This window comes from Pungitius pungitius, chromosome 6 (assembly GCF_949316345.1).
Source record: "Pungitius pungitius chromosome 6, fPunPun2.1, whole genome shotgun sequence".
Classification (NCBI taxonomy): domain Eukaryota; kingdom Metazoa; phylum Chordata; class Actinopteri; order Perciformes; family Gasterosteidae; genus Pungitius; species Pungitius pungitius.
The window spans coordinates 7,986,854-8,054,321 of record NC_084905.1 but is presented as its reverse complement, the minus strand read 5'-3'; the positions used below and the strand labels follow the sequence as shown (position 1 = coordinate 8,054,321).

Genomic DNA, 67,468 nt, shown 5'->3' with positions numbered 1-67,468 from the left:
GTATGTTGTCAAATGTAGAAATGTTTGTCTTATTCAGAGCTATATTTAAAGACCAGAAAGAGGAAATACATAAACCTGGTAAAACAAGTCGACAAATGTGATGCACACACTGTGTGTCTCCAGGTAGGTGGCTGGCTGTAATGGAGAGGAGCTTTCCTAGCACACTTTGGCAGAATGGCCACAGTGTTCCTTGACATTGTGTTTTTTTCTTTGTGTAAAACCACTGTCAGTTTGTTTCTGCCTGTGACGGTACTGGTGCCATACCTTTCTCAGGTCGGATCTGCCATGAATTGGCTGTGGCCCCATCATGCAGGTGTCGGAAATTCCCGATGGTAAAACAAATTTCAAAGTATCGCTGGTTTACACCAGACATTTTTCATTTGCAAAAAGTTTTTTCCTTTCATAATTGTTAATATTCAACCCTTTCTATATTATTTTTTAGTTTCTTTCTTAAAGCATGTTCATAATGAAATGCAGATAATGTTTTTTTGTTGATGCTTATTGAACATATAATAAAAAACAATTACATATTCTCTGCCGATTTTATTTGTCAGTCTTGATTAATGGGGTTATCATCCTCTGCAAAAGGTACAAAGAAATTGCCATAACGGGGATGAATTTAAATAACTACAGGGCATGTAAGTCAATTTAAAAGTTAGTAATCAGCATAGTCTTTTAATTGATTGGAAAAATCTTTCCTCCCCATTGAAACCTTTAACGTCTCGTTAGCCTTGTGTGTGTGTGTGTGTGTCCTTCCCCTGATTCTACTCTGCCTACTCACCGGCCTATCCACCTTAATGCCTCCAATTGCCTGTTCCCTGCTCTGGTTGTCCCATGGTCATTATTCGTCCCCTTGTGTGTGTCTCTCGTGACAATGGTCTGTCTGTATCTCGTTAATGACAGTGACTTCCCCTTTTTGTTGATTTTGCTCGCTCCCGGTTGGAATTATTTTTAGTTTATTTTTATTCATCAGTAAAGAACAACCTTGTTTCAAGTTAAATCTGGTCTCTAGTGTCACTCTCTGCGTTTGAGTCCTCAAGCACCCGTGAACCGTGACAAACCTTGGCTACCAGAGCTTTTGTGTCACCTGCGGAGATGGTAGTTCACCAATGATTGGTTACACCAGAATTAAAAAAAGACACTGATAACATTAATGTTAAAACATCTTTCCTTGGATCAGGGCAGCTTTCTGTTCCCAGTCAACATCAAAGTATTACTCAAAGAGGTGTACCAGCATAGCTTCAATTTCCTAAAAGCTACACAAATCAATTTTTCAAATCAATATTTGATATGAACAAGGAAAGAAATAGCTGTTTCCGAGATGGAAATGGTGGAAATCGGGAGAAATTCGGGAGAAAGGTCGGTCCGGGAGATTTTCGGGAGGGGCTTTGAAATTCGGGAGTCTCCCGGAAAGATCGGGAGGGTTGGCATGTCTGTTAATTAGGTCAAATCAGGGGGTTCTTTGCTTAGTTTTAGAAAAAGGTGGGTTAGAATAAGTTTGTTTACTTTACTTTATGTGCACTAATACCAAACGCTACATACATAACGTATGTAAAATAACTAATGTAAGATTTGTTACCATTGACTCATCGGACACCAACAGTGGTTTCCCTCGGTAAAAGTATTTTAAATTTAGTTTTCTTGTTTTCAGGCAACCACACAATAACAAAGGTAGGCTCAAAATAGGTCAACGTAGACCTGTTTCACTAGTCAAGAACATTGGTTAGCCAAATTAAAGTCTCTGTTTAAAGCAATAATCTACTGCCACCTCCTCAAGTGAACTTTCTCGCTCTTAACTACGTCAGTTGCTATGACTGTTGTGGTGGAAGATTTTGTACAGACAATCGTAAAGTAAGAAACAAAGGCTCTGAGTCATTATTCTAAATTCTCAATTGAAATACAGCGGGTGAAATAAGTATTGAACACGTCACCATTTTTCTCAGTAAATATATTTCCAAATATCAATAATAAGCAATAATGTCTCAAAGAGCTATTGACATGAAACCAGATGTTAACCAGATGTTGGTAACAACCCAAGTAATACATACAATGTATGTCATACATACAAACCAAAATGAAGAAGTTCAGAAATAAAGTTATGTGTAATAATGTGAAATGACATGGGGAAAAAGTATTGAACACATGAAGAAAGGGAGGTGCAAAAAGGTATGGAACGCCAAGACAACAGCTGAAAACTATCAGTAATTAAAAAGAAATCCAGACCCTTGTCAGTGCAAATTAATATCAGCTGGTTCAGTTCCAACTGATGGCCTACAAAAAGGTCTCATTGCCAAGGTGTCACACAAGACACATCCTATGATGGGTAAAAGCAAAAAGCTGTCGCAAGACCTTCGCAACCTATTTGTTGCAGAACACAAGGATGGCATTGGTTATAGGTGCATTTCTAAGCTTCTCAATGGTCCAGTGACTTATGTTGTGCCCATAATACGGAAGTGGAAAGAAAAGAATCATCCAAGAGAGTTGTCCAAGAGCCAAGGACCACTAGTGGAGAGCTTCAAAAAGACCTGCAATTAGCCATGGCCTGTATGCAAGACTCTGTTTAAAGTTTGCTGAACAACATTTGGAAAAGTCCGTGAGTCTCAGCACTTGCAATTAATAAACTGGTTATACAAATGAAGCATTTAGAAGAGTTACATATATTTTTGCCATTACACCGTCTAATAATGACTCGGATGCATCAACAACTGGAACTTTCTTCAATTGAACAACGCTAAAATAGAATGAATTGTTTAGTAACAACGATAAACGATTGAAAGTCAGCGATGAGCTTCAATTACCTTACGTTACATTTTAAATGTCCTTCCTTTATATTTTGAATGGCTGTATGTGAATCACTTTCAATTGCCTTGTTATACATACAAAATATATAAAATAAAATTGCCTTGCCTTGCATTACATTACAGAGTACAGCGTTTCCCGTCAGTTTACATTTACACCTTTGGGGGGGCGAATGAACCATTGCAAGCTGGCTCCTTTTTTGTGTTGCACATGTCCGTGTACGTGTCAGAGAGGCCTTGCACAGCAACGAGTGGATGATTGTAAATGTAAAAAAAAACGTTCTTTCTTGAGGACGGCGGGCGTGGCGCATAAATGTTTTACATTTAACATTTGCCCCTATTTATCCATGTATCACATTTCACTGTGTCTCTGCTCCTCCATCATCATCACCATCAGATGACCTGACTCCATGGTAATGCCTACCATCATGTCTGATGCCAGTGGCCATCATTAGAGACCCCAACAGTAAATCCTGGTGCGGGTTAGGGTCCCTTCACGGGTCAGTGCGTGATGTGTGTTATCACAGAGGGAAGTTGGAGAGTTGAACAGAGAGAGCATGAAATGTCTTCCCACCTCTGTTGTTCTTTGCACACAGCTGTTAAACTATCACCACGTTTAGGACGATGAAAAATCCATCCAATATGTTTTGTATGTCTACCCGTAACAAACATTTGGAATGAATTTCATTAACAGTTTTTGTTTGCTGTGGGGATCTAAATGGAGTCTAATTACCTTCAACTATGAGCACGATAATATTGAAACAAATCAACGTTACTGCTGCTGAAGGCTGTTATGTCTCAGAGGCGTTAATTCACCCACCCTGCATAAAATATCACTGTACAAGATAAGGACCAGCCTAACTAGACAGAGCAGAATCATGTGGCTACACATCAGGTACTGCGTATCAGTTTCTGCTCCAGGAGTGCCCAATAGGTAGATCGTGACAGAATACCGCATGCCATCGATTTAAAAAAAATCATGTTACGCATGTGCGGTCGACCGCAGGAGCTGACCGAAACTAATGCTATTTGGTGATCCTTGCTTACCAACAGACTCATTTAATTTCATTGAAAAGCAACCCGGAATGACTCCAATCAGTTCAAGTCATCCAGTAAGGTAATGACTGTCTAAGAATGTGTGCAATAGTTGTGCCGGTTCGCTCCTCCTGACAAATAAAGGGCTCTGTGTTTTCTTCAAATAGACTCGTTTTGTGCTGACGGCATGCAGCGCTGTTGTTACTGCTTGTTAGCCTGACTATTAAGGCTGGTGCATGGTGCATGATACATGCTTCTACGTTTGCGTCTTGTGTCAACGGACTCGTTTCAATTCATGGTTCTAGAAGGCTTGCGCGTGTTGCCAAGAATTTCTCCTCCAGACCACTAGGTGGAGTAACATTTTTTGTCGAAGACGACCTAAAGAGAGATGTATTTCTGTGTGGTAGTCGTTTGTTTGTTCATTTATTTGACAACAGACTTTTTTGCCCCGGGCATCGCCACTGCAGCTTTTCAATGCATTTTTTTTGCGGACATTGTCCCTTATTTTCCACCAACATTTTGTACACCCCTTGACCGGTAAGCTGACGTTTGCAGAAATCTCCCTCCATGCAGTGTTAATTTTGGCAGCTATTTTTGATTTAGTCTTTGTTAGATGCATGTTAGTTTTAGTCAAATCTAGTCATCTTAATCCTTTTTAGTTTTAGTCTCTTTAGTCACATTTAATAGCCATAATAAACTCATTTTCTTCCCTTCTCAAGCCCAGGGACCCCGTGTGTTGTGTCTACAACTGCATTATAGTCTAGCTTGCAGTACAATACTCCGTTAGACATCTCTCCTAGGATAGGTCTATAGTAACCTCTGCTCGTCCACCACTTGCCCTCTCGACCCCATTCCATTCCGCATTCTACAGTCTATTGCTCCTGACCTTCTTCCTTTCCTCACCTGTCTCATTAACAATGCTGTTATCTGGCTGTTTTCCCAACTCTCTAAAGGAAGCAAGAGTTTACCCACTCCTGAAGAAAAGAACCACAGACCGGTTTCTCTTCTTCCCTTTCTGTCCAAAACTATTGAAAATTCTATCTTTAACCAACTCTCCTCCTATCTCCACCGAAACAACCTCCTTGACCCCCACCAGTCAGGCTTCAAGGCGGGCCATTCCGCAGAGACTGGTCTCGTTGCTGTCTCAAGGCAACTCCACGCTGCTAGAGCCGCCTCTCTCTCTTCTGTCCTCATCCTTCTGGACCTTTCTGCAGCATTTCACACAGCAAACCACCAGATCCTTATCTCCTCCCTTCAGGAACTTGGTGTCTCAGGCTCTGCTCTCTCCCTTCTCTTGATGGCCGCACCTACCGGGTAACTTGGAGAGGATCTTTGTCGGAACCTTCTCCTCTTACTACTGTAGATCCTCAGGGCTCCGTCCTGGGTCCCCTCCTCTTCTCTATCTACACCAACTCTCTCAGCTCTGTCATTCGCTCACATGGTTTCTCCTACCACATACAGTATATGCCGATGACACCCAACTAATTCTCTCCTTCCCTCACTCGGACGCGAGTGGCGACACGGATCTCTGCCTGTCTGAATGACATCTCTCAGTGGATGTCCGCTCACCACCTGAAGATCAGCCCTGACAAGACTCAACTACTTCTCTTCCCCAGAAAAGACTCTCCGACCCAGGACCTGACTGTTAACTTTGGCAACTCCGTGTTAACGCTGACTGCTAGGAACCTCGGTGTGACACTTGACAGCCAACTCTCCCTGACAGCCAACATCACAGCGACAACACGATCCGGATTTTTTCCTTGGATAAAACTGTCAGCTAAATGACATGTAATGTAATGGGTGGACAAACATTTGGACTCGTGGGCCACAATGGGTTCTAAAATTTGACAGAGAGGCCAGGAACAAATGGATGAAGTGTTTGTGTGAGCTAATACAAATGACATGTGAAAAATCATTACATGAAAGAATTTGGCTTTTAACAAGTAGCAAAGCATTTATTTGCAAAGATATTGGATAGGATAGGATATAAATTTGCAAATGTGTAAAGCTCCGCTGACTTCATGGAAACCAGGGACCTAAACGCAAAGCTTTGGTGTCTTTGTCTGTTTACTCGCAATGCTTTTGACATGGAAACGTCATGGTCCTTTATTGTTTCCACTGTGAAATTGCTTGTCCCAACAAAAGAGACCCTTAACGTCCTACAATCGGTGCAATACATTATTTTTTTGGCTGGATGATGAACCAGCCATTCTCATCTGGACCTCCACTTTTTATTGAACAGTCTTTTGTTTCTCTTTACCTCTTTATTTTTTGGTTTCATGACCAGTTTTTTTCTCTTGTGTCTGTCCTCTGGTTAAGGTACCAAAATAACTTTGTTGGCATTAGCAAAGGACCATGGTCTGGTGAAGCCTGTTACATATGAAAAAGAAGCTTGTACCAACCTAATGTAACATCTTTTCAAAATAAACTTCTGTATTTTCAAGAAATGCTCAGTTTGTGTGACATGTGAACAGACTTTTCAAATTAAGGTTTTTCTTAATATTTAGTTAAACAAAAAATCATTTTGTTACTTAAAATGAGAAAGCACCACATTTTTAGGACACCAACATCTTACAATTCACTGGACACAAATAGTGGTCTCCGGGGTGAAAAGACTTCTTCTTCCTCCCTCTTAGACCTAGTCACGTACTTTACATCACCTGTCCTGGCCTGAAACTATGACTACCACGAGTAATGAATGAGAACAGCTTAATTGCGCCCAGAAGAGAGGATTGGTCTATGTACTTAAAGGAGGTTCAAGTATTGTGAGCAAGCTAATAGGTTGTCGCTCAAAAGACTTTTGGTTGCTTGAGACGGACTTTCGCAGGTGAACGTTTGATTTCCGCGCTCGCATGAACTGATTTGCTCTCTCGGATTTTAAAATTGATTTTCCTTCAAATCAAATAGATGCCTACCTGTTCATCCTGATGATTTTGTCTGTTAGCACTCTACTAGGATCCAATGAAGCATGAAACATTGTTAAATTTTAGTCTGTAACACAGTGATCATGATGTGCTCCAGTCTCATTAAAAGGAATAGAAAGCTGTTGATCACTCGCACTGCAAATATAAAGGCTGTATTAAATCAACAGATAATCTAATTAAACAGCAGTTACAAGGGCTGTGTTATTAAAAATAAAACACATTTTCCTTAGGGATTTAAATTCCAAATTATTAATTTAATGTGATTTGAACAGATGTTGGGATCTTTGGAGAAAACCTCTGGATGGGTTAACCCTTTGTGGGCAGCGTTGATATTAGTATTCTTTAAATGAAGATGAACATCATTTGAAATTAATCTTCACAAGAATGAACTTCGACTTCCAACTTAAAAATACTACTGAGATTGATTGATATGTTAGAAGTAGGTTCTTCAAAGGGGCTGCAAAAATATTTCTGCAAAAAAATAAAGGTTCTAAATGATTATTATGATGGAATGAATGCAACCATTAAGTATTAAAATCTGCGATGAGCCCTGAAAACATAAAACATTGAAGGACAACATTTTATTAACGATCCGCTTCTTTAAAAGAAGTCACATACCAGCTCAGGACATAAGACCCCCCCCCCCCCCCCCCCCCTCTGTTTAAAAGAATCCAATCCCATGTCTCCGAGGGCGCCATAGAAAACCCTGCGATGATGACATTATGTGATATTATTGAATTGGATTGTGCGTCGTGTTGTGACCGAGGCGCCCGGGGAGCTGGGAGGGGGCAGCTGACGCGCGCTGACGGGCTGCAGAGGATAAAAAGGTGGACGCAGTGTCCCCGGTTCACGAATCCGTCCCTGAGCGACTTGTTCCGCAGATCAGAGGCGAACCACGAAGTCTCTTCAAAGGTAAGCGGCGGCCCTTCGCTTCTCCGAAAAGTTCCCCCGCGTCCAAAAACACGCTGCCGACGGATGTGTGGTGTTCAGTGGATGTTAATGTTTATTCTGCATTACTAATATCGATTCTTCTTACTCAGATGCAGAGGTACTTCGGAATGTTTTGCGCGTCGCTCATCTTTTACGCAACTCTCTCTGAGACGGTCGGCTTGGTCATTGCGGTAAGTGGGTGCTTTATTTAAACATTTCATTTAGCAAAACCCATCCTTCACACCAGAGGAGACGCTTAAAGACATTTAACGTGTCATATCAATCATACCGAGTTTAACAAGGGAGAGAGTAACATGGGGTCTCTCTATGAATTTCAAAATAATGTAAAGGTTGATTATGAATAAATATGGTGGAATGTTGTCCACAAAACGTAAATATGTGCCCAGTATGTAATTAGAGGGAAACACCTTTCTGTATCAAAAGATAAGGATACAAGGCATTTTCTAGAGGTTGTTTGAATTGACCAAAAACAGCGATTGTGAATTAAATTCATTTTGTCTTCTAATGTAAACATGACCTTTAGTGCACAATGAAGATAACCTATATATGTATACAGCTGTGCACTCAAATACAGTGTAATCACATTACACCTTAAATAAAAATGTTATTTTATTGATGTATTTGAGATATTTAAGTTTTGGAGAATTTAGATGACATATTTCCCATGACACCAAAGCCTTTGAGTGTTTCTTTCATTTCTGATGACTGCAGGCAAAGGTGGAATAAATAGAGAAAATAAAAAAAAGCCTAAATGAAATAAAAGCAACTTCCAACTGAGTCAGTGAGTGTAGTTGGAGTTTCAATTGATATGATAATGCACAAAATGTGGGAAAGAGGTGGAGGGTTTATTTTATTAATGAACCAATCCTTCCTCGAATGAATGCATGAATATGAACACGTTTTCCATTATAAGACCCACTAATTGACCTCGTTGTGTCTGGTGACCCTGCAGGCGAAGGAGAAGCGGGGCTGGACACTGAACAGTGCTGGATACCTGCTGGGGCCCCGTGAGTAGAACCACACACACAATAAGAGCCTTTATGAGTCTGATTGCTTGGGGCTGTTTCTGTCCTGTGGGAAACCAAATCAACATTGACTTATTTAACCACCGGAAAGATGTAAAACTTCTGTACTTTATTTATGTTTATGTAACAAACAAAATGGTTTGAACCCAAACCGCAACGTCTTCCTAAACCATTAAATTATTTTTATCACCTAAACCATAGAATTATTTGGTGGCGCTTTTGCTTCCTTCCCTACTTTATTATTGCCAGTCGCATAAGATCTTTATATATTATTTTTGTATCAAACACACTTTTTTCGACTCCAATTACATCTGTTAATTATAACCAAGTACTGTTGTTGTCTAAGTACATTTAAAAAAACGATTCAAACCCATCTTTTTAAAAAGATACTATGGTGATGTAACAAACGTAATCGGCATTTACTGGTTTTAATGCCAAAACCGGAAAAGTAGTCCTAAGCAAAAACTGCTGAAATGTGAACATTTCATGCTAAATAACTAAGCCCATCACCTGTTTATAACACACTGCTTTATCCCCTCTGTGCGTAGACAACATGTGTTTTGTCTTGTCGAGGCTTTTTGATTTATTCGAAGACAAAATGAGTTGCAGGATTAAAAATCCCGGCAGTAATCAGGTGTCAGTGGAAAATAGTATAATAGTGTTACGAATAGCTTAACATCTGTTTAGATCGCCTTCATCAGAGGATAGAAAAAAGGGTTTGACCATAAATCATCCCAATATTTTTGGATTGAATTGAACCGAGGGATGCCTTCCCAGAGCAAATGAATGAAATGCTGAGCTCCAGTGTTTCTTACACTCTGCACCTTTAAATTAGGACCTCGCATTAACGGTGAACGGAGTCATCTCTTTAAAATCCTGTGACCCCTGAGATCTGTTGGAAAATGTCGCCTATGTCACACAGCTTGTAACACTAACAAGTTGGAGCCCATTTTCAGTGGATCAAAGCTGTTCTGTGTCTTTGTCCCTGTCAATTGTCTCCCAATTGTCTGCTAATTTAGCATAATTCAAACATGGCCTTATTACTGTGAACACTGGCTGTGTCAAGATGCGCGTGTGTGTATGTGTGTGTGTTCTTACCAATTTGTGGGGTCTAAATAACTCTCAATCTGGAAAATGGTCTCTCTTTGTGTGTGCGTGTGTGTGTGTGTGTGTGTGAAGCTCAGGTAAAGGTTGCTCCTGCCTCATCCTGTTTTTCAGGTCGTATTGATCACCTAATTCAGATAAAGGATTCTCCCAGTGTCCGAGGCAGAGCCGACCTGGTCACTCAATGTAAGATAGAATTATACGGCCGCTGCAGGGCCTTGGTGTCGGGCGGGGAATTGCTCTGTCACAAACATCCCGCCTCCTTAGCTGCTGCTGTCACTCATCTGTCCCCCTGCTTACGCATCCAAACATTGTATTTCTCTCACAAACAGAAAACAAATATTATTGTAAAGTGCTCCCTCATGAGTAGCCGATACAATTATAATCCCTATATTAGTTGTAGTGGTAAGCTACTTAAACACGTTTGATCAATGTTGCTATAGCTTTGGTTTTTATGCATCTGTCGGTCTCGTCATTGTGGTTTATGGCCATAAGGTCGCATGTAATGTCATACACTGTATAATACAACATAAACACAGATAAATCAGACCTTTTATTAAAAGTTTATTTTGAATGATGCTCGTCCAGTGAAAGATTAGATGAGTAATATCAGACAGAGATACTGTTGATGCAGATAGTAGCATAAACTACTAGCTTCAACGACCGCAAAGCTGTGTATAACATCATATCATGTCAGCTAAAAGATATCATGCTTTTACTTTCATTTCAGCTGTGTGAAATATATATTTTTTTCTTTCAAATAGAGCTTGGGTAGCTGTTGTGCAAATCTAAATACTCTCTGGAAACCTTTTTTACCTGAAGTCACAATTGTGTAGTATATGGAGCTTTATGTAGTGTTTACGGCAGACTTTGTTGATTCCTTTGGATGTTTGGAACCACTGATCTTTAAGTTAAGATGGACAAATGGCTACAGTGTCATTTTGGTATAAAAGCTCACAAACAGAAGTTTACAAAGGAGAGGTAACTGTTCCCAGCATGCCGTTTGGCAGTGTTATGCCCTTTTTTGTACGATCCATTTGCGCCTCAATCTACTTTAGGACTGTGGCTTCTTCAAGAAGTGATTTTACACCGAACCAGAAGTTACTTGAGTGAAAAAGCAACGCAATTTTCTTCCCATAACAAAGTCCATCTGAACGGATATGCCAACAAGAACATTTTATTTCCTGTCTGGACTGTGATAATGATGCAGACCACATCCCTCCCCTTCATTTTTTACTTTTCACAATAAAAGCCCCTGGATATAAATGCAGAACTTAAATTCACTCACTGTATTTCACTAAAATGAAACGAAAGAAATAGCTGACAGTAGTTGAGACGCTGCATTAGACAGACAGAGAGAAGCTGCTCAAAAGCACCCTGTTCCAAATTTCCATTGCTGCTGTTGCTGCTTGCTAGTTTTGATCCAAATTATTTGCTGATGTGTATTCTGTATTTTCATGATGGTTATTCAACACATCCTCAGTGTTTAAAGGCCTTACCATATTAACAGTACGCTACGCACATCTCAAATCATTAATGTCCAATTTGATCCGATTATTACACAATAGTATTTGAGTTTAAAATTGAGTTTTATGGGAATATTTTACCTATGATAAAGGTTATACTTTTGTGTAAATAGACACAATATCAAGACCAAAAAGCAAAGGGCCAGGAGACAGGAGGAGCGATTTGTGCTTGAAACACAAAACCATTAAAGCACATCATTTCCGCCCTTCCTGGTCTCTCCGATGTCATGTACTTCAATTGGACTTGTAGTTAAAAGCTCACAGAAACAGCTAAGCAGCTCAAGCACTACTCAAGCTAATGAGTAAGCCAAATTAAGTCAAACACCTCCAGCCAATTAGCATCTGTCCTGTTAGACCATAAAGTGTCCCCTTGAGTGACCTTAAAGTGAACTATTAGATAATCGTAGTCAGCAAACAGACTCGTCTCGAAGTTTCATACATGGGTCCCATTATTTATTCTTTTCAACCAAATGATACGAGGAGTCATTAATCGGTTCTAAACAGACTTTTTGTTCAGCAGTAAGTGTTGACCTCTTAACTAGTCACGTGATTGGGGCGCCCACAAATCAGAGGGGTGGGGGGGAACACGCTGACTGATGACAGTCAATCGGGCAGCAAACATGGGTGTCGATGTCTATTGAAGTAGTTATCTTACCCTTGAAACCCTTTTGTGTCTTCAAGCATGTTGGACACAGCCCTAGCTTTGTACTCAGCAGCTCTGAGACCCGTCCACTGAATGTCTGTCTCATGGACAGACATTCAGGATCACATTTCCCACTGCCATCATATATGGGAGGCAGCCCGTTCTTAACCTCACCTGAGACCCAAAGTCTTAGGCCTACCTGACTCGTTAGGCTAAAGCAATGCAAGAACCTGTCTCCTATGGGCACCGCGTACTTTATTGCAACCCATTACGCACACACCAAAACCAAATTGTGCCTCATTTGTTGTATTAGAAATTATGAAAACCAAAGCTGGCTGTGACCAGGTAGCACACCTCTAATTAACGCACTACTCTTGTGTAAATGTTGGGAAGAGGGTTGTTTCGGATGCCACCTCACTATGATCTGTAGACTCGTAGGAACACACTGACCGCTAACAATGCATCACCGTGGCTAAGCAAATCCTTTGCCTTTCATTTCATTTTCTTTCATTTCATCATTATTCTAACGCTTTCTTTGTATTTTTGTAAAACTGCTGCCCAACGCATTTTAATGTTCCATTTCTTTACCGCAATTCCATGAGCCAAGCCCTGCAGGTGGTCCGTACAAGTTCAGGCATTTAACCAAACATTTACAAACCAAATGAAATAGTGTTCAACAATGTCCTTTAGATATTCTTTCAAGAGCAGCTGTTGATGAAAAGTTTTAAAAACAGCTTCAACTGAATAGCTGTCATAATTGAATTAAGTTGAACCTCATTTCAAGTGAGTTTTTTTTACTGTATCAATTGTGCTTACTCATTGTCCAGATGGAATAGATGGACACAGGACACTAGGAGACAAGTCGGGTCTCGCTGGCAAGAGGGACATGGGCCAGGAGGAGGACTTCAGAACAGGTCTGTCTCTCTCTCAAACTCTGGGATTTAGGACATTACATTACATGGTTTGTACATTGGACACTTCGACATTGGACATGGGGCAGCCAGGGTTTGAACCACCAACCCTCTGGTTCCCAGCGCACCACGCTACTCCATCCGCGGTGCGTAGTGTCACCCTTGCAGTATGTCTAGTTTATCTGTGTAGTATTTTTGGTTTAATTTAAATAGATGGAGGCCAGATCACGTCACAACATCTGTTTAGAAACTCTCACTCAACTCTTAAGGAAAAGTACAAAGTAGAATCCAGTCGTATGCATACAACTTACACACATGGTTGAACACACAAGCCACTGGTGCTTTAGCAGCAGAGACAGTGAGGAAGCTAACGTAGTGCACAATAGCTAACAAGGCAGCCTTATTGTTAGCTTGTTAGAGCATTTATTTAACATAGAAACAGAATATTTAAAAGTAAAAGTATGTGTCTTCATTGTCATTACTGATGTAAACAGCTTTTTAGTAGTGTGTCTATTTTGAAAAAGGGGCAAGAAACTGAATGGTTTTGTACATGTAAACAGAGAAGTTGTTTGAATCAGTGATTTCTATGATTCACATTTCTATCATTTTGACATTTTTCTAAAAGAAGAGTCTTAAAGATGACTCTTGTCAGTATCAAGATGTCTTAGTATCTGAAGATACTACTATTCTCCTGTGGTAACTTTCAGTTTGCTACCAGCTTCCGATGACGTGGCAGTTGGCTGCATTTTGTTGCTTCACCTCCACAGGTTCCTTGAGAATAGCAGATGGAGACATCATCCACACCATCATTGACTTTCTGTCTTACCTGAAGCTTAAAGGTATGTTCATCATCTCTGTTTGAACTCATCTCAAAGTGAGGATTGATGTCAGATGTCTGTCAAGACAAAGACTTTTCTGCAGAAAACTACAGTCTGTGGAGAGACTTTGCCACACAGACCATCCCCACTTAACCTAAGGAAACAGTAAAAATGCAACAAACTCATGGTGTCAATAATGGTGCTATAATCAGTCAAAATACTGATTATAATACTCAGCCCAGTCACCTGGAAATGTTTTTTCATTGCATGCAACCACAGATACGTTGAATGTCGCCTTTTTGACATTCGGTCTGGGTCGATGACATATTGATTATGATATCCATTATTAATCAGGTTTTCCCAATAGGTCAATCGCCAAGGCAGTGCCAAAAGATCGCCTGCCATTGAGAAAAAAATAACGTGACTAACTAATGCCAATGCTAATTAGCGGTGAACCTCAATATAATGGTAGTAGAAAGACACCATTGTTAAAATGTTACAATGATACGTCAGGTAGGAAAAGTGTTTTTACTAACCCTAACAGTGTCTGACATGACACATATTATGTGACTTTGTACATCTTCATAAGGATATACAAAGTTAAAAGGTTACAGGGTTAATTTATAATCATTTCACACTAATGTTGATATGAGACCTATTCATGAATCGTTTATCTGGTCCAGAAACGTCAACATTCAACGTATCACGTGATTTGCAGAAAGCTAAACTCTCACATTATTCTCTGTTTATTGGAATTAAGTTCTTTCAAGGTATTTGTGGTTAGCAGGAAATTCCTTGCATGGGGATGAATAGCCGATGTACACTTTACACATACTAAGCACAATTCGGCATTAATCTAAATTTAGCAATGTGCTAATACCAACACAAATTCTAAGCAGGCTAATGATGTTCATTATCTTTAATAATACTCAAGTGTAATAACATGTTGACACATAAAGTAATGTCTTCTGAACACTAAAACGTGTGTGTGTGTGCTTACAGAGATGGGAGCCTTGGACATTGTGCCCTCCTCTGTGACATCAGATGAACTGGCCAATCCCTAACATGTGCTCCTCTGTAGTTGGTCTGCATCTCCCCAGGATTATATCTCTGTTGTCTGGACTCCTGCTGCCCTAAATGTTGCTTCATCACACTCTGATGTTGGATGTGGTACCAGAGTATGGACGGTTTTACTCTTTGAGATTGATTGCCCCCCCAGATGCTTTTGTTCCTGTGTAAATAAATCACTTTTTTTTGGAGGACCTCTGTTCAGTAAACAACAGTCTTATCTTAATATGTTATCGTCTGATTTACGAGAATGGGAATTAAATTTAAAAATCGATTTGCACTACTTGAATTATTTCGTGCCGTCATTCACAAAATATGTGTTCTGGATTTCAGAATAAACCTGCCCTTCACCATATCTTTATTTATCCATTAACAGAGATTGATACAATAATTGTTTAGAATGAAACACCAAAACTTATGTTAATATTAACCAGGGCTGGACTGGGACAAAAAAAGGGCCCTGGCATTTCTGCTCAGACCGGCCCCCCACAATCGGTCGGACACAACCACCAACCAGTACACTATCCTAGCTTTCCCTGTAGATATGCATATCTACTGTTCCGTTCCCAAAAACCCATACAAGGTTGAGAACTACTGTAAGTGCCATGGACAGTAATGTCGGTAATCAGACAGTTGATGGACCCCATTGACTTCCATAGTAGAAAAAAAATACTATGGAAGTCAATGGGGTCCATCAACTGTCTGATTACCGACATTCTTCAAAATATATATTTTTGTTTATCAGAATAAAGAAATTCATACAGGTTTGAAACAACTTGGGGGTGAGTAAATGATGACACAATTTTTATTTCCCCCTCTTTAATATGACACCAAACAAGATTTACCTCTAATTGTTAAGACACATCCCATAAAAAACCTATACAAACAAATTACTCACACAAAACGTCCTGATAATATATATATACAATTTAGCAGAGGTGTGGACTCGAGTCATGTGACTTGGACTCGAGTCAGACTCGAGTCATGAATTTGATGACTTGAGACTCGACTCGACAAAACGTACAAAGACTTGCAACTCGACTTGGACTTGAATACCGATGACTCGTGACTTGACTTGGACTCGAGCCTTTTGACTCGAGAAGACTTGCTACTTCCCATGAAAACTGGGGGTAAACATTTTCATACGGCCGCGCCGCTCTGTTTATCTGCATCTGTCAAAAAAATTATGCGCCACCTGTATGCAGAGAGCGCGCGCTGCCTGAACAACATCCAATCACTGCAGTCCATTTGACCGTATCAACGAGACAGCTCGTTCATGGTTACAAAAATCGGGATTTTTGAACCCGGATTCAGACTCCGATGGAAATCCTCGCCAACATTATGTCAACGTCCGTTTTAAAGTAGTGTAATGAGCTGAGTTAAAGTTATTAGTTAATCAGTTATGCAGATGTTGCATGTGTTCACGTTATGCGCTGTTACCAGCTGTAGTTACGCGAGACAACCCGAGTTTTGGGGGGCCGTGAATGCGGAAGTGTTCGTTCGGCGTGGTGACGGCCAACAGTGACCGAAGTTGAGTTGTTTTATATAAATAAATGCAGCGGAGTTGCAAGCCAGTCATCGCCTCCTTATTTACGCTGCAGCACTGGGGTGAGCGTTACAGCACTATAACACAGTCACAGTCGATCCACCATTACCCTTCCCTTCGTAGTCTAGGTCTGTGAGGCAGCGCACCATCACCCAGGGTTCCCCGTCCCCACTATAATAAAAGGACTCGAAATGACTCGAAACTAAAATGGTACGACTTGTGACTCGACTTGAGACTTGTTAGCTGTGACTTGTGACTCGACTTGGGACTTGCTTCGTCTTTGACTCGACTTGACTCGGGACTCGAGGGCAATGACTTGAGACTTGCTTGTGACTTGCCTAACAGTGACTTGATCCCACCTCTGCAATTTAGAGTATTCACTTGCCGTAATATTTCATATTGATGATATTGGAAATTCAGATGAAACATTATAAATTATCTAGTTATTTGAATATACAGCTTTCAAAATGCAAAGCGGGTTTTTAACCCCCAAATAACATACGTTAGCGACCTCTTCTAACGTGTAACTCGTTGGTGAGTAATAATTAAAATAATCAAATGGCATCATTTCAGTTTTTTTCTAGAGAAGAAGGGCCGTCGACGACCGTTATGAGTTTTAAATGGTTACATTAGAATATCCGAAGTTGCAATTGAATAAGTGAACTCTCAACTCTGCTAGCTACAATAACAGTGCTAAATAGCTTATGCTGTGTTATTTGACTTTAGCTAACTGAGTGGCCATTGCAGTCACTTTTAAGTGACAATTTGACAAATGACAACCTGACACTCAGACTTTATAATAGCAACAACCGACAACGATAATGTTTGTTGCCTTATTATAATATTCATGAATTGAGGTAACTGTTAAATCGTCATCATCTTCGTTGTGGCCCAGCCAGGTCCACACACACTGTCCTCATGCACCCGCCCTGATTAACACTCCCTCCCTGTTCATGTAGCTACCTGCTTGCTTACCGTTTCAATGACACTCTCCTGCTCACTCTGCCCCTCCTGGACTTCACTGTCACAGTGACACCTGCTGCACCTTCTCCTCTGCTGCACCTTCTTCTCTGCTGCCTGCGAGCTAGGTTTGCCAACCGTCCCGTATTACCCGGGACATCCCGAATTATGGGCAGTTTTGATTCGTCCCGTCCGGGACAGCTCCAGTACCGATTTCCAATCACAGCCTGCTAAGTCAATGACGCGCGAAAAACTCCCGGTTGTTGTGAAGTTGTGGCGCATCAGAGCAGTGTGCGCGCAGGGGCCGGGTGGCCAGAGCGGAGCATGTGAGGTTTTGCAAGCCCGGCCGCCGACTGCTAGCACCCCCCCGTCAGCCCGCGAAAGTGTCCCTGATTTGGGGTTGGGAGAGTTGGCAACCCTAACCCGCAAGCACCGCTATCGCTGTGGCTAGTCACCGCTCGTCCTCCATGTGCTATGTTCACCTGCTGTTTCTGCAACATGTCATCAGGTTCTGTAGTAGTTTTGGAAACTGAGGCTACAGCACTAAACACGTCGGTTATTTTTGAACATGTTGAGCCATCAACCTCTAGATTTTTTTTGGCCCGCAATTTCTCCGCACCCCCCTTGCTCTTACGTTTTTGTTTCTCCATCTTAATCCACACATTTCTTTCTAGGTTTGAGCCACTGAATGCATCTGACTGACACACGGAGAGGGAGGGGTGGAGCCTGCTAAGAGATGATTGGGCCAGCCCAGTGTCAGTATGGAAAATGAACCAATGGGCCGCGGTCCCTGCTTTATGGGCCGGTCGAAAGCAATTTTTTTTTTTTTTAAATAAAATGTTTTTATAGGCCTATCGACCGGCCCCCAAGTGCGTCGGCCCACCGGGCATTTGCCCGGTATGCCCGATTACCAGTCCAGCCCTGATATTAACTGTCATTTAATGTTTTGGTAAATGAAATTTCTTCACACTTTTGGGGTTCACCATCACATTTCTGAGTGATATCAACTTAACCTTCACAAAACGTACTTTTGCAATATTAGTGCAAGTTATTGGTATTAATTATGTGACAATAACAGGCAGTTTGTGTATCTTATTGTGTCAAATGAATCTGTGATACATCAAGTACTGTCCAACTGTACTTTGTTTTTTAGGTTTAACACAAGATTCAATTCTGTAGACATGTTACATCAGGGGTTGTGAGGATCGAATTGGTAGAAGTCTTGCAAGTCGAGTTATCAGAATGGTTTTTATTTGTAAAAAGGTAAGGTCCCTGGTACACGTATTGTGAAACAAACATACAAACAAATAAACCCATTTAGTTAACTTATAACATAAATTAATGAACTCAACATAACCTAATTAATCACGTGTTCTCAACTACAGGAATGTTCCACCTGCCCCCCCAATATTCAATGTCCTCTAACTTTTGTAGTGCTGTCAATCAAACTGCTCTAGGTCGCACAATGTGTTCATATATATATATATATATTAGACTATACCTTGATTAAAACACAAAAAAATTGTAGCACTTAAATTATACTAATATTGGCTCTTATCTATAACGTCGTGAAATGGCTTATTTGCACTTTCTTGTTCTTTGAGTTTGTATCTCTATGGTTGAAATGCAGGCGGGCTGCGAGTTGTGTTTCATGTTAAAATGAACAGTAATGCATGGCTAACATGACTGGAGCAGAGATCATTACGTTGTTGTTGGACCGGAGCACAGTAAAGAGATGAATCCAGCATTACGATCATATCTTTAAAAATAGGAACTTCAATGATTACCAGCTTGCAAGATTGTTTGCAGTATACATAATCCTTAATTTACCCATTAGCCAGTTCAAATGAACCCATTGAATGATACCAGGCCAACCTGAATTCTCAGTCCCGTTAATATGACGTAGATGTCAGTCATCTCGTGTCCTACTTCAAAAGGTCTGTCACCCAAACCAGTGATTCTCATTTAGTGGGTCGCAGACCCGTTTTTATTGGGTCTTTGCATGGGAAAAAAAAAGAAAATTCATCCTGTGTTTTTGTTTTGAAGGGACTTTTTAATGCAGAGAAGTGTCGGTTTTCAGCGGCGTGTGCCTGGTTGGGTCAAATCATTCTGATATGGGGGAGACATTGGGTTTTTAGGATAATAAAACATCCTGAATATAAAATTCAGCTTATGGACTTGATTTTGAATAAATTTGGGATGTTGAGAATGTTCCTCGAGTTGGGTCGCGGCTTCTCATTAAGGGGTGATGGTTGGGTCCCGGAGCCAGACCAGTTGAGAACCACTGACCTAAACCATGTACAACAGCAAATCAACTCAGAAGAGCCTCTTGACTCTCTGAACCCACATGGGGAAATCAAGGCCATAATATTGATAGTCATTTCTGTCGTATGTATTGTACATCATTTTGTCCTCCTATTACCCACTCAGTAGAGAGCATGTTAAGAATAAGCTTCAAACAGGTTTGTGTGATGTTGTTAAAAGATCTGTGATCCCCATGTAATGATTCAACATGTTGTTCTGTATAAATCTACTATTTCCTTGTTATTATTATTACTACCCCTATTGTAAGTCGCTTTGGATAAAATCGTCAGCTAAATGACATATAATGTTCATTCATTCAGTCTCATTAAAGAGTTCTGCTTGGAGGCAGTCTGTGTGGCGCATGCTCAGTATCACACAGATGACAACCAATTGTGTTGGAGCAACAGCACAGCGTAGTTTGCATATAGTTCATATATGTACACCGCCCGGCCACATCGGCCCCATCATCAGTCTGCAAAGAGATCCTGAATCATGCCTGAGGTTGTGAAAGCGCCCAAGAAGGGCTCCAAGAAAGCCGTGTCCAAGGCCGTCAGCAAGAGCGGCAAGAAGAAGAGGAAGACCAGGAAGGAGAGCTACGCCATCTACGTGTACAAGGTGATGAAGCAGGTCCACCCCGACACCGGCATCTCCTCCAAGGCCATGGGCATCATGAACTCGTTCGTGAGCGACATCTTTGAGCGCATCGCCGGTGAGGCCTCTCGTCTGGCTCACTACAACAAGCGCTCCACCATCACCTCCAGGGAGATCCAGACCGCTGTCCGCCTGCTGCTGCCCGGCGAGCTGGCGAAGCACGCCGTGTCTGAGGGAACTAAGGCCGTGACCAAGTACACCAGCTCCAAGTAGACCTCATCTAGAACACCAACCCAAAGGCTCTTTTAAGAGCCACCCACTTCTTCTGAAGACCATTTCCTGATGTTTCATATATCTGCAGGGCATATTAGAAATATATTGTTTTAACATAAACACCATTACCCGTCTTGTATGGAATGCCGTTTTATTATATAACCCTAACTCAAAATAAAAAAATGAATAGATACACAAATAACTGAAATTTGCATTGTATATACATTGTGAAATAGATATTAAATACATTCAATCATTTTATGGTACTTTTATTTCATATGTACACATTTCTTTATTTCACAATGGCACTTTTATTTCATAATGCCACATTATTTCATAATGGCACTGTATTTCATTTCATGTTCTTATATGCAAATCGGGGGGCGTGGCTATCTCTCACATTCAGAACAGACAACAGAGCCGTGTGCAAAAAGGGCAGTGAAAGGGCTAGAAATAGGCTAAGTTAGTTGTAGCCTTCTTATATAGCTACTGTCTATGGTTGTAGTGGCAGAAAAGGTAGTGGTTCATTAATTACAATGTCTGAGAAAAGTCGAGCTAATTGAGAGCAACTGCCAACCGATCGGATAGAAACCACCACCACCTACAACCAAACACCACCTAGAGCTGCCGAAGTGGGAACGGCAAGCCCTAGTATTTCCAAAAAACCCTCAATATGTGTCAAAATAGTATCTGCAGATAACCAATGTTGATCGATTTGATCTGCTAATGCTAGCATGCTATCTCGGAGCCCACCGATGTCTTCCATTATGTCAACACTCTCACACGCCCACGGCTCTGTTGTAGTTTTAATCACTAAACAGTTTGATACTGACATTGCCTTGTTGCCTAAATGTATACATACAAGGTTGGTTTGGTAACAGACTTCTTCAAAGATCCTCATCAAATGAGAATTAAACTTGAAGTGAAATAGAAGATGGAGGAGCCAGTATCTACTGAATAGATGTAAGAATTCGACCCTTTAATGAAAGTGGACATGTCGTTTTCTTCCTGTCCAATTTTTGTCTTCTAGTAAATGAGTAATTACTCATTTCTGTACATTGTAGATACAAAGACACTATTGTCTTAAGTGATTGTCTCATGTTTTTGTATCATGTTTGTGAGTTGAAGTACCTTAATTACTTGCTATAAAAGCAGGACTTCCTTTAATGTGGCTCTTATGGATGACTGGTGTGCTGTTAATATCTTAAGAATAAACAGTATGGGTGGAGTGAACTGCTCTTTAAGAGCCTTTTTATACTGTTTTGAGTCTCTACGGGTTTCTTGCCTGTGTAAAGTTTGATTTTATGTGATATGTAAAACAAAAGAATGTAACTGTATAGTTAGTTTAAAGCTGCGCAGGATGAGCTACAATCCAGCGTACTGATACTTTAGAGGCAATATACTTTGGATCTGATTTTTAAACTGAAAACTAGCTATCATGTTATTTGTATTAATGTGTCCAAGTCAAAAGATCTTCTCAACTTCTCAAAAATGACCCTGTAATGTACCACTGAACTGTTGTCATTGTAATTTATTCTTAATTGCCTATGAATTGTAACAGACTTTAGGGTTTTTAATTACATTATCAAAGCAGCTTGACCTATGGCCGGAAAACTGGAATGTGTTTTCACACACTGGAACCAAATCTTGTTGAATGCTGATATAAAAATACTTAAATTATCAGCATTAGTTATACCATTGAATACTTTGTGCTGACTTCATTCATCAACACAATATATGTAAGATGTTATTGTAACATTGACATTTTCTAAAAAAAGACCACCATGGTTTGTCAGTATATTTGATGTTTAAAAGTTGTAACTATTCATAATAAAACGTACTATTAGCAGAAGACCAGTTTCACAGTGAGCAGCAGTGATAAACCATGACCACCATCAGTGTGTTTGCTGCTTCCAGAATAACTCCAGTTTATTAAATACTAATCAACATCTGATGGTTGTTTTTACATTGAGACCCTGAACCAACACGTAGATCGGTTGGAAAACCACTTTTGCTGGAGATGTGATGCATTTTAAATACTTTTGTGAGAGAAATGAGTGTGAAAAGCCGCTGATCAGTGCTGTCCTCGGCGCTGAGTAGGTGAGGTTTGGAGGCTCCTGAAACCAAACACGTGGATCATCGGAGCTCTACGTGACCTGAATATGAAGAAAAACTAGTCCGCTATCGACTCCTCCACCTTCAGCCTTCACAACCTGATGCACATTTAGTTTTTGGTCTTTAATCTGTGAAGAGAAAACACAAGTGACTCGACTTTCAAACTGCGGGAGGAGCTGCTGGCTGGGTTGAGTCTCCACGGTTCTCATGGTGTGTTTAAGTGCAGTCCGCAGTTTGAGCTCTTCATTAGTCTCACAACTCTCTAGTCCTCGACAACACGAACGCACAACAACGGGACAAAATGGCAGAAGTAGCTCCAGCTCCAGCCGCCGCCGTGCCCAAAGCAGCCAAGAAGAAGGCGTCCAAGCCGAAGAAGGTCGGTCCCAGCGTCTCTGACCTCATCGTGAAAACTGTGGCCGCTTCCAAGGAGCGGAGCGGCGTGTCTACTGCAGCCGTCAAGAAGGCTCTGACCGCCGGGGGATACGATGTGGACAAGAACAATGCCCGCGTCAAGACCGCCATCAAGAGCCTGGTGGCCAAGGGGACTCTGGTCCAGATCAAGGGGATCGGGGCCTCTGGCTCCTTCAAGATGAGCAAGACGACCGCCGACAAACCGGCAAAGAAAGCCGCTCCGAAAGCCAAGAAGCCCGCTGCGAAGAAACCCGCAGCGGCCAAAAAGCCCAAAGCAGCGGCAGTGAAGAAGGTTGTAGCCGCTAAGAAGTCACCGAAGAAGGCCACGAAACCCGCAGCGGCCAAGAAGGTAGCCAAGAGCCCCAAGAAGGTGGCCAAGAGCCCCAAGAACGTAGCAAAGAGCCCCAAGAAGGTGGCCAAGAGCCCCAAGAAGGTGGTGAAAAAGGCCCCCGCAGCCAAGAAAGTCCCCGTTAAGAAAGCTGCTAAGCCCAAAGCCAAGAAAGCTGCACCCAAGAAGAAGTGAGCTCATCCTGAACAAAAAGAAGCAAAGCTTCTATAAAAAGGCTCTTTTAAGGGCCACCAATCCTTCCTCAAAGAGCTGTTTCCTTTCCTTAAGTTATTTACAGAAAACTTTGTGTGTTTATATTATATTTTACACTCAACCGAGGCTACACTAATCCATTAAGGGACATCCAACAACTTAACACATATACAGGAATAAAACAGATAAGCAAAAATAGAATTTATGAATCTCCGATTAAAAGATGTATCTCTGCTACTTTGTTTGCATACATCATGTGTGATGTAGCCTTTTGAGGATCTGATCGTTGTAGCTATATATAACTACATCATATGTGAACAGACAAATGCCACTGTTTCACCTCCAGTAGAAAGTCGATGTGACACATGGCATTAAGTGATCTGTTCAAGAACCCATTATAAATCAGGAGGAATCATCAAATTTATCAATTCTTCCAAGGTACAAATTACTGTTCCATTTCAAAATGTGTAAAACAGGAAATACTTGGTGTTATACATGGTGTAAGATACAGAATCCAATACAAAGCACTGCTGTATGTTTTTAAGTCTCTTCATGTTCTAGCCCCTGAGTATGTTACTGATTTGATCAGCCGGCGTCAATCCAGTCGATCTCTACGTTCAAATGATCAGTTGCTTCTCGAGGTTCCGCAAACCCGTTTAAAATGTAAAGGTGATCGGGCCTTTTCTGTTGCAGCTCCTAGGCTTTGGATGACCTTCTTATGTCTGTAAAAACCTGTCCTTCCTTGGGCGTCTTTCAGAGTGCGCTTAAAACCTTTTTGTTTTCTTTAGCATTTGATAATGCTTTGTAAGGTTTGTATATCATATGTTTTGTATTAATTCTTTGTTTTTATTTTGTGTGGTTTTTTACTGTTTATTTTACCTTCTGTACAGCACTTTGGTTCCACTTGTGGTTTTGAAAGTGCTCTATAAATAGAGTTGAGTTGAGTTGAGTGTGTTGATAACTCTACACAAGCAAATATTGAAAACATTTAATAATTTAAAAACAAGCAATTAATTCCCTCAATTCAGTAAATTCTGAAAAAATTTATTTAACAGTATTGATGTGTGGATTTCACACCAACATGTTATGGGGAACTTGGGCCTGACACAACAGTTTATAACATCTGATTAATTTGTGAAAATAACCATTGTTTTTAAAACCAGATTATCATCAAAAGATCTCAAATATCAGTTAACAGACTTCTGTAAACTTTATAAACCGAGATTAGCACGTTTAACAGAATATCAAAAAAATATGTAAAGACTGTTGTGGAGTTGAAGCAGATTCCGACCTGCGGCGCCTGATTGGTGGAGGACTCCTCCTGGAGCTCAGGCCCCACTCTACAAGCGAGTCTCTGCTGCTCATTGGTGGAAAATGATTTCAAACTGTGCACCAAAACTCGGGGCTGGCGCCCTGTGTGCTCGTGCATGAAGCCTCTTCTCTGGTTGGTGCGCATGTCAGGAGCCGTCCCGCCCGCTCCGCGGACATATAAAAGTGGGTTTGGCTTGTGAAGCCGCACTTTCATTTGCAGAATCATCCAACAATGAGCGGCAGAGGCAAAACCGGTGGCAAAGCCAGAGCGAAGGCCAAGACCCGCTCCTCTCGTGCTGGTCTCCAGTTCCCAGTCGGTCGCGTCCACAGACATCTGCGCAAAGGCAACTATGCGCAGCGTGTCGGCGCAGGAGCCCCCGTCTACCTGGCGGCTGTGCTGGAGTATCTGACCGCTGAGATCCTGGAGCTGGCTGGAAACGCTGCACGCGACAACAAGAAGACCCGCATCATCCCGCGTCACCTGCAGCTGGCTGTCCGCAACGACGAGGAGCTCAACAAACTGCTGGGCGGAGTGACCATCGCTCAGGGCGGCGTACTGCCCAACATCCAGGCTGTGCTTCTGCCCAAGAAGACCGAGAAGCCCGCCAAGTCAAAGTAGACCTGGAGACCACCAGCTGGACCACAAAGGCTCTTTTAAGAGCCACCCACTCACACAAAGAGCTCTGATCCGCTATTCTGAAATAATGAACAATATTCTCTTTTACAAAGGGTGACGTTAACGGAAATCATTCAAGCAGGTATAGTCTCCTATTTGAATAAAACTGGCATAGTTACGGTGGCAGAGAAGTTTCAGACAAATACAAAAGCCACAAAACACCCGCAAATGCCAAAATACAAGAGCCACAACACAATCGCAAACACATTTACATACAACCATCCACACACCTAAAGGTAATTTAGAGTCAGCAATCGACCTAATCCCCAGAGCATGTCTTTGGACTGTGGGAGGTGGTTTTAAACCTCACAAATCGCTGCTTCCACTCAGGCCATTCTCCTGGCTTATCGAAGGAGAAGTTTGTTGTTGATTGAACTTTGCCATATTTCTGTTTTTACTTCCACCATGTAAATTAATGCAAGAGAGGCTCACTGTACAGGCCCAAGCACACTAGATTATGACACACTCCACCCAGCTTAAACACAAACACTGCACGTACCAGCTGAAACACAGCAGAGTGGAGAGCAGTGCCACTCACACAGCTCTTCAACAGCTTCTTCTAAGGAAGAAGGTATTTTATATGTCACTGATATTAGCTAATGTGCTTCCTAGACCTGCCGCTTTGGGACATTGCCCGAGCCCAGCTGAGACAGGCAGACATGCAGAGAGGATGCAGGAAAAGTCTGTATTTGGAGCACAGTTCCTAATTTACAAATGTTACTAGATATATATTGCTCAAGGTCGTGCCATGTGCTATGGACCAGCTGCCACTGCACCATATTTAAGGAGTTTTCATTATATTTATATTATAATGTGGATTCTTGGTCTATGCACAAATGTCAAATAAAAACCAGACAGACAAAGTGAGACTGACCACCTGACCAGCAGCCTTCTGAAGTGATTTCGGTGCTTAATTATTCTGCTCTCTCTCTCAACTGAAAATGACTTCTAAAGATTTTCTGTCAATGACGTTTTGTCACAGCTTTTTTATCACATGACGTAGAAGAGAATGTGTCTGAGACAAAAGATAATGTGGAGGACCCTGATTACGAGGCATCCTTTTCTGATGAGAATAAGACCCTCATTGTTGACCCTCCTGTTGTCTCAACCACCAGCAAACACTCTGCCCTCCAAATATGTAAAGTTTTTATCGTCCGTCTCCCCACATGAACAACAGGTAGACTTAGTGCTTCTAATGTCATTAGAATGCTTCCAGGTTCCGACAGATATGCTGTCAGTAATGTCCATGACATGAAATCAGCATTTGAGCTTTTCATGACACCATCAATCAAAAAAGATCAACTTGAGATGACAAATTTAGAGGGCAGGGGTGTATGGGGAGAGTTGGAAAGACTTGGATGTGAAAGACCTGCAGGCCTACTTTGGGTTGCTATTTTTGGCAGGAATGTACAGGTCAAAAGGAGAAGCAACAGCAAGCCTTTAGGCTGCTGACACTGGAAATATATTATAAAAATATATTATAAAAATGATCTCTTTTAAATGGTACGTCAATAAATGAGATTTTGTTCTGATCTGCATATTTCTTTATGGTCGCTGAACGGGTATTTCCAGATGTTTAAGGGGGTGGGTGTCTTTTTTTTTTTAATTGAATGAGCTATTTATGTTGTCAACAAACTAGCACAAAATACATAACCTGGGAAAGATATATTTATAATATATTTCTGAGTGTTTAAATGGTTGGGGTCAAATCGTCCGCAATGGTAAAAGGTGTTAGACAATTTGAAAGTAACAGAAGGGTTAAACATTTCGAAATGGAACAAATAGTACTTTGGAAGAATTGATGAATGAACAGATCACTTAATGCCGTGTGTCACATCGACTTTCTACTGGAGGTGAAACAGTGGCATTTGTCTGTTCACATATGTAGTTATATATAGCTACAACGATCAGATCCTCAAAAGGCTACATCACACATGATGTATGCAAACAAAGAAGCAGAGATACATCTTTTAATCGGAGATTCATAAATTGTATTTTTACTTATCCGTTTTATTCCTGTATATGCTTTAAGTTATTGGATGTCCCTCAATGGATTAGTGTAGCCTAGGGTGAGTGTAAAATGTAATTTAAACTCAAAGTCTTCTCTAAATAACCTAAGTAAAGAAAACAGCTCTTTGAGGAAGGATTGGTGGCTCTTAAAAGAGCCTTTTTATAGAAGCTTGGCTTCTTTTTCCTCAGGATGAGCTCACTTCTTCTTGGGTGCAGCTTTCTTGGCTTTGGGTTTAGCAGCTTTCTTCACGGGGACTTTCTTGGCTGCGGGGGCCTTTTTCACCACCTTCTTGGGGCTCTTGGCCACCTTCTTGGGGATCTTGGCTACCTTCTTTGCAGCTGCGGGTTTCGTGGCCTTCTTCGGTGACTTCTTAGCGGCTACAACCTTCTTCACTGCCGCTGCTTTGGGCTTTTTGGCCACTGCGGGTTTCTTCGCTGCGGGCTTCTTGGCTTTCGGAGCGGCTTTCTTTGCCGGTTTGTCGGCGGTCGTCTTGCTCATCTTGAAGGAGCCAGAGGCCCCGATCCCCTTGATCTGGACCAGAGTCCCCTTGGCCACCAGGCTCTTGATGGCGGTCTTGACGCGGGCATTGTTCTTGTCCACATCGTATCCCCCGGCGGTCAGAGCCTTCTTGACGGCGGCAGCAGAGACGCCGCTCCGCTCCTTGGAAGCGGCCACAGTTTTCACGATGAGGTCAGAGACGCTGGGACCGACCTTCTTCGGCTTGGACGCCTTCTTCTTGGCTGCTTTGGGCGCGGCGGCGGCTGGAGCTGGAGCTACTTCTGCCATTTTGTCCCGGTGTTGTTCCGTTCGTGTAGTCGAGGACTTGAGAGTTGTGAGACTAATGAAGAGCTCAAACTGCGGACTGCACTTAAACACACCATGAGAACCGTGGAGACTCAACCCAGCCAGCAGCTCCTCCCGCAGTTTGAAAGTCGAGTCACTTGTGTTTTCTCTTCACTGATTAAAGACCAAAAACTAAATGTGCATCAGGTTGTAAAGGCTGAAGGTGGAGGAGTCGATAGCGGACTAGTTTCTCTTCATATTCAGGTCACGTAGAGCTCCGATGATCCACGTGTTTGGTTTCAGGAGCCTCTAGACCGCACCTACTCAGCGCAGAGGACAGCAGTGATCAGCGGCTTTTCACACTCATTTCTCTCACAAAAGTATTTAAAATGCATCACATCTCCAGCAAAAGTGGTTTTCCAACCGATCCACGTGTTGGTTCAGGGTCTCAATGTAAAAACAACCATCAGATGTTGATCAGTATTTAAAAAACTTATTCTGGAAGCAGCAAACACACTGATTGTGGTCATGTTGCAGTTCATCAGTGCTGCTCACTGTGAAACTGGTCTTCTGCTAATAGTACGTTTTATTATGAATAGTTACAAGTTTTAAACATCAAATATCCTGACAAGCCATGGTGGTCTTTTTTTAGAAAATGTCAATGTTACAATAACAGTTTAGTGGCACATTACATGGTCACATTTAGGGAGTTGAGAAGTTATTTTGACTTGGACACATTAATACAAATACAATGATAGCTAGTTTTCAGTTTAAAGATCAGATCCAAAGTATATTTCCTCTAAAGTAGGATGTGATCCTTGATGTTTAACATGACTGTGGTTTAGATAGATATCAGTACGCTGGATTGTAGCTCATCCTGCGCAGCTTTAAACTATACAGTTACAATCTTTTGTTTCACACATCACATGAAACCAAACTTTACACTTAGCAGTATTCGCTAATAAGTCACAGAAGGCAAGAAACCCGTAAAGAGACTCAAAACAGTATAAAAAGGCTCTTAAAGAGCAGTTCAATCCACCCATAATGACCACTTCACTGTTTAATCTTAAGATATTACCAGTACACCAGTGATCCACATAAGAGCCTCATTAAAGGACATCCTGCTTTTATAGCAAGTAATTAAGGTACTTCAACTCACAAAAACACCAAAATAAGCCTAAGGAGACAACCACATAAGATAATAGCGTCTATGTATTCACAATGTACAGATATGAGTAATTACTCATTCACTAGAAAACAAAAATTTGATAGGGAGAAAACTATTTGTCCACCTTAAGGGATTCAGTCATTAAATGGTTTAATTCTTTCGTCTATGGAGTAGATACTGGTTCCTCTATTTCACATAGACTTCAAAGTTATTTTGATGAGGATCTTTGGAGAAGTTTGTTACTTGTATACAATTAGGCAACAATGCGCTGTTTAGCAATTAAGATTATTACAAAATACTCATAGTGTGCCCTGCAGCTATATGAAACATCAGGAAATGGACTTTAGAAGAAGTGGGTGGCTCTTAAAAGAGCCGTTGGGTTGGTGTTCTAGATGAGGTCTACTTGGAGCTAGTGTACTTGGTCACGGCCTTGGTTCCCTCAGACACGGCGTGCTTCGCCAGCTCGCCGGGCAGCAGCAGGCGGACAGCGGTCTGGATCTCCCTGGAGGTGATGGTGGAGCGCTTGTTGTAGTGAGCCAGACGAGAGGCCTCACCGGCGATGCGCTCAAAGATGTCGCTCACGAACGAGTTCATGATGCCCATAGCCTTGGAGGAGATGCCGGTGTCGGGGTGGACCTGCTTCATCACCTTGTACACGTAGATGGCGTAGCTCTCCTTCCTGGTCTTCCTCTTCTTCTTGCCGCTCTTGCTGACGGCCTTGGACACGGCTTTCTTGGAGCCCTTCTTGGGCGCTTTCACAACCTCAGGCATGATTCAGGATCTCTTTGCAGACTGATGATGGGGCTGATGTGGCCGGGCGGTGTACATATATGAACTATATGCAAACTACGCTGTGCTGTTGCTCCAACACAATTGGTTGTCATCTGTGTGATACTGAGCATGCGCCACACAGACTGCCTCCAAGCAGAACTCTCTAATGAGACTGAATCACTATTGTGTTCTTCACTTACATTACATGTCATTTAGCTGACGATTTTATCCAAAATACAGAAATGAGAAAAGCTGAAATGAACTTGAAAGAATTGTAAAAAAAAAAAACAGAAATGGGAGAAGCTTCTATGAATTTGAAAACACAGAAATAATAAAAGCTGAAATTAATTCAAACGTTGCTGAAAGAATAGAAATAGGAAAAACACTTTTGAAGTAATATAAGGTTTAGTACTAGTTATAGTTGTAATTGTGGTACTAGTGGTACCAGCAGCAGTAGAAGTAAGTACTAGTTTCACTAGTATTTGAAAGAAATTGTGGTGTACCTATTGTTGAGGTACAGATAATTATTGAGGCTTTTATTTTGAAATAATGGAAATGGGGGGGGGGGGGGGTGGGAGACAGAATGTTTGTTTTTTAAACCAAATGGACTTGGTAAAATAGATTTGTACAGCGCTCTTCTAGTCTTCTGACCACTCAAAGCGCTTTAAGACTACAGAACATTCACCCATTCATACACTAATGACAGGACCTAACATACACAGTGGCACCTGCCCAAACAGTAACTAACAATCACACAGGCCCTTTCTCAATACCTGAGACGGCGAGAACGGACTTGCGTTCAGGTTCGAGGTGACTCGCAGGTTCGGGAGAACGGAGAACGGAGATTTTCGCAATTGGAACAGCAGCTGTCTTGATGACTTCACCACGTCAGCTGGTCTTGCTAATACGTTTTAATTTAGTTTTTGACTTAAATGTTTTACTATTAACAAGCTTTTGTCTCATTTTCATCTAATTTGAAATGATATATATATATATATATAATATTGAGCGCCATATATATAATCAGTCATAAAATAATTAGCTTTATCATTTTAGGAGTAGGAGGTTGGATACAGTAACAAAAAAAATTATTGTACTAAAATATTTGAATGCACACACACCTACCGTTTGTCTTGTTACTCAAACATCAAGAGGCTAATAATCAGTATAGTGGTCCTCGTACAGCAAGCTGCTGACCACACATCAAAGATCTTACAGAGAACTATACAATAATTCATATGTGGAATTATTTTATTCATTATTATTATAATTCAGAGCTTCAGAGCTTCTTTTGAGCCTCGATGACGGTCCCCTCGTGTTCATTAATTAAAACATCGTTAGTTTTAATGCATAATGATGGACAATAAACAAGCTGCACTCTGCGGTTACAAACAATACGTTAAAGTTATATTTAAACATGAAGCTATGAATCTAAACGCTGTCCTCAAACAGACGTAACCGGTGAACAACATCAGTCTCTGACACCACATTAAAACGTATGAAGACTCGTTATAGTAGTTAAATCTCATTTATAACCACTACGGAGACGTGAAAACCGGCGGAGCATTTCACAGAAGACTCGCCGAAAACAGGCTGCTTTCTGAGATGAGCTGACCGCCCGGTGCTGGAGGGTCTGACGGTCCGTTAACTACACCTCACATCTCCATCCACGGAGCAGAACACAAGTTGCTTTAAGAATTAGTTTGTCATAAAATTACGTTACTTGAACAAAATAGTATTTATAAACTTCGACATAAAGTTGTTTATTTTCCTCCGTCGTTGTTGCCTGTTGCTGAGGTGAAATGCATTCTGGGATATTTGGCTCTCACAAGAACAGACGAGCCTGCTGCGATTCATGCCCGGTAAAATGGGCGGGGCGCGTCACATCCGGTTATTATGACCGTTCTCCATAGACATGTATAGAAAGGCTAGATGGCTTACCGGCGCTGAGAGCCAATGGGACCCGACGACGTCACACGGCGGCCATCTTAGGACAGGACCGCTCGTCCGGTTATAACATTAAAGTCTATTGTGCATGTAGTGCTGAAATAACTATTTTGCTCAATTTTCAACCGATTTTCAAACGGCTTGGTGTGTCACAAACGTCAGGGATGCGGCTATTTAACTGCATACTTGTGAAAAATTATAGCCACGGAGTTTATTAAGAAAATAGTATATTAATTAGACTAGACAGGTAAAGTACTAGGTATACCCATACACACACACACACACACACACACAGTAATAATGTCAATATTTATAAGGTACATGAAACATGAAATAGTGCAATTTAGTTTATTACTAATATTAACAATATTAAATACATGTGTAAATGTATGTATAATATAAATCTGTCTCAAGTTGCCATTCTGTAAAATAAAGAGAAAAGAGATGGGTCTTGGTTTTTTGACTTAGGTCCAAAAGCACACAATTAGAAAAAACTTTTTAAAAAAAACACAAAAAAAAAAAAAAAAACATTAAGACACAATTGGACACAAAACTCTTTCCATCAATACAATATAATCAATACAGCTCCCTCCCTCTCCTCCTCTCTCTTAAATGGTCTGAACTTACATAGCGCTTTTCTACACCGTCTTGGTGCCCAAAGCGCTTTACAAAGCCCCACATTCACCCATTCACGCACACACTCATACACCACTCATTCACATGCAAACATCAAAGAAGAGTAGCAAACTAAACAGACCACCAGTTGAAAACCCATCCTTTAAGTGCACAAATAGTTTGCGCTACTGCCCTTTTAAAAGGACAGTTTTTGTGAGCTTCTGTCTCACACTGTCTTTCTGCAAGCTAAGCGTTGACATTTTCGCAATGTGGTGCAGCCTTAGCTTGAAGAAGAGGGACACAACCAGAGTCAAGAGTGTATGGTGGTGACTGTCAATGCCATATCGCGTGTCAGTGATGTGCTCCCCGAGCAAAAACACATCCTCTCCACCTATCCTCTTCCTCACCATGTAGAGGACCTCCAACAGTTTGATGGGTTGCGATCTCCTGGAATCTGCTACTGCCTGCCGAAAAACCCACTCTGCTGCCCTGACGACCTTCACGGTGCCTGCTGATGGGATGACAAGACCTCCATTGTTTTTCAGCGTCAGCAGATGGTAGCTCTGGTCCTTACTGGCAGATTCAGCATCCATCAACAGGCTTGCCCGGCAGACATCACAGGAAAGCTTTTTTAGTGTGCGTCGCACCACAAATCCTGAAATCAATGGTGGACAGATTCACATTATAATGACTTTTTTTAATTAATAAGCATGGGGAAATGAATTAGTTATAGGCTAAATCTACTATAAAGTCTAACTCTACCTGAAATGTACACAAGCACATTTTCCACAAGACCATCAAACTTCTTGGGAAGATAGCTGTGGTCTTGTACAAGGGCAGGAATGTATGCAAACGGGGAAGGGAGATCTTCTCATTCTGCAGAGGACATGTCTACAGCCGACAGGTTGGTAGATGTGTCTATGCGGTAGGACTGAACAGCAGACTGATCAGCTGGTAGGGACTCTGTGTCATCCTGTGCTGTCACATTGCCTTTGCTGCTTGGTTTAACAACCCCACACCTGGCTATCAGCTTCCGGAAAATGTACTTGAAATGGCTGGCGTTAGGGTTGTTATTCCAGCCACCTTCAGAACAATATTTATGCAAACACACAGACATTCTAAATACTCTAAATAGTTTTTCTGACAACTCCAGATACTGTATATGTGAAAGCTATAAGAGCATATGCTGACACTTTATGTGGCTGGTAAATATGAACTCTACCGGATGCTCTGATGGAGTTGAAAAGAAGCTCCAAGTGGTCCTGGCTGAATCGGTACGTCAGGACATATCGCTGTCCTTCGAGGAGCACGGGAATCATCGCCATCAATGTGTCAATGTTTATGACAAAGCCGAGGACAGAGAGCAACCTTCAAAAACAAAGAAGAGAATCGCAACAGAGACTAATTCACAGACAAGTAAATACATTATCATATGAATTATAAAATAATACGTACCACTTGAAGAGTGGGGCATCTCATGAACTCAGACAGGACAGAGCATCTTTTGAACGCGATGCAGACAGGAGGAGGACAGAGCATCTGAACATGATGCAGAAGATAGCAGAGAATTAGATATCCGGACAACCTCATAGACTAGGGATGCACTGAAACCCGTAGTGATGAGCCATTGGTATTCAAATATAAAGTCTCATTATGATTATTACATTATAATTAAGAATCTGTAGTGGATATTGGTGACTACTCAAAAGTTAAATAGTTGTACTTGTGTCGGGGGGGGTATCAGTGCATCACCAACAGAACATTCTCTTTTTTTTTTAAAGACCTCTTTGTACGGTAGAGGGGTGTGCCATCTCCCATCCTCAAAGCGAGCAAGTAAGCCCTGGCTCTTGACAAGAACTCCCTGGTGCTTGTCCAGTTCCGAGAACCAAGTGGGGCTTTGAACCCTCTGGCTCTGGGATTGCGGCTGTTCAAGATATCGAACAGCCTGTCCGTTATCTATAAACAAATATCTTAAGTGACTGGAAGCACTGAAATCATCACCTTAACTGAGTTTAACGTATCATAGTATACATCTAAGTCTGAATAATTTGATATTTAAACCTGAGATGGGGGGTGTTCCTGGGCTAATTATGAGTTGCGGTAAGTACAAAAAGCTCATACTGTACATATGTGCTTGCATATTGCTAGACTTGAGGATACTTTTTTGATACTGATACACCAATTATATATTCTGTACACATTAACAACCAAAATAGTAGATCTACAAGTGTTGTGTGGTCATGTTTTTGTGAAATCTTAAAATCTGGAATCTGTCACCTGTAATAAATGCCATAAATTCCAACAGGATTAAAGCAATTAATCACTCAAATGTTCATAAGAACAGTAGAATATTTGGAAATGACTTTGGATTGTGATGCAGATCTCTTGCTTTATTACCTCGATAAATTCTGCTGTAGCCTCACAATCTTGGAACACTGCATATTCCTTCAGATCCTGCAAGGTGCGGAGGGCCACTGCCACGGAATTACTGAGGGCCTGAGCAGCCAGGGAGACCTTGATTGAGATAAAATACACAAATGAGGAGAAAATTAGCGCTACAAGATCCAAACATCAGCACCAGGATAAAAACACAAAGCAAATCATCATAAAAACATAGCTTCATCTTCTGATTACCAAAGTAAACATGTTTATCAGTGACCCTATTTGCAGCATGCAGGCCACTTTTTTTTTGGACATCGTTGAGATGAACGATGTACTTCCAATTGATGGTGCCAGTGACGCTTAAAATTGGGCTGTATGCCTGCAGAATAACCATAGTTTTTAACGGCTCGCAAACATGCAATGTAAATCTGCATATTCTCCACAATTATGTGATCACAGATTTCATACAATTAAAACATAAACAACTGAATATGGTCAACCAGAGAGGCACGTACCTCCAAAATATTGCGCGTCAGCTTCAACATGTGGCAAGCGTCCATCATAACAAAAACCTTGTCACGGGTTCTTGGATGGGGGAAATGTGTCTTCAAGGGCTCACATGGTGTTGCCTTAAGGTCACAAGATCTGGCGCTGATGAAGCTCTTCCAGAGCATGCACAACTAAGACACTCTGCGTTTCCGGGGTTAGGCTCTTAGTCAAATAGTAACCAATTGGAGCCTTCCAGTAACCTTGGAGCCCAACGACCAGAAACACAAGAGCCTCTGAAGCTATGTCACCTTGATTTATACGATCCCCCATGTCCACAAAACCAGACATGGTTTGTGACTGTGGATCGTACTGAACATGCTTCTTTATGGCCATCGCATCCAACATCAGAGTGACAACCCCATATTTGGCCTTATCTTTTTGGCCTCCAGAAGAGCCTTCATGTTCTTCTTGGCCCTCCTTACCCTTGCAAAGGCATTGCTCTTTTCCCGAAAAAATAGTTAAATATTCAATTGATCTGTAATACACTTTATGTATTGCTAAACTTGCAGAAAGTGTGACATTAAATCACATTTAAATATCGATGCATCCATCTTTAACACCTTGTAATCTAGTTGGCCAATTGTACACGTACCGTCTGAAGATGAGCAGGGAAGTTGAAGACAGATGGAACAGCTCCAGCTTTGAATCCGATAGTCTGCCCTGTCCTGTCAAAATCTTCATTTCTGAAGTGTTCGCTGCAGAGCAGTGTTCTGTCATTAGCCACAAAACCTTCCCTTCTCAGGGAACGCTCCCACTGTCTCCGGCGCTCGCTACATTTGGGAAACCTTACAAATGGGAGAAATAGTAGTCAGATATAAATGATTGTTAACCTTGCATCTTTATTTCCTTCAACACTGAGGGTATGGACTAAAATACAGTATAAAACATATTATCATTTTGATTCTATGTACTGCATGTATGCAAATATATGTAGCCAATCTTGTAATGTTGTCTCAGAAAAAAAACAACAAAGTAATCCAAATGTAAAGATGTTTTTAAGAAACCAAACCACTTGGAAATCACGTGTAACTCAAAGCTATGTTGAAACGAAAGATTAACCCTGCCTCTCCCACCAATTTACAATTGCTTGGTGACTCACTTACGACCTCTTCACTGCTAGCCAGCAAATAAATACAACCACATCCACAAAATGACATTTAGACAAAAGATTAGGTTGTCAAGAAACGTTGTTGGTCTCACGAAACCTGTTAATAATTGAAAATGTCGACTGTGTGTATCACTTTAGAGTAGAGGGCAGCCATGAAACACACAGCTACGCTGCAATGTTAAGCGTTTCTCATAACGTGAAGCTACAATTTAAACATCGGCATCAGCACAAATCATAGCCACGTTAATAAAGTTTGTAATAAACCAAATAGTTTGTAAATCCGTCACGAATTCAGCAAGTTACGAGCATTTTAGTTGGCGTATGTCGCTCACCTTTCGTCCACAGCAGGGCAGTCTCCTGACCCAAGATGGCCGCCAAGTGACGACACAGCTGACTCCGCCTTGAGCCATCTAGCCTTTCTATACATGTCTATTCCGTTCTCGGCCAGATGGGGACTTGGAACAGTACTCGGGCTGCGACTGATGACGTTTCATGAGTACAAAAGTCGACACAAGAACGCATAATAAGAAAGCGCCTTAGTTTAATCTGCATGAAGATCTAACGTTTACAATGATGGACGTCCATCCGTGGCAGGCCCACAGCAGCGCACGGCTCTATATTGGATTAGAGTGCTCTAATTAATTACTTTCACTAGTCATAACTATATTTAATGAGGAAGGGTGCTCTTCACGAAGTTAGTGGGTGGCCCTTAAAAGGGCCTTTTGTGTGTTGATAACAGCAGTCAGGATTTATCCTCCGAAGCCGTACAAAGTGCGTCCCTGTCTCTTCAGGGCATAGACCACATCCATGGCGGTCACCGTCTTTCTCTTGGCGTGCTCGGTGTAGGTGACGGCGTCACGGATCACATTCTCCAGGAAGACCTTAAGAACCCCGCGGGTCTCCTCGTAGATCAGACCGGAGATACGCTTCACCCCTCCGCGGCGAGCCAGACGGCGGATGGCAGGCTTGGTGATTCCCTGGATATTGTCACGGAGGACTTTGCGGTGACGCTTTGCGCCACCTTTGCCGAGACCTTTTCCTCCCTTTCCTCTGCCGCTCATTTTCTCTGCTTGTTCGATTGAAAGAAGACGAAAAAGCCTTAGTTCACGCACATTTCAACTCAGTCTGAGGACGTGATGGAGGACGCAGGCGGGGCTTTTGGGGGGGGAATAGCGCCTCCTGCTGAACTAGACTAAGAATCTGGGATATAATATCTACGTTATATAATATCATCTAGTGCTTGTTGAAGTTCAAGAAAACAGGTTTTGTACAGGAAAGTACTTGTAAGTAACAGCAAACACACTGATGGTGGTCATGGTGCAGCTCATCAGAGCTGATCACTGTGGACTTGTCTTCTGCTAATAGTACGTTTTGTTATGAATAGTTACTTTTAATTAATAGTAACTTTTGACCATGAAATATCTTTTTTTTCATGGCAATGGTACAATAACACATTACACATATTGTGTTGATGAATCAAGTCAGCACAAACTTTAAATGATATCAGTATAACTAATGCTATTAATTTAAGTATTTTTATACCAGCATTCAACAAGATTTGGTTCCAGTGTGTAAAAAACCTCTAAGCACATTATTCTACTTTCCAGTTTTCCATAGGTCAAGCTGCTTTGATAAAGTAATTAAAAACCCCAAACTCTGTTACAATTCCTAGGCAATTTGGAAGAAATCAGTTCAGTGGTACATTGCAAGGTCACATTTGAGAAGTTGAGAAGATCTTTTGACTTGGACACATTAATACAAATACAATGATAGCTAGTTTACAAATCAGATCCAGTATATTTCCTCTAAAGTAGGATGTGATCCGTGATGTTTACATGACTGTGGTGTAGATGGATATCAGTACGCTGGATTGTAGCTCATCCTGCGCAGCTTTAAACTATACAGTTACAATCTTTTGTTTCATCACATGAAACCAAACTTTACACTTAGCAGTATTCGCTAATAAGTCACAGAAGGCAAGAAACCTGTAAAGAGACTCAAAACAGTATAAAAATGCTCTTAAAGAGCAGTTCAATCCACCCATAATGACCACTTCACCGTTTAATTTTAAGACATTTCCAGTACACCAGTGATCCACACAAGCCTCATTAAATGAAGTCCTGCTTTTATAGCAAGTAATTAAGGTACTTCAACTCACAAAAACACCAAAATAAGCCTAAGGAGACAACCACATAAGATAATAGCGTCTATGTATTCACAATGTACAGATATGAGTAATTACTCATTCACTAGAAAACAAAAATTTGATAGGGAGAAAACTATTTGTCCACCTTAAGGGATTCAGTCATTAAATGGTTTAATTCCTTCGTCTATGGAGTAGATACTGGTTCCTCTATTTCACATAGACTTCAAAGTTATTTTGATGAGGATCTTTGGAGAAGTTTGTTACTTGTATACAATTAGGCAACAATGCGCTGTTTAGCAACTAAGATTATTACAAAATACTCATAGTGTGCCCTGCAGCTATATGAAACATCAGGAAATGGACTTTAGAAGAAGTGGGTGGCTCTTAGAAGAGCCGTTGGGTTGGTGTTCTAGATGAGGTCTACTTGGAGCTAGTGTACTTGGTCACGGCCTTGGTTCCCTCAGACACGGCGTGCTTCGCCAGCTCGCCGGGCAGCAGCAGGCGGACAGCGGTCTGGATCTCCCTGGAGGTGATGGTGGAGCGCTTGTTGTAGTGAGCCAGACGAGAGGCCTCACCGGCGATGCGCTCAAAGATGTCGCTCACGAACGAGTTCATGATGCCCATAGCCTTGGAGGAGATGCCGGTGTCGGGGTGGACCTGCTTCATCACCTTGTACACGTAGATGGCGTAGCTCTCCTTCCTGGTCTTCCTCTTCTTCTTGCCGCTCTTGCTGACGGCCTTGGACACGGCTTTCTTGGAGCCCTTCTTGGGCGCTTTCACAACCTCAGGCATGATTCAGGATCTCTTTGCAGACTGATGATGGGGCTGATGTGGCCGGGCGGTGTAAATATATGAACTATATGCAAACTACGCTGTGCTGTTGCTCCAACACAATTGGTTGTCATCTGTGTGATACTGAGCATGCGCCACACAGACTGCCTCCAAGCAGAACTCTCTAATGAGACTGAATGAATGAACATTATATGTCATTTAGCTGACGATTTTATCCAAAGCGACTTACAATAGGGGTAGTAATAATAATAACAAGGAAATAGTAGATTTATACAGAACAACATGTTGAATCATTACATGGGGATCACAGATCTTTTAACAACATCACACAAACCTGTTTGAAGCTTATTCTTAACATGCTCTCTACTGAGTGGGTAATAGGAGGACAAAATGATGTACAATACATACGACAGAAATGACTATCAATATTATGGCCTTGATTTCCCCATGTGGGTTCAGAGAGTCAAGAGGCTCTTCTGAGTTGATTTGCTGTTGTACATGGTTTAGGTCAGTGGTTCTCAACTGGTCTGGCTCCGGGACCCAACCATCACCCCTTAATGACAAGCCGCGACCCAACTCGAGGAACATTCTCAACATCCCAAATTTATTCAAAATCAAGTCCATAAGCTGAATTTTATATCCAGGATGTTGGCCTGGTATCATTCAATGGGTTCATTTGAACTGGCTAATGGGTAAATTAAGGATTATGTATACTTTAAACAATCTTGCAAGCTGGTGTTGAGGATTAAATATAATCATTCATGCTCACGCTAGACTGCAATTAAACTTGAACAATAATTGAATACTAATAATGAGTGGAGGCCGTGTATGACCCGGAGCACACGAACATGTTGATAAAAAGGCTGCACGTCCATACATGGGACTGGGTGACCATGGCTCACAAGTGCTAAAGAACTACACGCACTTCCAGGGTCAGTTGTAGATAAAACAGAATATTGAGACTAACATGTCTCACACACAAACTGGCTCAAGTATGCAGTGAACTCATGAACAACAGGAGACTTGATGATCCGAGAGCCTGAAGGGATGGACATTCCTGTGCTCCAATGGGGCTCTCCGAAGGTCATAAACAAGGAGCCGCCTCCATCATAGTGAACCAATCAAGAATGCTCTTAAAGACTATATATTCCGAGCGCACTTTGTATTAAGCGCCCTTTTCATTGCTGTTGCTAGACAGATTGAAACAGGCCCGTGCACGTATGACTGCAGGACTGAATACTCCTGTCACAAATAAACATTGTCATATTTGCTTTGATTAAAGTCTCAAGTCTGGTCCTTGCTTTGCGTTCACGACAGTGGTAATCATTGAAGTTCCTATATTTAAAGATATGATCGTAATGCTGGATTCATCTCTTTACTGTGCTCCGGTCCAACAACAACGTAATGATCTCTGCTCCAGTCATGTTAGCCATGCATTACTGTTCATTTTAACATGAAACACAACTCGCAGCCCGCCTGCATTTCAACCATAGAGATACAAACTCAAAGAACAAGAAAGTGCAAATAAGCCATTTCACGACGTTATAGATAAGAGCCAGTATTAGTATAATTTAAGTGCTACAATTTTCTTGTGTTTTAATCAAGGTATAGTCTAATGTATATATGGACACTTTGTGCGACCTAGAGCAGGTTGATTGACAGCACTACAAAAGTTAGAGGACATTGAATGTTGGGGGGGCAGGTGGAACATTCCTGTAGTTGAGTGGACGTGATTAATTAGGTTATGTTGAGTTTATTCATTTATGTTATAAGTTAACTAACTGGTTTTCTTTGTTTCTACATTTGTTTCACAATACGTGTACCAGGGACCTTACTTTTTTACAAATAAAACCATTGTGATAACTGGACTTGCAAGACTTCTACCAATTCCATCCTCACAACTCCTGGGGGGTATGGCACAAAAGTAGAATTAAGAAATCCGGGCTAAGTGATAAAGCTCCGCTTGACTTAGTGTGACCTGCTCATCGCCGCTTAATCGGTTGCACGTTTGCCGAGTCGCACTGAGAAGGAGGCGCTAAGTCGATCCAGGTGTGCATATCTCGGATAAGTGCACGTCCACGGCTTTCTTAAGTAGACCACGATATTGATCACAGATTTACTGATGCAGAAATGAAGAATACGCCAATTTAGAAATATCTCCTTACTAGGAAAGTTGTACATTCTGTTTGAATTGCTTTAATATGATTGTTTCAAAACTGAGCAGAGGGAATTAAACCTCCCCTGGAATTGGATTCAAAAAATGGGGCTTTTAAACCCGTATCCATAATGCGAGGATAAGTTTTACAACCATATACTGTACACAAATCTCTATGCTGTTTCTAATTCTAAATATCTTTCTACAATTAATGTTCATACAGAACAAACATGACTGGACAGCTAAGATCTTGGCAACAAGTCAAGATAAAATATAAAACCATTTTGCTGGCAGGTGAGCGCCTTAACAAAGGATGTTGCATGCGTACGGACTGTGGAAATCCTCTTTGGTGTTACACATTCTTCTGTGTCCAAGGAAGGTAATGACGTTGTGTGCCAAGGACTTCAGGGCCAAGCACACACTTCGGACGGTACGGCAAATAGTGCATTTATTTACAGTTTCGGCATCTCCCACGGCATATAAAAACATGTCGCTTGCAAAAAAGCGCAGTGCACAAATAACGGATTCCATCTCCAGAGAACCTATACCTTTTATGCAGGTACTCGTCGGGAACAGCTAAATGGTCTGAGCTAAAGGGTCTGATCTGTCCTGGGAAAGCGCTTTTTCATCCAACGCGTCATTCAGAAGTGGACATCATGGTGCAGGAAGAAACACATGTGAATGGACTTTATATATCGCCCTCATCACAATTTAGTCAATTTACAATTGTTCACTCCCCACTGCACAGTTTCGCCCACCAGCGGACCCCCCCCTCCCCCCCTAACCCCCCTCCCTAACCCCGACCACCGAACTAAACATCTGCAAAAGTAGAGTTTTAAACCAAACTGGTGAGAGCAATAGTGACAAGTGATGCATGTTAATGAAAATAAATCAGAACGCATTTAGAAGCCAACGGAATAACTGTTAAACCCATTTGTTTCGGGTCAAAGCGGCAGCTGATTTAACACAGGCTGCAGGTTTAATCTTAGCCTAGCTCTTAGCCTGCTCTGGAGCTAGCTTCAAAGAATAAATCACCAAGGTTACTTGGCCGGGTTTAAGTCAACCTGCTTTTGTGCAACCAAGTCGGAGCTAAATTCCTCCAGGATAACCTGGATAGCCTGACTAAATCCCTTATCCGGGTTTCGTGCAATAGCCATCTGATGAAACATGTCTACAGAATTGAATCGTGTGTTAAACCTAAAAAACAAAGTAGTTGGACAGTACTTAATGTATCACAGATTAATTTGACACAATAATATACACTAGCGGCCTGTTATTGTCACATAATAAATACCAATAACTTCCACTAATATTGGAAAAGTACGCTTTGTGAAGGTTAAGTTGATATCACTCAGTTTTGCGATGGTGAACCCCAAAAGTGTGAAGAAATTACATTACCAAAAACACTAAATGACATTTAATATTAACATAAGTTTTGGTGTTTCATTCTTCTAAACAAATATTGTATCTCTGTTAATGGATAAAGATATGGTGAAAGGCAGGTTTATTCTGAAATCCAGAACATATGACGGCACAAAAGAATTCAAATAGCGCAATGCGATTTATCAATTAAATTCTCATAAATCAGGCGATAGCATATTATTCATTCGATGGGTTCAACTGGCTAATGGGACAATTGATGGATTGTGTTGAATCAGGTAGCAGACTCCGAGCCACAGAATCAGATTTGAAAAATATCCAATTCACGTTTACATTTGTTACTCAACTTTATTTCAAACATAAAATGTTGGTGTGAAATCCACACATCAATACTGTTAAATAAATTCCTTCATACTTTACTGAATTGAGGGGATGAATTGCTATGTTTTCAATTTTTGCTTGTGTAAAGTTATCAACACACCATGTATAACAAAGTATTTCCTGTTTTACACATTTTGAAATGGGTAGGAGACGGGGGTCCTGGGACCGGTTCGGGCGGAGACGGGGGTCCTGGGGCCGGTTCGGGCGGAGACGGGGGTCCTGGGACCGGTTCGGGCGGAGACGGGGGTCCTGGGGCCGGTTCGGGCGGAGACGGGGGTCCTGGGGCCAGTTCGGGCGGAGACGGGGGTCCTGGGGCGATGGTGTCGTACGTGGCCTGGATGTGGGCGGCCAGCTCCAGCATCTGCTCCCAGCGCGCGCTGAGGACTTCCCAAAACGGGTCTTTAACGTTGAACCCTGCTGAGTCCTTCGGTGGTCGCGTCATTCTGTCAGGGTGTCGAGGGTGCAGGTTGAAGGAAGGCAGGCAGGCAGGACTCAAATGCAGGATTCAGATTTCCGGAGTGTGCTCTTTATTTTGCACCAAAATGAACACGCGACAAAAGAACGTGCACCAACAATGACTGACATTAGACAATGACGCGACAAGGGACAACAGGCACACGGGGCTTAAATACACAAGGGAGGTGCAGGTGATTGGACACAGGTGGAAACACTCAGGCAATCACAGGACAAGGCAGGAAGTGAAGTTAACCCAGGACCACAAGGAACATGAAACTTCAAACTAAAACAGGAAGAGAGACCAAACCGTGACAGAGTGAATTGTACAAAAGGGCTGGAGTCATTATACAGTGTCAAGATCAGATTCATTTGCAACACTTAGTAGAGTTGAATCAACTCTTTAATAGGTTTAAAATGTAACTGTACAGTGTCACAGTTCTAATTGCCGCGCTGACTGAAAACATGGACGGACGAGCAGGAAAAACACCGACACTCCGCTGCATTAGAGAAAGTCCCTTCAAAATAAAATCCCAGGATTTTTTAAGATCCATGCAATGGCCCGCGACCCACTACAAACGGGTCCGCGACCCACTAGTGGGTCGGGACCCACCAGTTGAGAAACACTTGTTTAGTCGTTGTGTTTTCCTATTTGCTGTTGTGGCTTCTTATTTGTCATTGTGTTTTGCACTTCAGGGCCACCATAGGGTTGTTGTATTTTAAAACTGTTGAAAACTGTGACTGTGTTCCTAGAGAATGAACATGTCCCTCAAAATGTAAATAAGATTCTGTCTCTAGACAATGCTGTCAACACAGACCTTCACTTCATCCTCCAGCATCTGGACTCCCCAGGAACCTACGCCAGGATCCTGTTTGTGGATGTCAGCTCTGCCTTCAACACCATCATCCCGTCTCTGCTGCAGGACAAACTCTCCCAGCCGCACGTGCCCAACTCCACCTGCAAGTGGATCACTGACTTCCTGTCTGACAGGAAGCAGCACGACAAGCTGGGGAAACATGTCGCTGCCTCTCGGTCCATCAGCACCGGTTCCCCTCTGCTCTTCTCCCTGGACACCAACAGCTGCACCTCCAGTCACCAGTCCATCAAGCTCCTGAAGATTGCTGACGACACCATCCTCATTGGACTGATCTCTTGTGGGGATGAGTACGCCTACAGGTGTGAGTCTGACCACCTGGTGACGTGGTGCAGCCAGAACAATCTGGAGCTCAATGCCCTGAAGACAGTGGAGATGGTTGTGGACTTCAGGAAGTACACAGCCCCACCTCCCCCCCCCCTCACCCTGTGTGACTCCCCAGTCACCACTGTGGACTCCTTCCGTTTCCTGGACTCCATCATCACCCAGGACCTCAAGTGGGAGCTGAACAACTCGCTTCACCCAACATACACTTGTCACCTTCATATACACTCAACACAGTTGAGTATGATTGTCTGTTCACTAGTGTGCTTTGTTTTTAATTTTTACCTGAACCTCAAAGTATCTTTTTAACATTGTGATCAACAAACCATTCCTTTTATTAGACATGTTTGGTTCTTATTTTAACAAGATGTATACAACGGCTGCAAATAAACCCTGAAAATCACATGAAATAAGCAGCATTAAATGAATCTGTAATAACGGATTTTAGACTTTGTTAAATATAAATTAAATTGATGGTTCGAGCAAGTATTCTGCCACCTACTGGTGGCGATGTCAACACGTTTAACACGAGTCTCCTAAACGTAATCTTTTTGTTTTTCGGAGGCGACGACCTATGTAAGTAAACGGAACTTAACGGTTTTCATTACTCTAGGTCCAACCTCTATGCCATACTTTAATTTCTGTTCAAGTTTATCAAAGGAACGAGTTCTTCAGAGGCGGTGAGGTGGCTCTTAAAAGAGCCGTTGTGGGGGTTTGTCGGCGAAAACTTGTTAAGCTCTCTCCCCGCGGATGCGACGCGCCAGCTGGATGTCTTTGGGCATGATAGTGACCCTCTTGGCGTGGATGGCGCACAGGTTGGTGTCCTCAAACAGACCCACTAGGTAAGCCTCGCTGGACTCCTGCAGAGCCATGACAGCGGAGCTCTGGAAACGAAGGTCCGTCTTGAAATCCTGGGCGATCTCTCTCACCAGACGCTGGAAGGGCAGCTTGCGGATCAGCAGCTCCGTGGACTTCTGGTAGCGACGGATCTCTCTCAGAGCCACGGTACCGGGCCTGTAACGGTGAGGCTTCTTCACGCCGCCGGTGGCCGGGGCGCTCTTACGGGCAGCCTTGGTGGCCAGCTGCTTTCTGGGGGCTTTGCCTCCGGTGGACTTACGGGCAGTCTGCTTGGTTCGTGCCATATTTGCTTGGTCTCTCTGGTCGGGAGAAGTATGCCTGCAAAGCGGAGGCACGCTGCTATTTGAGTGTGGACGGGGTGTGGAGCAGTGACAGAGATTCCGACCTGCGGCTCCTGATTGGTGGAGGACTCCTCCTGGAGCTCTCGCCCGACTCTACAAGCGAGTCTCCGCTACTCATTGGTGGAAAATGATTTCAAACTGTGCGCCAAAACTTGGGGCTGGCGCCCTGTGTGCTCGTGCGTGAAGCCTCTTCTCTGGTTGTTCAGAAGCAGTCCGCGGACATCCACATGACGGTTGGCTTGACTCTATAATCCTTATTGCTAAAGCCAAGAAAGTCCAAGTTGAAACTCAAAAAGAGGAAAATAGTGTACTACTAGTACAAGATGCGGGCAAATATATCCCCTAACCACTTGGAAGAATTAGAGACCTAGATAAAAGTATAATATCTATGTTTAATTTCTTTTATGATGGCTTTACATATCTAGTTGTTTCCTTAAAACATTTGTGCCTCACACATGATTTATTCTAGCGACAACACGATCCTGTAGGTCCACGCTCTACAACATCAGGAGAATACGACCTCTTCTCACTCAGAAGGCAGCGCAGGTACTGATTCAGGCTCTTGTCATCTCCTTGATTATACACTGTTTGTTTGCTAACAAAGTGGCAAAAATTGGAGAGTCATACTAGTCACCGTTGTCTCCACCTTTAGAGATGTATTTTTGCTTCTTTGTTTTTAACTCCATATGTTTTGAGTGAACGGACTTCCCTTAATGTATCATTGTAGCCTTGATTGAAACTAAATACAATTCAGTTAAAAACTTAGAGAAGGAAGGACTGGGTGGCTCTTAAAAGAGACATCAGACTCACTTCTTGGGTGCAGCCTTCTTGGCTATAGAATGTAGAAATATAACATCGATAAGTGTACATCATACACAGAAAAGATCTGCCTTGCTTTTATTTTGAAGCTGTTTTTTATTATTTTTTATTTGCATACATTAGTGCAAGTGTAGCTGCCACTGTACTGCAGTGGCATGGACAAACTGAGTTAACAGTACATGTGAGTCAGCGTGTCAGCCTGTGTTAAGTTAGATTGACAGATTTTACAATTCTTAAAAAAACATGGACTTTTCTTTGTCACTGAAGTTAAAAGGTAATGAAGAGTGTCTACACTGCACTGTGTCTACACAGAAAATACCAAAACCTCAAGAAAACGGCCCATGACATGTACAGTTGTGTGGTGAAGGATTTCATTAGAAAGTTTCAGTTTCCTCAAAACAAGATGAAGGGTAACACTCTCCCCCACCTGCAAACCCTGAAAGAAGTACAAGTACCCATCCATGATAGTGGCACAGCTTGGGGTGTTCAAGGTCTTTAAAACAGTTGAGAGTAAAATGAACAAGTTATAAAACGATAATGCAGAAACTCAAATGTTTTTGAGGAAATGTTCGGTTTGAGTAGACTGTGACATCATAGTAAAAATGTAAGCATCCTTCAAATAAAATGGCCTTCCGATCTCGCAACGTAACTTTCTCACGACACAACATTTTTGATCATTCACATTGGCCTATGTTACATTACATTACATTACATGTCATTTAGCTGACGCTTTTATCCAAAGCGACATATAATAAGTGCATTTCCACATATAGATAAAAACAAGTAACAAGAAAGTACATTTTTCATCAAATAAGCAGTTTCAAAACATGTTATAGAAAAGTGCCATTATAAGTACAATTTAAGTGCTACCATTTGTTAGTGCTACGGTTTGCTAGTGTTTTAGTCAAGATAGCGTCTAAAAAGGCGTGTCTTTAGTTTTCGACGGAGGATGTAGAGATTCTCTGCAGTCCTGATGTCATCGGAGAGCTCATTTCACCATCTGGGAGCCAGGACAGCAAAGAGTCGCGATCTCGCCGAGTGCTTTTCTCTCAGTGAGGGAGGAACAAGCCGCTTGGCAGATGCAGATCGGAGTGTGCGGGTTGGGATGTAGGGTTTCACCATGTCCTGGATGTAGACTGGTCCCGATCCATTCACAGCATGGTACGTCAGTACCAATGTTTTGAACTGGATGCGGGCAGCCACTGGTAACCAATGAAGTGAACGGAGAAGTGGTGTGGTGTGGGAGTATTTCGGAAGGTTGAAGGTTGAAGATCAGTCGAGCTGCTGCATTCTGGATGAGCTGCAGTGGTCGTATGGCGGTACCTGGGAGACCTGCCCGGAGAGAGTTACAGTAGTCAAGGCGGGAGATGACAAGAGCCTGAATCAGTACCTGTGCCGCCTTCTGAGTGAGAAGTCGTATTCTCCTGATGTTGTAGAGCGTGTATCTACAGGATCGTGTCGTGTTTATAAATGTCTGTTTTCTCAGGAAATTAAAAACTGGGAACAACAACAATGAGAAGAGCAGAGCTGGGACGCTGGTTTGGGTGCTGAAGTGGATGCATGTTATTATAAGTTATTAATTCCACCAGAACATTATAGTGAACAATAGGGATGGAATGAAACTTTTCATCCTTTCAGCCCAACTCTAACTAACATGTTACAAAATGCATTTTATTCTCATCAATGTTGTAGCCAGATCTCAACTTAAAGCTTAAGCAACTTGACAGTTTGTTAAATGGAACCATGTGAGGAGCCTCTGAAGTCTAATTTCATAGTATTGCTTCTGTATTGTTCCAGTGATAATAATTTGAGCTATGTACATAATAAAGTGATAAAAAGATTTCTGAGGACATAAAAACTGAAAACAACAGAGAGAAAATGTCCTGTTCTCATGTGCCCAGCAGGACACCTTGTTTTTTGGGCTGAAGTAGATTATAAGTTATAATCATCTGTAATGTGTTTCTCTGTTCACAGTTGATCTACATACAAAATAATGACAACATACTAATACACATTTCAAACAATAGTAATAGTGATAACAATAATAATGATTACGGTAGTTATATTCATCAAACTAAAAATGTTGGTGCTGACTTCATGTTCATCAGATAAATAAAGACCATAAACATTTTATTGTAACATTTACATTTTCTAAAAAAAGACCACCATGGTTTGTCAGGATATTTGATGTTTAAAAGTTGTAACTATTCATAATAAAACGTACTATTAGCAGAAGACCAGTTTCACAGTGAGCAGCACTGATGAACTGCAACATGACCACCATCAGTGTGTTTGCTGCTTCCAGAATAACTCCAGTTTATTAAATACTGATCAACATCTGATGGTTGTTTTCACATTAATACCCTGAACCAACACGTGGATCGGTTGGAAAACCACTTTTGCTGGAGATGTGATGCATTTTAAATACTTTTGTGAGAGGAATGAGTGTGAAAAGCCGCTGATCAGTGCTGTCCTCGGCGCTGAGTAGGTGAGGTTTGGAGGCTCCTGAAACCAAACACGTGGATCATCAGAGCTCTACGTGAGCTGAATATGAAGAGAAACTAGTCCGCTATCGACTCCTCCACCTTTAGCCTTCACAACCTGATGCACATTTAGTTTTTGGTCTTTAATCAGTGAAGAGAAAACACAAATGACTCGACTTTCAAACTGCACAAGGAGCTGCAGGCTGGGTTGAGTCTCCACGGTTCTCATGGTGTGTTTAAGTGCAGTCCGCAGTTTGAGCTCTTCATCATTCTCACAACTCTCTAGTCCTCGACAACACGAACGCACAACAACGGGACAAAATGGCAGAAGTAGCTCCAGCTCCAGCCGCCGCCGCGCCCAAAGCAGCCAAGAAGAAGGCGTCCAAGCCGAAGAAGGTCGGTCCCAGCGTCTCTGACCTCATCGTGAAAACTGTGGCCGCTTCCAAGGAGCGGAGCGGCGTGTCTACTGCAGCCGTCAAGAAGGCTCTGACCGCCGGGGGATACGATGTGGACAAGAACAATGCCCGCGTCAAGACCGCCATCAAGAGCCTGGTGGCCAAGGGGACTCTGGTCCAGATCAAGGGGATCGGGGCCTCTGGCTCCTTCAAGATGAGCAAGACGACCGCCGACAAACCGGCAAAGAAAGCCGCTCCGAAAGCCAAGAAGCCCGCAGCGAAGAAACCCGCAGCGGCCAAAAAGCCCAAAGCAGCGGCAGTGAAGAAGGTTGTAGCCGCTAAGAAGTCACCGACGAAGGCCACAAAACCCGCAGCGGCAAAGAAGGTAGCCAAGAGCCCCAAGAAGGTAACCAAGAGCCCCAAGAAGGTAACCAAGAGCCCCAAGAAGGTGGCCAAGAGCCCCAAGAAGGTGGTGAAAAAGGCCCCCGCAGCCAAGAAAGCCCCCGTGAAGAAAGCTGCTAAGCCCAAAGCCAAGAAAGCTGCACCCAAGAAGAAGTGAGCTCATCCTGAAGAAAAAGAAGCAAAGCTTCTATAAAAAGGCTCTTTTAAGAGCCACCAATCCTTCCTCAAAGAGCAGTTTCCTTTACTTAGGTTATTTACAGAAGACTTTGAGTTTATATTATATTTTACACTCAACCTAGGCTACACTGATTCGTTGAGGGACATCCAACAACATATACAGGAATAGGACAGATAAGCAAAAATGATTTATTTCACCTCCAGTAGAACGTCGACGTGACAAACGGCATTAAGTGATCTTTTCAAGAACCCATTATAAATCAGGAGGAATTATCAATTCTTCCAAAGTACTAATTACTGTTCCATTTCGAAATGTTTAACCCTCCTGTTACCTTCAAATCTACTAACACCTTTTACCATTGGGGTCAATTTGACCCCAGTGATTTAAACACAAATTAATTATAAATATATTTTTTCCCAGGTTTACGTATTTGGAACTTTATGCTAGTTTGTTGACAACATTAATAGCTCATTCAATTAAAAAAAAACCATAAACATCTGGAAATACCCGTTAAGCGACTGGAGAAATATGCAGATCAGAACAAAATTTCATTTATTTCATCTGTGGACAACCTGATTAGTTTTATGTTTATCCAGTTGTCCCCATTAAATTGGGTACTTACCGTTGTATTTCGATGTTGTCTAGAGATAAGGCATGTTTGGAGAATTCCAAAATACTAGAGAATAAAGAGGAATCAGGAGACCCGATAGACCTGCCATTTAGGATGTTTGAACTGAGAAGAGCAATTAGTAGGGCTAGACAAACAACACCAGGGAAAGATGGTATATGCTATAAAATGTTAGAACAAATGGAAGAAAATGCTCTGGGCACAGTGTTAAGACTTTATAACAGAGTTTGGGGAAATGGCCAACTCCCATCAGTATGGAAACAAGCTGTAATAGTGCCTATTCTAAAACCAGGGAAAGATCCGTTGGACCCGAATGGATACAGACCTATTGCCCTAACCTCTCACTTATGTAAAATCATGGAACGGATGGTCACAGAAAGACAAACGTTCTTAATAGAGAGTAAAGGTCTTTTATCCCAACATCAAAGTGGGTTCCGTAGGGGTCGAAGTACTATGGATTCTGTCTCATGCTTAGAAGCAGACATCAGGAAAGCGCAGACTAACAAAGAAGTAGTAATAGCTGTCTTCTTTGATGTAGAAAAAGCATATGATATGCTGTGGAAAGAAGGGTTACTAATTAAGTTGAATTCAATGGGAATAGGTGGCAGGGTATTTAACTGGGTGAAGGACTTTTTATGTGATAGGAAAATACAGGTAAGAGTAGATACAGAATATTCAAATATATATACTGTGGATAATGGAACTCCGCAAGGTAGTGTATGTAGTCCGTTATTATTTAATATAATGATAAATGATATATTCCTCTCAGGTGGAGGAGAACATAGGAAAGTCTATGTACGCAGATGACGGAGTACTTTGGGTAAGAGGCCGTAATGTATCATTCGTTAAGAGCAAAATGCAAGCTGCAATAGCGGTGGTGGAGGAATGGGTCAGCAAATGGGGATTCAAGCTGTCTGTAGCCAAAACACAAGTTATTTGCTTCTCAAAACGGCGTAAGATCGCACCCATCGACCTAAAATTGTATAATAAAAGTCTGGAGCAAGTTAAAAATGTCAGATTTCTGGGGATTTGGTTCGATGAAAAGCTCACATGGAACATACATTTAGACAAGGTCAAGAATAAATGTAAAAAAGTTGTCAATATACTCAGGTGTTTGACAGGAAGGGAGTGGGGAGCAAGTAGAGCATCGTTGCAAAATATATACTGGGCACTCATGAGATCTGTCCTTGACTATGGGTGTGTAGCTTACATGTCAGCAGCAGAAACAAACCTCAAGAAATTGGATGTATTGCAAGCTCAAGCATTGAGAATCATCAGTGTATCATTCACAACATCTCCGGTATCAGCAATGCAGGTGGAAGTGGGAGAGATGCCCCTGAGGATTAGAAGAGTTAAATTAATGCTGGCACACTGGGTTAATCTCCAGGGGCATTGTGGAACTCACCCAACCAAAAGCATTCTGACAGACTGTTGGGAACATAGGGAATCCAATCACACAAGCTCTGGGTGGGTAGGCGATGTAATGGCGGAAAAAGCAGGGTTGTGTCAACTACAGTATTGCACTGCAGTCTCAAACTCCTTCATTTCTCCCTGGTTATTCCCATCTCCAAAGGTAGACTTTAGCATACAGCAAAAATTGAAGGATAAGTCGAAGCAAAAGCCAGCATGGCGCATAGTACAGAATTATTTTGATCAGCACTTCTCAGACTTCACGTTCATATTTACGGACGGATCTAAAGACCCCAAAACAGGATGTGCAGGAGCAGCAATTTATATCCCGTGTGAGAGTGAGATCTGCATCAGGCAAAGAGTATCAGATCATGTGTCAGTTTATACCACAGAGCTATTGGCAATACTATTGGCCCTGCAGTGACTAGATAAGAGGGAAATTAACAACACCGTAATTGCACCGTATTGTTACAATGCGGGAGTTACAGTATCCAGAGGGAACATCTTCGTCAGTCACTAAAGAAGGTTAAACACCAGGACTGGTCACTGTCAGGTCTACTGGGGAATCAAGCAGATAAAACGTATGGTTTCATTATTCAGTTTTTAAGAGAAACGAATTTAGTTAAACGGATCTAGTTTTTTTTTGTTTTGTTTGTTTTTTCTCTGTTCTCATCTCTTAGTGTTCTGCATAATCTCCTGCTCCACACTCCAGTGCAGATGGTGGCGGTAATGCACCGACAAAATGGTTTGCAAACCGACAATAAACACTAAAAGAAGAAGAAGAAGAAGAAGAAGAGTCCTCCACCAATCAGGCACCGCAGGTCGGAATCCGCGTCACTGCTCCACACCCGGTCCACACTCAAATAGCAGCGTGCCTCCGCTTTGCCGGCATACTTCTCCCGACCAGAGAGATCAAGCAAACAATGGCACGAACCAAGCAGACTGCCCGTAAGTCCACCGGAGGCAAAGCCCCCAGAAAGCAGCTGGCCACCAAGGCTGCCCGTAAGAGCGCCCCGGCCACCGGCGGCGTGAAGAAGCCTCACCGTTACAGGCCCGGTACCGTGGCTCTGAGAGAGATCCGTCGCTACCAGAAGTCCACGGAGCTGCTGATCCGCAAGCTGCCCTTCCAGCGTCTGGTGAGAGAGATCGCCCAGGATTTCAAGACGGACCTTCGTTTCCAGAGCTCCGCTGTCATGGCTCTGCAGGAGTCCAGCGAGGCTTACCTAGTGGGTCTGTTTGAGGACACCAACCTGTGCGCCATCCACGCCAAGAGGGTCACTATCATGCCCAAAGACATCCAGCTGGCGCGTCGCATCCGCGGGGAGAGAGCTTAACAAGTTTTCGCCGACAAACCCCCACAACGGCTCTTTTAAGAGCCACCTCACCGCCTCTGAAAAGCATGTTCCTCACATACTTGCAATATATTTCTTACTTTTTCTTCACGTTTCTGCCGTTCTGGAAATTATATATAATCGGCTTTTGGCTATTTTGCAGCGAGCTAGCCCCTAATGTTTATTATAGTCACTGCTTGAAACCTATAATGTAACTCCACACCGACTTCATCATATCTGAGTTCGATGGACTTGGGTAAAATAAACTTTTACAAATTTGAAACACATTTTCGTCCTCAAAAGGTCTCCGTTTATACATGAAGGATAATGGATGGAAGACATGGATGTGGAAGTTGACCAAACAGTGGCCGATCCTCCTGGAATCAGATCGTATATTTTATTCTCCTTTGTGTGCTCTCTGCTCAGGACGTTGAGCAGCTGTTTGTAGGAATAAGGTAATAACTTTAGCTTTAGCGTACTAACCCATAGCATATATTTTATTATACTATATTCTTTTTATCTTATTGCTGCACTATGTTGTCATTATTGTACTTCTGTCATGCACCAACAGCCAAGACAATTTCCACGTATGTCCAAAATATTATGGCAATCAACGTTTCTTGGTTCCATAATGTCAGGTGTGTTTTCTGGTTTCATTTACTGTAGCGGCGTCCCTTCGTTGTCATGCATTTCTAAGCCGCTATTGAGTTGCAGGCACATTGAATTCATTTTCTTGACGCGAATGACGAGAGATCTTACGTTTGTTTCGATTTAGGTTCATTTACTCAATAAATAGAGTTGACTAAATACACAAAATAAAACATTCCGTCACACGGTAGAAAAACTGTGCACAAGTGCATTATCAGCTCATCTCGGCAATCAACTTTTGGAAAACACGACGTCAATATATGCAGGAAAATACGCCAACATATATCCAATATAATACGTTCTCAACATAAGGAGATCTAATTAAACAACATACACTTTCTTTACATTATCTAATATCTTTTAAAAGTGGCTGTATATCATTTTGCAAGTGTGTGCATGCGTATATTCGTGTGTGTGTGTGTGTGTGTTTGTACAGAGACGGTGTGTTTTTGGTTCTTGTGTAGTTTGACTGAATGAAACCTTTCACTGAAAAAACATATATAATGTGATTTATGTGACTGGTTAAAACTAGTTAGAAGATCATATATTCCATTGATCCTTTTCTAAAGGAGCTCCTCCTTGTTTTCATCAAAGCTTTTAGATAAAAATACATATAAAGGTCTTTTTGCAGATTAGTATATATACGTATAAAGAAATCTCCACAGGGACATTTACATTTAACTTCCTCCTCTTCACACATTATTTCTCTCCTCACGAGGAAATTCAACAGCTGCGAAGTGGTAAAGTTTCATGTTGACTCAACCAATGGACCTCTGTTATCCACGTACCAGGACCGGGGCCTGACATTAGACATTAAGGTGGCTTATGAGGTTGGTTGTTAATGGTCTAGTTCAGCAGGGGGCGCTACTCCCCCTCCCCCAAAAGCCCCAATTCCGTCCTCCATCACGTCCTCAGACTGCATTTAAATGTGCGTGAACTAAGGCTCATTCGTCATCTTGCAATCGAACGAGCAGAGAAAATGAGCGGCAGAGGAAAGGGAGGAAAAGGACTCGGCAAAGGAGGCGCTAAGCGTCACCGTAAAGTCCTCCGTGATAACATCCAAGGAATCACCAAGCCCGCCATTCGCCGTCTGGCCCGCCGCGGCGGAGTGAAGCGTATCTCCGGTCTGATCTACGAGGAGACACGTGGGGTGCTGAAAGTCTTTCTGGAGAACGTGATCCGTGACGCCGTCACCTACACCGAGCACGCCAAGAGGAAGACTGTGACCGCCATGGATGTGGTCTATGCCCTGAAGAGACAGGGACGCACCCTGTACGGCTTCGGAGGATAAGCCCTAACTTACCAACACACAAAAGGTCCTTTTAAGGGCCACTCACTCCCTTCGTAAAGCGCATACTTCCTTTTAGTTTAGTGAGCTGGTCCATGTACTTCAATCTGTTGTACTTAATGTCTCTTTGCTAAATGTTACTACACCAGTTCTTGAGAGATGTCAATGCCAATTTCCCAGTTGCACCCCAGACATTGCAAGCATTAAGGTGTAATTGTTACTTTTTACAGTTGTGTAAGGTACACTCCTTAGCATAAACACCAATGCCATAATGCAGGTCTGAAAACCATGGTTACATTGAAAGTTACTGCTCCACATCAATTGTTGAGGGGTGTGTAGCCCTACAAACATACAGTATACATTACATGTCATTTACCTTACACTTTTATCCAAAGAGACTTGCAATGGGTGCATTTCAACCATAAGGAAACCTACTCTGTAGTGAAATTTCATCAAATAAGCAGATTTACATCTAGTTATAGATAGGACCAATTATAAGTACACTTTAAGGTCTACATTGTGATAGTGTTTAAGTGGAGGTTTAGTCTGAAGAGGTGTGTCTTTACTCTGAGCATATAAAGGTTCTCTGTTGTCATGTCATCAGAGCTCCTTCCAACCTTTAGGAGCAGGACATCAAAGAGTCGTGATCTGGTCGAGTTGAATAGTTTTGGACTAAAATTGAAGAGAGAACAGTGTAGTTTTCTTCAGATGGTTCCAGAGAACAAATAGTTTAACCATTAGATCTTCTGATAAGGTGTTATTTATGTGAAGCTGCCTATGTAAATTCTTTAGTCTCTAATTTAACACCTACACCCTCGACAGCCTCTCGTACCTTATTGCTTTAATATGTTTTAGCAATATAATGAAGCAGAAAGCTGTGCTTAGAGATCTTTCATTGTAAGCAGTCATGCTTTTAGACAAACACTCTGCTAATCTCTTGGATCTGAACGTTGAAAAAACTATATTTTACCAATGTAATACCAACATTGAACTTCACACACCTGAAAAAACACAACAGTCCCAACGTTCCCCTCATTACCCTCTCAATGGAGAGCTTTTACGGTAAAAGTGCCCTAAATATTGAGAGAAATACATTTATGTCACTGTGCTACTTTGTCTTCTGACAAAATGAGCTTTTATAACCTTACTGCTGTCATTCTATATTATTAATGTACTTGAATTATTGATACTTTGGCATTATGGGTGTAAGTGCATATAATTTATCTGACCCCAACGAGTATGTTTTACAACTTTGTATCAGATAGTCATTTTGACTCTCAGGCAACAAAGGAATCTCCTTATAGGCTCAGCCTTTTTGACGCATGCGCGGTATCAGCCGCATGACAACCAATCCTGTACGAGCAACAGCACAAAACGTTTTGCATCTAGTTACTATATAAAAAAAAGGTCCGCGCTTTCCAACATTACAGATCTTTCCTGGAAGGAAACACTCGGAACCATGCCTGACCCACCCACCGTCAAAGCGCCCAAGAAAGGCTCCAAGAAAGCCGTGTCCAAGGCTGTCACCAAGGGCGGCAAGAAGAGGAGAAAGTCCAGGAAGGAGAGCTACGCCATCTACGTGTACAAGGTGATGAAGCAGGTCCACCCCGACACAGGCATCTCCTCCAAGGCCATGGGCATCATGAACTCGTTCGTGAGCGACATCTTTGAGCGCATCGCCGGTGAGGCCTCTCGTCTGGCTCACTACAACAAGCGCTCCACCATCACCTCCAGGGAGATCCAGACCGCTGTCCGCCTGCTGCTGCCCGGCGAACTGGCGAAGCACGCCGTGTCTGAGGGAACCAAGGCCGTGACCAAGTACACTAGCTCCAAGTAGACCTCATCTAGAACACCAACCCAAAGGCTCTTTTAAGAGCCACCCACTTCTTCTGAAGACCATTTCCTAATGTCTCTATCAATAAATCTATATTGTTATATTAACATTCAATGGAAAAAAGTGTAGGATTGCGATACAATTTTTGAGAAGTAACTGCCATCTTAGTGGTAAAATAACAAGTGACTTGGAGATATGGAGAGACAAAAGCAGAGGGACAAACGTCTGTATAGACTCAAGGAGACTGAATGGCCTCCAGGGCCAGTGGGATGTCAACAGATTTTATTTTGATATTCTGTTCAACGTGCTAATCTCTGTGATGAAGTTTGCAGAAGTCTTGTTAACTGATGTTTGAGATGTGTTGATAATCTGGTTTTAAGATCTGTTTTTTTTTTCTTCACAAATTCATCTGATGTTTAAACTTGTGTCTTGCCCAAGTTCCCCAAAACATGTTGGTGTGAAATCCACACATCAATACTGTTGAATAGATTCCTTCAGACTTTACTGAATTGAGGGAATTGCTATTTTTTTAATATTTGCTTGTGTAAAGTGATCAACACACCATGTATAACAAATTATTTCCTGTTTTACAGATTTTGAAATGGAACAGTAATTTGTACCTTGGAAGAATTGTGATTTGATAATTCCTCCTTTATAATGGGTTCTTGAACAGATCACTTAATGCCGTGTGTCACATCGACATCTTCCTGGAGGTGAAACAGTGGCATTTGTCTGTTCACATATGATGTAGTTTTATATAGCTACAACGATCAGATCCTCAAAAGGCTACATCACACATGATGTATGCAAACAAAGAAGCAGAGATACATCTTTTAATCGGAGATTCATAAATTGTATTTTTGCTTATCCGTTTTATTCCTGTATATGTGTTAAGTTATTGGATGTCCCTCAATGGAAATAACCTAAGTAAAGGAAACAGCTCTTTGAGGAACGATTGGTGGCTCTTAAAAGAGCCTTTTTATAGAAGCTTTGCTTTTTCCTCAGGATGAGCTCACTTCTTCTTGGGTGCAGCTTTCTTGGCTTTGGGCTTAGCAGCTTTCTTAATGGGGACTTTCTTGGCTGCGGGGGCCTTTTTCACCACCTTCTTGGGGCTCTTGGCCACCTTCTTGGGGCTCTTTGCTACGTTCTTGGGGCTCTTGGCCACCTTCTTGGGGATCTTGGCTACCTTGTTGGCCGCTGCGGGTTTCGTGGCCTTCTTCGGTGACTTCTTAGCGGCTACAACCTTCTTCACTGCCGCTGCTTTGGGCTTTTTGGCCGCTGCGGGTTTCTTCGCAGCGGGCTTCTTGGCTTTCGGAGCGGCTTTCTTTGCCGGTTTGTCGGCGGTCGTCTTGCTCATCTTGAAGGAGCCAGAGGCCCCGATCCCCTTGATCTGGACCAGAGTCCCCTTGGCCACCAGGCTCTTGATGGCGGTCTTGACGCGGGCATTGTTCTTGTCCACATCGTATCCCCCGGCGGTCAGAGCCTTCTTGACGGCTGCAGTAGACACGCCGCTCCGCTCCTTGGAAGCGGCCACAGTTTTCACGATGAGGTCAGAGACGCTGGGACCGACCTTCTTCGGCTTGGACGCCTTCTTCTTGGCTGCTTTGGGCGCGGCTGGAGCTGGAGCTACTTCTGCCATTTTGTCCCGTTGTTGTGCGTTCGTGTTGTCGAGGACTAGAGAGTTGTGAGAATGATGAAGAGCTCAAACTGCGGACTGCACTTAAACACACCATGAGAACCGTGGAGACTCATTCCAGCCCGCAGCTCCTTCCGCAGTTTGAAAGTCGAGTCACTTGTGTTTTCTCTTCACGGATTAAAGACCAAAAACTAAATGTGCATCAGGTTGTGAAGGCTAAAGGTGGAGGAGTCGATAGCGGACTAGTTTCTCTTCATATTCAGGTCACGTAGAGCTCTGATGATCCACGTGTTTGGTTTCAGGAGCCTCCAAACCTCACCTACTCAGCGCCGAGGACAGCACTGATCAGCGGCTTTTCACACTCAATTCTCTCACAAAAGTATTTAAAATGCATCGCATCTCCAGCAAAAGTGGTTTTCCAACCGATCCACGTGTTGGTTCAGGGTATTAATGTAAAAACAACCATCAGATGTTGATCAGTATTTAATAAACTGGAGTTATTCTGGAAGCAGCAAACACACTGATGGTGGTCATGTTGCAGTTCATCAGTGCTGCTCACTGTGAAACTGGTCTTCTGCTAATAGTACGTTTTATCATGAATAGTTACAACTTTTAAACATCAAATATCCTGACAAACAATGGTGGTCTTTTTTTAGAAAATGTAAATGTTACAATAACATTTGTATGGTCTTTATTTATCTGATGAACATGAAGTCAGCACCAACATTTTTAGTTTGATGAATATAACTACCGTAATCCTTATTATTGTTATCACTATTACTATTGTTTGAAATGTGTATTAGTATGTTGTCATTATTTTGTATGTAGATCAACTGTGAACAGAGAAACACATTACAGATGATTATTATTTATAATCTATTTCAGCCCAAAAAACAAGGTGTCCTGCTGGGCACATGAGAACAGGACATTTTCTCTCTGTTGTTTTAAGTTTTTATGTCCTCAGAAATCTTTTTATCACTTTATTATGTACATAGCTCAAATTATTATCACTGGAACAATACAGAAGCAATACTATGAAATTAGACTTCAGAGGCTCCTCACATGGTTCCATTTAACAAACTGTCAAGTTGCTTAAGCTTTAAGTTGAGATCTGGCTACAACATTGATGAGAATAAAATGCATTTTGTAACATGTTAGTTAGAGTTGGGCTGAAAGGATGAAAAGTTTCATTCCATCCCTATTGTTCACTATAATGTTCTGGTGGAATTAATAACTTATAATAACATGCATCCACTTCAGCACCCAAACCAGCGTCCCAGCTCTGCTCTTCTCATTGTTGTTGTTCCCAGTTTTTAATTTCCTGAGAAAACAGACATTTATAAACACGACACGATCCTGTAGATACACGCTCTACAACATCAGGAGAATACGACTTCTCACTCAGAAGGCGGCACAGGTACTGATTCAGGCTCTTGTCATCTCCCGCCTTGACTACTGTAACTCTCTCCGGGCAGGTCTCCCAGGTACCGCCATACGACCACTGCAGCTCATCCAGAATGCAGCAGCTCGACTGATCTTCAACCTTCAACCTTCCGAAATACTCCCACACCACACCACTTCTCCGTTCACTTCATTGGTTACCAGTGGCTGCCCGCATCCAGTTCAAAACATTGGTACTGACGTACCATGCTGTGAATGGATCGGGACCAGTCTACATCCAGGACATGGTGAAACCCTACATCCCAACCCGCACACTCCGATCTGCATCTGCCAAGCGGCTTGTTCCTCCCTCACTGAGAGAAAAGCACTCGGCGAGATCGCGACTCTTTGCTGTCCTGGCTCCCAGATGGTGAAATGAGCTCTCCGATGACATCAGGACTGCAGAGAATCTCTACATCCTCCGTCGAAAACTAAAGACACGCCTTTTTAGACGCTATCTTGACTAAAACACTAGCAAACCGTAGCACTAACAAATGGTAGCACTTAAATTGTACTTATAATGGCACTTTTCTATAACATGTTTTGAAACTGCTTATTTGATGAAAAATGTACTTTCTTGTTACTTGTTTTTATCTATATGTGGAAATGCACTTATTATATGTCGCTTTGGATAAAAGCGTCAGCTAAATGACATGTAATGTAATGTAATGTAACATAGGCCAATGTGAATGATCAAAAATGTTGTGTCGTGAGAAAGTTACGTTGCGAGATCGGAAGGCCATTTTATTTGAAGGATGCTTACATTTTTACTATGATGTCACAGTCTACTCAAACCGAACATTTCCTCAAAAACATTTGAGTTTCTGCATTATCGTTTTATAACTTGTTCATTTTACTCTCAACTGTTTTAAAGACCTTGAACACCCCAAGCTGTGCCACTATCATGGATGGGTACTTGTACTTCTTTCAGGGTTTGCAGGTGGGGGAGAGTGTTACCCTTCATCTTGTTTTGAGGAAACTGAAACTTTCTAATGAAATCCTTCACCACACAACTGTACATGTCATGGGCCGTTTTCTTGAGGTTTTGGTATTTTCTGTGTAGACACAGTGCAGTGTAGACACTCTTCATTACCTTTTAACTTCAGTGACAAAGAAAAGTCCATGTTTTTTTAAGAATTGTAAAATCTGTCAATCTAACTTAACACAGGCTGACACGCTGACTCACATGTACTGTTAACTCAGTTTGTCCATGCCACTGCAGTACAGTGGCAGCTACACTTGCACTAATGTATGCAAATAAAAAATAATAAAAAACAGCTTCAAAATAAAAGCAAGGCAGATCTTTTCTGTGTATGATGTACACTTATCGATGTTATATTTCTACATTCTATAGCCAAGAAGGCTGCACCCAAGAAGTGAGTCTTAAGAGCCACCCAGTCCTTCCTTCTCTAAGTTTTTAACTGAATTGTATTTAGTTTCAATCAAGGCTACAATGATACATTAAGGGAAGTCCGTTCACTCAAAACATATGGAGTTAAAAACAAAGAAGCAAAAATACATCTCTAAAGGTGGAGACAACGGTGACTAGTATGACTCTCCAATTTTTGCCACTTTGTTAGCAAACAAACAGTGTATAATCAAGGAGATGACAAGAGCCTGAATCAGTACCTGCGCTGCCTTCTGAGTGAGAAGAGGTCGTATTCTCCTGATGTTGTAGAGCGTGGACCTACAGGATCGTGTTGTCGCTAGAATAAATCATGTGTGAGGCACAAATGTTTTAAGGAAACAACTAGATATGTAAAGCCATCATAAAAGAAATTAAACATAGATATTATACTTTTATCTAGGTCTCTAATTCTTCCAAGTGGTTAGGGGATATATTTGCCCGCATCTTGTACTAGTAGTACACTATTTTCCTCTTTTTGAGTTTCAACTTGGACTTTCTTGGCTTTAGCAATAAGGATTATAGAGTCAAGCCAACCGTCATGTGGATGTCCGCGGACTGCTTCTGAACAACCAGAGAAGAGGCTTCACGCACGAGCACACAGGGCGCCAGCCCCAAGTTTTGGCGCACAGTTTGAAATCATTTTCCACCAATGAGTAGCGGAGACTCGCTTGTAGAGTCGGGCGAGAGCTCCAGGAGGAGTCCTCCACCAATCAGGAGCCGCAGGTCGGAATCTCTGTCACTGCTCCACACCCCGTCCACACTCAAATAGCAGCGTGCCTCCGCTTTGCAGGCATACTTCTCCCGACCAGAGAGACCAAGCAAATATGGCACGAACCAAGCAGACTGCCCGTAAGTCCACCGGAGGCAAAGCCCCCAGAAAGCAGCTGGCCACCAAGGCTGCCCGTAAGAGCGCCCCGGCCACCGGCGGCGTGAAGAAGCCTCACCGTTACAGGCCCGGTACCGTGGCTCTGAGAGAGATCCGTCGCTACCAGAAGTCCACGGAGCTGCTGATCCGCAAGCTGCCCTTCCAGCGTCTGGTGAGAGAGATCGCCCAGGACTTCAAGACGGACCTGCGTTTCCAGAGCTCCGCTGTCATGGCTCTGCAGGAGTCCAGCGAGGCTTACCTAGTGGGTCTGTTTGAGGACACCAACCTGTGCGCCATCCACGCCAAGAGGGTCACTATCATGCCCAAAGACATCCAGCTGGCGCGTCGCATCCGCGGGGAGAGAGCTTAACAAGTTTTCGCCGACAAACCTCCACAACGGCTCTTTTAAGAGCCACCTCACCGCCTCTGAAGAACTCGTTCCTTTGATAAACTTGAACAGAAATTAAAGTATGGCATAGAGGTTGGACCTAGAGTAATGAAAACCGTTAAGTTCCGTTTACTTACATAGGTCGTCGCCTCCGAAAAACAAAAAGATTACGTTTAGGAGACTCGTGTTAAACGTGTTGACATCGCCACCAGTAGGTGGCAGAATACTTGCTCGAACCATCAATTTAATTTATATTTAACAAAGTCTAAAATCCGTTATTACAGATTCATTTAATGCTGCTTATTTCATGTGATTTTCAGGGTTTATTTGCAGCCGTTGTATACATCTTGTTAAAATAAGAACCAAACATGTCTAATAAAAGGAATGGTTTGTTGATCACAATGTTAAAAAGATACTTTGAGGTTCAGGTTCTGTCAGACAGGAAGTCAGTGATCCACTTGCAGGTGGAGTTGGGCACGTGCGGCTGGGAGAGTTTGTCCTGCAGCAGAGACGGGATGATGGTGTTGAAGGCAGAGCTGACATCCACAAACAGGATCCTGGCGTAGGTTCCTGGGGAGTCCAGATGCTGGAGGATGAGGTGAAGGTCTGTGTTGACAGCATTGTCTAGAGACAGAATCTTATTTACATTTTGAGGGACATGTTCATTCTCTAGGAACACAGTCACAGTTTTCAACAGTTTTAAAATGCAAGAAACCCTATGGTGGCCCTGAAGTGCAAATAAGAAACCACAACAGCAAATAGGAAAACACAAAGACCAAACAGTCACAACGGGTAAATTATTCAGCCATAATGTACGTTACCTATCGTCTGTGGGCTAATACTGATATGAATGACTTTGTAAAGTGTTCAAAAACCTTACAGATAAATATTCCAGTATCTTATATGTGGTAACGTATCGAAGGCATCGGGTAACGTAATATTTTGGTAGGAAGGTAGTATCAAAGTCATAATTTTGGTATCGTAACAACCCTAGTTCCATCTTCTATGTCATGAATAGTTGCAATTTAACCCTAAACATAAAGTAAAAAGAAAAGCATAAAATACATCTGTAATAAGCTAGATAAATAATATGAACACTGTTAAATATAAATAAATCTATGGTTCGAATACACATATTTGATGAGATGTTTACATTGCATCTCCTTGAACTGTCTCTGCTTCTTCATGATTAAAGCATTACACTCAACCGAGGCTACGCTGATTCATTAAAGGAACATCCAATAACTTACATATACATATACAGGAATAAAACAGATAAGCAAAAATACAATTTATGAATCTCTGAATAAAAGATGTATCTCTGCTACTTTGTTTGCATACATAATGTGTGACAGCCTTTAGAGGATCTAATCGTTGTAGCTATATATAACTACAACATATGTGAACAGACAAATGCCACTGTTTCACCTCCAGGAAGATGTCGATGTGACACACGGCATCAAGTGATCTTTTCAAGAACCCATTATAAATCAGGAGGAATTATCAAATTCATCAATTCTTCCAAGGTACAAATTACTGTTCCATTTCAAATTGTGTAAAACAGGAAATACTTTGTAATACATGGTGTGTTGATAACTTTACACAAGCAAATATTGAAAACATAGCAATTCATCCCCTCAATTCAGTAAAGTCTGAAGGAATTTATTTAACAGTATTGATGTGTGGATTTCACACCAATATGTTATGGGGAACTTGGGCCAGACACAACAGTTTATAACATCTGATGAATTTGTGAAAATAACCATTGTTTTTAAAACCAGATTATCATCAACAGATCTCAAATATCAGTTAACAGACTTCTGTAAACTTCATAAACCGAGATTAGCACGTTTAACAGAATATCAAAAAAATATGTAAAGACTTTTGTGGAGGTGACGCAGATTCCGACCTGCGGTGACTGATTGGTGGAGGACTCCTCTTGAAGCTCAGGCCCGACTCTACAAGCAAGTCTCCGCTTCTCATTGGTGGAAAATGATTTCAAACTGTGCGCCAAAATTTTGGGCTGGCGCCCTGTGTGCTCGTGCATGAAGCCTCTTCTCTGGTTGGTGCGCATGTCAGGAGCCGTCCCGCCCGCTCCGCGGACATATAATAGTAGGTTTGGCTTGTCAAGCCGCACTTCCTTCTGCAGAATTATCCAACCATGAGCGGCAGAGGCAAAACCGGTGGCAAAGCCAGAGCGAAGGCCAAGACCCGCTCCTCTCGTGCTGGTCTCCAGTTCCCAGTCGGTCGCGTCCACAGACATCTGCGCAAAGGCAACTATGCGCAGCGTGTCGGCGCAGGAGCCCCCGTCTACCTGGCGGCTGTGCTGGAGTATCTGACCGCTGAGATCCTGGAGCTGGCTGGAAACGCTGCCCGCGACAATAAGAAGACTCGCATCATCCCGCGTCACCTACAGCTGGCTGTCCGCAACGACGAGGAGCTCAACAAACTGCTGGGCGGAGTGACCATCGCTCAGGGCGGCGTGCTGCCCAACATCCAGGCTGTGCTTCTGCCCAAGAAGACCGAGAAGCCCGCCAAGTCAAAGTAGACATGGCGCCCGCCATTTAGACCACAAAGGCTCTTTTAAGAGCCACCCAATCACACGGAAAGAGCTCTGATCCATATGCGTCGAGTAAAATCATGTAAAACATGCAACAACTTATTAAAGTACAATGCTTGGCAGTAATACAAAGCGGTTAAATAATATAAATGTAGTTGTGTGTAGTTTTATTTTATTTTATTGTCCTGCAAGGTTAACCAAACTGGTGGTGCTGTGTCAGCTGAAGTACTCTGACTCTGTATCACTGATGATCATGCGTGTGTGTGTGTCCTAATTTGTAATATTAATATTTAGTTATTTAACACAACTAGTCAACGTCAGACACTGAGTGCGTGAAGAGACTGACGGTAAAAAAAGATGACCGGCAGAGAGAGAGTAGGTCAGTGCGTTAAAACTGTTTAAAGCCAACTGAAAAAAAAATCTCCGATAGGCAGAGGCGGAACGCGAGTTGCATTCTTAAGCGCCGCGTCTTAACAAGCCCCACGTTTACCTAAACTCTACTAGTTAAAAACAACAAACCGAAGTAAAACAATAAAACAAGAAATCCTTTAAACTTAATGGGAAAGACTCGCGGACATGAAGACTGAGGCAGGGAGAGAGAGCTGTTCTCTTTTCAGTGTTCTGTGTATGAGTGAGCCGAACAACACAATAAACAGTATGTGTGTAGGGGAGGGGCGCTGTGACTACCAGCCAATCACAGAACGCAGACCCAGACAGCTACCCAATGAGGATTTTAATTGAATCCGAGCACAGATATTGACTCGTATTACTTGCGGAAAGTGGTCGGTGGAAGGATTATTTTTCAGAGCGGCACAAGCCAATCTCAGGTTGGTATTAAGCGGCATGCAAAGTCCACGTAACGTTAAATGAGTATCTTCATGACCATGGGTAAACTTTATTGAGGATCGGGCACAACACAGCGGCCAGCCAATAGCTCAGCGTGTTAAATAAAGGGATGTACCTCTTTATGTGAGGCTTTAGAAATTAACACGAAGATATCTGTATTTGCTTATAAAGTCTGAAACGAGAACCCATTTTTCAGTGACGGTGTTACGTGCCTACTGGTTTTAGAACCTACTGGTTTGGCTACGCGTTCGTGTTTGTTTCCCCCCGACAGCGGCATATGTTGTCTGCCTGCGTCACTTGTGTGTCACACATTTGCGAACATATTGCTGAAAATGTTCA

The 67,468-nt window shown here is 42.2% G+C and overlaps 15 protein-coding genes across 18 annotated transcripts; 8 read left to right on the top strand and 7 right to left on the bottom strand.

The window, feature by feature from the left end:
* Positions 1-7,578: 7,578 nt before the first annotated feature.
* Positions 7,579-15,077, top strand: gal (galanin/GMAP prepropeptide). 2 transcript variants are annotated; one of them, XM_037451608.2, is made up of 7 exons: positions 7,579-7,669; positions 7,798-7,878; positions 8,661-8,715; positions 9,952-10,023; positions 12,834-12,920; positions 13,685-13,756; positions 14,738-15,077. In XM_037451608.2, exons 2-7 carry the CDS (start codon positions 7,798-7,800, stop codon positions 14,797-14,799), a joined length of 429 nt encoding a protein of 142 aa, XP_037307505.2. In that variant the 5' UTR covers positions 7,579-7,669; the 3' UTR covers positions 14,800-15,077. The 2 variants fall into 2 exon arrangements, with proteins under 2 accessions (XP_037307505.2, XP_037307506.1); XM_037451609.1 differs by lacking the exon at positions 9,952-10,023.
* A 5,012-nt stretch (positions 15,078-20,089) lies between these two features.
* Positions 20,090-20,581, top strand: LOC119196112 (histone H2B 1/2-like). The gene has a single exon (XM_037451550.2). The coding sequence runs from the start codon at positions 20,106-20,108 to the stop codon at positions 20,475-20,477; it is 372 nt and encodes a 123-aa protein (XP_037307447.1). The 5' UTR covers positions 20,090-20,105; the 3' UTR covers positions 20,478-20,581.
* A 2,286-nt stretch (positions 20,582-22,867) lies between these two features.
* LOC119195501 (histone H1-like) lies at positions 22,868-24,447 on the top strand. The gene has a single exon (XM_037450463.2). The coding sequence runs from the start codon at positions 22,894-22,896 to the stop codon at positions 23,524-23,526; it is 633 nt and encodes a 210-aa protein (XP_037306360.2). The 5' UTR covers positions 22,868-22,893; the 3' UTR covers positions 23,527-24,447.
* Positions 24,448-25,080: 633 nt separating this feature from the next.
* On the top strand, positions 25,081-26,393 carry LOC119196735 (histone H2A). The gene has a single exon (XM_037452695.2). It carries the CDS (start codon positions 25,088-25,090, stop codon positions 25,472-25,474), a length of 387 nt encoding a protein of 128 aa, XP_037308592.1. The 5' UTR covers positions 25,081-25,087; the 3' UTR covers positions 25,475-26,393.
* Positions 26,394-27,544: 1,151 nt separating this feature from the next.
* On the bottom strand, positions 27,545-28,369 carry LOC119196160 (histone H1-like). The gene has a single exon (XM_037451644.2). It carries the CDS (start codon positions 28,326-28,328, stop codon positions 27,738-27,740), a length of 591 nt encoding a protein of 196 aa, XP_037307541.2. The 5' UTR covers positions 28,329-28,369; the 3' UTR covers positions 27,545-27,737.
* Positions 28,370-29,791: 1,422 nt separating this feature from the next.
* LOC119196125 (histone H2B 1/2-like) lies at positions 29,792-30,277 on the bottom strand. The gene has a single exon (XM_037451572.2). The coding sequence runs from the start codon at positions 30,262-30,264 to the stop codon at positions 29,893-29,895; it is 372 nt and encodes a 123-aa protein (XP_037307469.1). The 5' UTR covers positions 30,265-30,277; the 3' UTR covers positions 29,792-29,892.
* Positions 30,278-32,543: 2,266 nt separating this feature from the next.
* LOC119206920 (uncharacterized) lies at positions 32,544-35,882 on the bottom strand. 2 transcript variants are annotated; one of them, XM_062562818.1, is made up of 5 exons: positions 35,724-35,882; positions 35,224-35,340; positions 34,730-34,782; positions 34,049-34,194; positions 32,544-33,481 (listed from the first exon to the last, which is right to left on the bottom strand). In XM_062562818.1, the coding sequence occupies exons 1-5, from the start codon at positions 35,880-35,882 to the stop codon at positions 33,012-33,014; spliced, it is 945 nt and encodes a 314-aa protein (XP_062418802.1). In that variant the 3' UTR covers positions 32,544-33,011. The 2 variants fall into 2 exon arrangements, 1 of the variants encoding a protein (XP_062418802.1); XR_009956617.1 differs by lacking the exons at positions 32,544-33,481; positions 34,730-34,782 and adding an exon at positions 34,282-34,365 and having other exon boundaries at positions 33,764-34,194; positions 35,224-35,587; positions 35,724-35,814.
* A 1,488-nt stretch (positions 35,883-37,370) lies between these two features.
* On the bottom strand, positions 37,371-37,930 carry LOC119195492 (histone H4). The gene has a single exon (XM_037450449.2). The coding sequence runs from the start codon at positions 37,924-37,926 to the stop codon at positions 37,615-37,617; it is 312 nt and encodes a 103-aa protein (XP_037306346.1). The 5' UTR covers positions 37,927-37,930; the 3' UTR covers positions 37,371-37,614.
* A 1,481-nt stretch (positions 37,931-39,411) lies between these two features.
* LOC119195491 (histone H2B 1/2-like) lies at positions 39,412-39,816 on the bottom strand. The gene has a single exon (XM_037450448.2). It carries the CDS (start codon positions 39,801-39,803, stop codon positions 39,432-39,434), a length of 372 nt encoding a protein of 123 aa, XP_037306345.1. The 5' UTR covers positions 39,804-39,816; the 3' UTR covers positions 39,412-39,431.
* Positions 39,817-46,054: 6,238 nt separating this feature from the next.
* LOC119196019 (histone H3) lies at positions 46,055-46,522 on the bottom strand. Its single transcript, XM_037451379.2, has one exon. The coding sequence runs from the start codon at positions 46,511-46,513 to the stop codon at positions 46,103-46,105; it is 411 nt and encodes a 136-aa protein (XP_037307276.2). The 5' UTR covers positions 46,514-46,522; the 3' UTR covers positions 46,055-46,102.
* Positions 46,523-50,010: 3,488 nt separating this feature from the next.
* On the top strand, positions 50,011-51,106 carry LOC119195483 (histone H1-like). 2 transcript variants are annotated; one of them, XM_062562819.1, is made up of 2 exons: positions 50,012-50,694; positions 50,737-51,106. In XM_062562819.1, exons 1-2 carry the CDS (start codon positions 50,194-50,196, stop codon positions 50,824-50,826), a joined length of 591 nt encoding a protein of 196 aa, XP_062418803.1. In that variant the 5' UTR covers positions 50,012-50,193; the 3' UTR covers positions 50,827-51,106. The 2 variants fall into 2 exon arrangements, with proteins under 2 accessions (XP_037306335.2, XP_062418803.1); XM_037450438.2 differs by having other exon boundaries at positions 50,011-51,106.
* A 4,737-nt stretch (positions 51,107-55,843) lies between these two features.
* On the top strand, positions 55,844-56,169 carry LOC119196067 (histone H4). The gene has a single exon (XM_037451467.2). It carries the CDS (start codon positions 55,844-55,846, stop codon positions 56,153-56,155), a length of 312 nt encoding a protein of 103 aa, XP_037307364.1. The 3' UTR covers positions 56,156-56,169.
* A 1,426-nt stretch (positions 56,170-57,595) lies between these two features.
* LOC119196066 (histone H2B-like) lies at positions 57,596-58,197 on the top strand. The gene has a single exon (XM_037451465.2). It carries the CDS (start codon positions 57,612-57,614, stop codon positions 57,987-57,989), a length of 378 nt encoding a protein of 125 aa, XP_037307362.1. The 5' UTR covers positions 57,596-57,611; the 3' UTR covers positions 57,990-58,197.
* Positions 58,198-58,307: 110 nt separating this feature from the next.
* On the bottom strand, positions 58,308-59,625 carry LOC119196065 (histone H1-like). The gene has a single exon (XM_062562820.1). It carries the CDS (start codon positions 59,623-59,625, stop codon positions 58,999-59,001), a length of 627 nt encoding a protein of 208 aa, XP_062418804.1. The 3' UTR covers positions 58,308-58,998.
* A 5,957-nt stretch (positions 59,626-65,582) lies between these two features.
* On the top strand, positions 65,583-66,413 carry LOC119195487 (histone H2A). Its single transcript, XM_037450441.2, has one exon. It carries the CDS (start codon positions 65,885-65,887, stop codon positions 66,269-66,271), a length of 387 nt encoding a protein of 128 aa, XP_037306338.1. The 5' UTR covers positions 65,583-65,884; the 3' UTR covers positions 66,272-66,413.
* The last annotated feature ends 1,055 nt before the right edge of the window (positions 66,414-67,468 follow it).

What these genes read in the sequence shown, in the direction of transcription:
- gal (XM_037451608.2), top strand. Translation starts at nt 7,798, where the DNA reads ATGCAGAGGTACTTCGGAATGTTTTGCGCGTCGCTCATCTTTTACGCA. An exon ending in CGGTCGGCTTGGTCATTGCG is followed by an intron (nt 7,879 to 8,660) that starts GTAAGTGGGTGC and finishes GTGACCCTGCAG; the next exon opens with GCGAAGGAGAAGCGGGGCTG. An exon ending in GGAGGAGGACTTCAGAACAG is followed by an intron (nt 12,921 to 13,684) that starts GTCTGTCTCTCT and finishes TCACCTCCACAG; the next exon opens with GTTCCTTGAGAATAGCAGAT.
- LOC119196112 (XM_037451550.2), top strand. Translation starts at nt 20,106, where the DNA reads ATGCCTGAGGTTGTGAAAGCGCCCAAGAAGGGCTCCAAGAAAGCCGTG.
- LOC119195501 (XM_037450463.2), top strand. Translation starts at nt 22,894, where the DNA reads ATGGCAGAAGTAGCTCCAGCTCCAGCCGCCGCCGTGCCCAAAGCAGCC.
- LOC119196735 (XM_037452695.2), top strand. Translation starts at nt 25,088, where the DNA reads ATGAGCGGCAGAGGCAAAACCGGTGGCAAAGCCAGAGCGAAGGCCAAG.
- LOC119196160 (XM_037451644.2), bottom strand. Translation starts at nt 28,328, where the DNA reads ATGGCAGAAGTAGCTCCAGCTCCAGCCGCCGCCGCGCCCAAAGCAGCC.
- LOC119196125 (XM_037451572.2), bottom strand. Translation starts at nt 30,264, where the DNA reads ATGCCTGAGGTTGTGAAAGCGCCCAAGAAGGGCTCCAAGAAAGCCGTG.
- LOC119206920 (XM_062562818.1), bottom strand. Translation starts at nt 35,882, where the DNA reads ATGCTCTGGAAGAGCTTCATCAGCGCCAGATCTTGTGACCTTAAGGCA. An exon ending in TGACGCGCAATATTTTGGAG is followed by an intron (nt 35,341 to 35,723) that starts GTACGTGCCTCT and finishes ATCTCAATCAAG; the next exon opens with GTCTCCCTGGCTGCTCAGGC. An exon ending in CGCAATCCCAGAGCCAGAGG is followed by an intron (nt 34,195 to 34,729) that starts GTTCAAAGCCCC and finishes TTGTTTTTGAAG; the next exon opens with GTTGCTCTCTGTCCTCGGCT.
- LOC119195492 (XM_037450449.2), bottom strand. Translation starts at nt 37,926, where the DNA reads ATGAGCGGCAGAGGAAAGGGAGGAAAAGGTCTCGGCAAAGGTGGCGCA.
- LOC119195491 (XM_037450448.2), bottom strand. Translation starts at nt 39,803, where the DNA reads ATGCCTGAGGTTGTGAAAGCGCCCAAGAAGGGCTCCAAGAAAGCCGTG.
- LOC119196019 (XM_037451379.2), bottom strand. Translation starts at nt 46,513, where the DNA reads ATGGCACGAACCAAGCAGACTGCCCGTAAGTCCACCGGAGGCAAAGCC.
- LOC119195483 (XM_037450438.2), top strand. Translation starts at nt 50,194, where the DNA reads ATGGCAGAAGTAGCTCCAGCTCCAGCCGCCGCCGCGCCCAAAGCAGCC.
- LOC119196067 (XM_037451467.2), top strand. Translation starts at nt 55,844, where the DNA reads ATGAGCGGCAGAGGAAAGGGAGGAAAAGGACTCGGCAAAGGAGGCGCT.
- LOC119196066 (XM_037451465.2), top strand. Translation starts at nt 57,612, where the DNA reads ATGCCTGACCCACCCACCGTCAAAGCGCCCAAGAAAGGCTCCAAGAAA.
- LOC119196065 (XM_062562820.1), bottom strand. Translation starts at nt 59,625, where the DNA reads ATGGCAGAAGTAGCTCCAGCTCCAGCCGCGCCCAAAGCAGCCAAGAAG.
- LOC119195487 (XM_037450441.2), top strand. Translation starts at nt 65,885, where the DNA reads ATGAGCGGCAGAGGCAAAACCGGTGGCAAAGCCAGAGCGAAGGCCAAG.